At 34.5% G+C, this 72,089-nt stretch overlaps 1 protein-coding gene across 1 annotated transcript; it reads left to right on the top strand.

Annotated features, from left to right (window-relative positions):
• The first annotated feature begins 22,243 nt into the window (after window positions 1-22,243).
• Window positions 22,244-63,824, top strand: PBA1 (N-terminal nucleophile aminohydrolases (Ntn hydrolases) superfamily protein). The gene is made up of 9 exons (XM_089827238.1): window positions 22,244-22,393; window positions 22,541-22,607; window positions 39,683-39,759; window positions 40,555-40,610; window positions 42,935-43,007; window positions 54,076-54,187; window positions 62,297-62,370; window positions 63,068-63,142; window positions 63,375-63,824. The coding sequence occupies exons 1-9, from the start codon at window positions 22,355-22,357 to the stop codon at window positions 63,501-63,503; spliced, it is 702 nt and encodes a 233-aa protein (XP_089683364.1). The 5' UTR covers window positions 22,244-22,354; the 3' UTR covers window positions 63,504-63,824.
• The last annotated feature ends 8,265 nt before the right edge of the window (window positions 63,825-72,089 follow it).

Genomic DNA, 72,089 nt, shown 5'->3' with positions numbered 1-72,089 from the left:
AATGATAATATATTATCCTTTACTAATGATAATGTAATTCTACTAATATAGTAATATATATCTACCAATATAAGAATCTTATGATATATGTAATAATGATAATAAATAAGGTTGGTACTAAATGAATGGTGATAACATTATTATGTTATCTAAATAGCTTATATTATCCATAATCCTAAGGATAAACTACAAATATGGAAAATTAATAATTAATAAATGTTATACATATAATATATATTGTTAAATATATGTTAACTAATAACTATTAAACCTTAACCATAACAACTAGTTAATTATTTGAAGAGATGCAACCATTCATGACTATTCACTAGTAATAATATAAATAGGAGAACAAATGATAGACTAAGATATATCATATATGAATTATCATGAAAAGCTTTTGGGAATAAAGAAGCAAATCAGATGAAAATCTAATGAAATCTATACAAATTGGAGAAAAATAGAAAAAGTCCTAAACGGGACATTACACTAAATGCTTACAAAGTGGACTCTACCACAACTTCTCTTAAAATATAATAAAATTCTAACTATTTATTTATTAACTTCCCTCTTGCATTAATAATTATAAAATTATTTATATACAACTAAGAGTTTAATTAAACTTAAATAATCACTAATACTAACATTCACTTTATAACTAATGGATAATATTTATTTCATTTAGAAATTAATAAATGATTATTATTTTAAATAAATAAATCTAAAAATTAAATTATATTTTTATAAAATAAAAATTATATTATATTTTTATAAAATAAAAATAAACATGCAATTAGTATTTTTGCATGTCTTTGATCTCTTAAATCATGCAAGCATACAATACTTAATTTTCTATTTTTAGCATATTTGTTTTCACATGCATGTAACCTTACTATACTTAACTTTCTATTTTTAGCATATTCATTTTTACATCCTTGTAACCACACTATACTTAGTTTTCTACTTTTAGCTTATTTATTTTCACATGCATATAACCACACTATACTTAGTTTTCTATTTATAGCATATTTGTTTTCACATGCATGTAACCATACTATACTTAGCTTTCTATTTTTAGCATTTTTTTTTCACATGCATGTAACCATACTATACTTAGCTTTCTATTTTTAGCATATTTGTTTTCACAAGCATGTAACCATATTATACTTAGTTTCTATTTTTATGTATACGTTTAGTTACAATGTGCTTTCCTCTCAATTAATCTTTTGTTTTCCAAATAAATATTGCAATAAATTATTTTAGATGTAAGAAGACTATTCATTTATATTTAGAAAATTCATGATAATCACATAATTCTAATGATAAATTTAAGGTTGAAACCCTAATTGTTCAATTTATTATTTTCTTCCAATTTTCAATAATCAAATTTTCTTTATATTAGAAAGGGGTTTATAAGAATACAGTCACAATAATTTTCTACAATTTTTCTATAATTTTCTTCAGTCAAATTTTTTTGATTAATAAGTTTTCCTTTTTCAAAATTTACAGTGTAATTCTTTATTCAACAATCAATACAGTAAATTAATAAGCAATATGCAAACACCGAAGAAGACATGAAGTAGACAAATCTTTCTATAAAATTCTACAATGGGTTTTCAAACCCTACCTTAAAATTGCAACTAAAATATGAGACAATCTATGAATACATGCAAATCAAAACCCTCTGAAACTCTCAACAATTTTTTGATCCAATTCTAAATTTTGCTCTCCAAAACCTGTGTAATTGCAAAATGAGCTATAGATCTTTGATAAAGAGTTCTTCTGTAAATTGGGGCTCTGATTAGGCAATAACGAGAGGGAACTCACTGATTAATTATTATTTATTACTTTATTGCCTTTTACCTTTTCATGCACAACTCTTTTAGATATTTAATTACAAAATATCTTAATTTAAATAATTAGTTTTCTCTCTTTAATTAATTTTCGAAACATTTTTAATAATATAGTTATTAATTTAATTAATAACATTATTTAGAGTTTAATATTAAAATAAAACTCTTAAATAATTATCATTAAATTAAATAAATATAACTACACCACAATTAGAACTATAACTTTATCTTTAAATTTCATTATTTTATATTTTATTTTCCTCCAGTTTATTAATTAGTGCAAGCACTAATTAAAGCATAGTTTATTATTTAAATTAATAATAATAATCAAAGCTCATTGTTTAAATGCAAGTCTAATCTAATTATTATTAAATAAATAAGTATAATAAAGCAATATTAAATATTAAATATTTTAATTCCTTTTTTGTCCAACTTCTTAAATTAAATCTTTTAAACTAAGTACATATTTAATTAATTTATAATTAATTAAATATCATCATATTCTAAATTTAGACTTGTAAATTAAGACTTTTAAATTAAAGCACATATTTAATTAGTTTTTTAATTAATTAAATATTCTCATACTTTAATATTTTATTTTTAATCAAACAATATTTAATTATACGATTAACCCAAATATTATAATTAAATCATTTACCAAATACATCACATAGCGAAATCTACATAAAAGCAACATTACTGAAACAGACCAAAACTCAAAATCAAACAACACAGACAAAGATAAACTCATGGGTTTTAAAAAGGGTGAAAAGTTAGTTACGAGTCCTCCTTGCAAGCAAGTATTTAAGCTATGGCTGGGATTGGACCTAAACATTATCTCTCATTCTTATTATTGAGTTATTGTGATAGGGCATGCTCATCCTGGCAATTCAAGGAAGTTGATGCTCGGTATCTACATTCTACATAAAAGATGAGCATGTACATGTATATAAATATATCTAAACTAAACAAGCAATGGTAGGGAGCAGTACATTGTGTAGATTCCGACTAGTAGGTGACTACAACTCCATCCCTTAACCACATCAAATATGCTAAACAGAAAGATAAAAGAGACACACGCACCATACACATGTAAGTATGGGGTATATACCAGAATAATTATAAGTCAAACATCAAATGCTCAAATAAAATAATTTATTGTTACAAATATGAAGTTATCATCATTAAAGCATCATCTAACATTGCTATGAAAGGAATCACATTTATTAACCATGAATCATTAAAGCATCATTAATGCACCAGTAACCATAATCATTAAACAACACATGAAATATGGTCAATTAAGTAATCATCATTGATATATCTCTAGTCCAAGCTATGAAATAATATCCTTGAAACTAACACATCCATGAAATAGACATAAAAGAGTTTGGTAAATATGATGGAAAGACAAACTATAGGTGGGCACTATAGTTTCAGTGTCTCTGAAGGAAAGTATATAGATGATGGAATATACAACAAAGAGGGAGCATAATGACAAAAGTACACAACAAAGTGATGACAGATGTAAAAGGGGGAATAAATTTGGAAGTTGTTGAGACAAATCCACAATGAATCACAAAGGGAGTTGGTACAAATGAGAATCAAAATCAAACTAAAGATATTATCAAATTGCTCATACTTTTATCTTTGTATGTTGACATGTTTTGCTGTTGTCAATGTCAAAGAGGGTGATTGTTGAAAAAAATTCTTCAAATTATATATTGTCATTGATGTTACACAAATGTCAATATTTACTGAGCAATATTAGTATTAACCAAGCAGTCGGCCAATGAAGGTTATTCCATATTAATTGAGGAGTTGGACAATGAAAAAATTTCAATAAAAACCAAGCACAGTAAGTATTAACTGAGTGATCGAGCATCAAAGGAATCTCCAATGTCAACCGAGTGATTAATCCTAGTATTGACTAAGTATCAACAAATTACACTTGTCAATTAATTAACTAATTAAGGCCGACTAGTTGATTTTTTAATGGTTATTTGAGAAGGTACTCAAGTTGACTTGGCAAATATTATGATATATAAGAAATTTCAAGAGGTGTAATGAAAGTGTGGATGTGGAATACATGGAATAAGATGGATATGTGATCAAAGGAAAGCAGAGTAGGCAAGCGTGGAAGATAAGCTACAAAGAATATTCTGATAAGTAAGGATTCAAAGGTCAAGCCAAAACAAAGATCTAAATCTGTAAAGAAGTTGCTTTGTAAATCAAGTCAAATTACTGTTACCTTCTAACCATTGTAGCAGTGAAGAAATCTCCTAACAAAGTTGACTTAACATTCAGATTGTAAATCCTTTAACAAGGTGACATTTCAAGATCGAAGTGTTTGAAGACCTCTAACTAGGCCACTCCTAACAGGATGAACTAAATCCTCTAAATAGGTCATACTTAACAGTATATATTGTAACCTTTAATAAGGTTAGCTCCTAATATGGCTCACTTCAGATGAGTGAAAATATTGTAATTAGTTGCATGGTGGTTTTTCCAAATTGGGTTTTCATGTTAAATCTTGGTGTCATCTGTGTTCATGTTATTTGCTTTATGTTTTCGCAACTAAGTTACTAAAGTTTGAAATAGATTAACTATCTTTAAGATTGCTTTGTTAACCAAGTTACAACAAGAACTTAGTTTTAACAAGCTAGGTAAAGAATTATTTTTGTGGTAACTGATTCATCCCTCCCCTCCCAGTTACTCTCTTCATTTATGTAATGCCCTATCAAGGGATCAAAAAGAACTAACCTAAAGTTTTACTAAGTTTGTCAAACATTTTTTTTAAAAGAATAACATATACAACAATCATAAAGTAGTAGAAGCAATAACATACAACTATATATAAGAAAACATAACATATTACATTCCTTAAGGATCCCAAGACGTTGAGTCACATTTAAATTTAAATAATACTAAATTCAATAAATACCGCATCCACATAAAAGAATAACTACAAGTCCAAGTCCATTTAAATAATATACATTTGTTCTAAATGCCACTTGCTAATAAATTTGGAATGCACAAGCATCCACTGTACATTTCATAAGGTGTGAAAGGTTGAAAGAATATACATTTGTAAAATAGATTACATCATCCTTTTTGGATCCATGAAACAAAGTGCAATACAATAAGTAAAATCATCCACTATATAGATATAACCATCCATCATAATACAAAAAGATAGAATGAAAGAAAATGTAGAACAAGGAACTCCAACTACAGCATCTACGGATGAATCTTAATGGTAAAAGTAAAAAGCACTACCACCTGACCTCGTGGTAACCCAAAAAGGTCCACTCCCACAATGTTGAGGAGATAGTCTCAAGTCCCAAACATGATAACAATCCCAAAATCAAAAGTAATATCTAGGTCAAGGAAAATCCTAAAAGTAATCTAACTCAAAGGTTCTAAGATAAGTCGACATCTAGACCTAGAGGCAAACACAAACACGTAGGAAATCTATACTGCTAGTGGGCAAGTGTCATCACATGAACCAACTCTAGGGTTACCCAGTTAGTCTTTTAATCCTCTGCCCCCCTAGTGACTCTATGTGGCACTAGTATCTTTTCGTACTAAGAAGGCATACTAATGATGCATGGTCACAACCAAGTATCCTCTCTTCTCCCATCCTAGTCTGTACTAGCACTCCAGGCATGGGTGAGGAAAGATAAGACTCTTATTAGGTTCATTTTACTCTCATTTAGTGTAGTGTTTTTACTTATTAACTACTTACAATGGGTTACCCTAACAGCCGCTTTGAGCCTCGACCTCCATTGTAAGCCACTTCCCAACTTAACATGTAGATTACTACCCTAGGCTCATAAAAGTACAAAACAAAGAATCATAATTTTCACCTCAGTCCTATACAAGTGATTGGAAAGCATCAAAAGATAATTCACAATAACACCTCAGTTCTTTACAAGCAACTGGAAAGCATAAATAATTGATCGATGACTCAAAAAGGGTTAAGTCAAGTATGTCATAACATTTATCTCGTAATCACACAAGGATAATAAAACCAATAATGAACAATATAATCAAACTCATCATACATTGAGTTTAAAAGATCGAGATCAAATCGCCATAATAACACAAACACAAAACTCCCAAGCCTCTGGTAGATGTCCTAAAACTAGTCAACACTCTAATCAACCCAAACCCAAAACATAAGACAACATACAGTTAACATTGTAGTTTCATAGTTTGGTTTGATTTTGAAAACACATAGTTTGAGTTTAATAGTAAGGTCAAGTTTTCATTTAAAGTAAGTTTTCCGAGTACATAAGATTTGCATTTTAACCCTTACTATTTAACCCATTTCTTGTATTTGAACGTAATGCACAAATGCCCTTATCTTATGAGATAATCAATAATTCATTATTTTAATAATTTAATAAATAAATTATTTTAAATTGTTATTTTAATAAATAATGATTATTTTATTAATTAGAATTCATTAAATAATAACATACTGAATAAGTTTAAACTTAATCCAATAATATTTAATTAAACTTCATTTAATTAAATTCAACTAATAAATATGAATGAAACTATAATAATATTTTATTAACTATTAATTAATAATAATTAACAAAACTATTACTAAAATTATTAATAACTAATTTAAAAATAACCATATTTAAAATTTATTAATTAATTAAGTTAATAATTAATTAAAAAAATAAATATATTTTTAAATTAAAATAATAATTAATTTTTTAATAAAATTATAAAACAAACTTTTTTTAAAAAAATTGCAATTTATCTCAGCATTTTAGGCCCGTCGGTCGACCTGTAAAGGTTGTCGTGTAGCTGCCCCGCTTTTATAGGGGCTTGCGACTGCAACAATACAGACTACTGCTACTATCGCAATACCTTGCAAGCAGTAGTGATTTCCGCTAGGGTAAGGATAAGGGGGGGAGTTGGGGTAAAACCTGCCTCTCCTCCCTTTTTTAAATTTATTTATTTTTAAATATTTTTTTATATACTAAAAATCATTTTTTAATAAATCAAACAATCTCCCTCCCCAATTCAATAATGTGTGTGTGTGCGTGTGTGTGTGTGTGTGTGTGTGTGTGTGTGTGTGTGTGTGTATTAACAGAGGTTCTATCAATACTCTGATAGGAAAAATATGATGAACTAATCAAATTTTCAATATAAAATTTCCATTTCTTTCAAAACCCTTCCTGATTTAATTTTCAATTTTTAAATCTACTGAAAGAGGGTTCTAATGATATTTTCAATCCTCACGTATACAAAAGAAATCCACATGCATACCAGTAATTTTGAAATAAAATGTTGAAAGATTCGTCACAATGAAATTCGAATAAACAATTCACAACCATGATGAAGACATGAATATTAAATAACATAATTAACTGGGTGATCAAAATACAAGGATCTACCTAGTTCTAATGCTAGATTCGCAAACACTCAAAGATTGTGAGAGAAATCTCTTCTCTCAAAATCTTCTTTCTGAAAATTCCCTTCTCCAAAAAATCTCGATCCCTGGAAAATGGACTCTCAAATGCTGATAAGGAGTTCTCTCCTAAATTTGGAGCACTGATTTTGTGACACCCAAGGGAACTCCTTGATCACAACTTTTTAATTCTTTATTACCTTTTTCAAAACTTCTTGCATACTTTATGCAATTTTAAATATCTTTAATAAATTAATTTCTTTTTCACTCTTTAATTTATTTTTGAAGCATTAATTGATAAAATATTTATTGACTTAAGTAATAATAGTATTTAACATTTATTTAAAAATGATCTCCTAAATATATTATTTTAAAATAAAATAAATATTATTATGCTGTCAAACTAGACTAAAATTTTCTCTTTAAGTTTAATTCTTTTTATTTAATTAATTTACCAATTAATTAAATATAATTAAATTTTAAAATTATCATAATACTTTTCCATTTAATTAAATCATTAATTAATCTTTTAATTTGACTTAATTCATAGAAAAATCACAAAAGACTTACAAAACTAAAATATGAAAACCCATCATAAAATACCACATACAAGATCGAACTCGAGGGTTATAATCACAAATTTACATCATATGGCACATTCGGAAGGGTAATCATCTTAGATACTTGTCCTAATTTTCTAGGACAAATGGGTTTAAAGGTTAGGATTTGGACTCAAGAATTTATCTCCCCTCTCTTACCTTTGAGATATTGTGATAAGGTACGCTCATCTTGGCAATTCAGGGAAGTCAATTCTTGGTACCTGCAATCTACATAAAATCCATGTATGTATAAACACATATATTCTAAGCTAAACAGGTAATGGCAGGAAGTGGTGCATCATGTAGATTTTGACTAGTAGGTGACTATGACTCTCTTCCTTAACCACATCAAAAATGTCATACATAAAGAAAACATACACGCACACTATACACATGCAGTATGGGGTAAGTATCCATAAGAAAACTCATATAATAATCCATCTAACTAATATCATCAAATAATTGAAATCACTGTAAATAATAATCATCAACGTATAATCATGCATACATGAAGTAACTAGTACCAAGTAGTTTCATCATATGATCAATTGAGTATGAAAACAATATCTGATAGTCTGAAAGATAATGCTACTAATCATCAAGTATAAGCTATCCTAAAATAGTTCAACAATAATAACTAAATGTAAACTAGGGATGAGCACTATAATTTCCAATAGAACAAAGTGCAGATCAGAAAAGGTACAAACAAGACTCCCTATGAATTATGGTTTAGACATGCACCATTAGTGAAATATTTCAGAATTTTTGGAAGTAAGTGTTACATAAAGAGAGATGATGATATTGGTAAGTTTGATGCAAGAAGCGATGAAGGTATATTTCTTGGTTATTCATTGAAAAATAAAGCTTATAGATGTTTTATTCATAGAACTAAGACAACTGTTGAGTGTGCAAATGTGAAAGTGAATGAAAAGTTTGGAGTTAAAGAGAAAATATTGGATTATATTTTTGATGATGAAGAAGAAGAAAATCCTAAACCTGTCAGAGAGAATATTGAAGTTTTCTTTGAAACTTACAATGACTTGTAGAATGATGTTCAAATAAGAACATTGATCGGAACCAAGAGAATAAGTAAGAGTTGAAATAACAACTCTCGCACAAAACATGAATTTGACAAAGAACCACCCTGAGAATCAAATTATTGGAAGTAAAGACAAAGGAGTGATCACAAGAAACAAAGTACATGAGGAAATGTGTTTGTTTCTCAAGATGAACCAAAGAGTGTAGAGGAGGTAGGCAAGGATGATCATTGGATTCAAGTAATGAAGGAAGAACTAGATTAGATTATGAAGAATGAGACATGGGAATCGGTTCCTAGACCTAAAGATAAGATGTTATAGGAACTAAATGAGAATTAATAAATAAGATGAGTGAACAAGGTGAAGTTGTGAGGAATAAATCAAGATTGGTATGCAAAAGATATTCACAGCAAGAAGACATAGACTATGAAGAGACATTTACCCCTATTGCCAGAATGCAAGTAGTAAGAACTTTCTTAGGTTATGCAGGAAGTAAAGACAAAGAAGTGATCACAAGAAATAAAGTACATGAGGCAATGTGTTTGTTTCTCAAATTGAACCAAAGAGTTCAGAGGAGGTAGGCAAGGATGATCATTGGATTCAAGTAATGAAGGAAGAACTAGATTAGATTATGAAGAATGAGACATGGGAATTGGTTCCTAGACCTAAAGACAAGATGTTATATGAACTAAATGGGAATTAATAAATAAGATGAATGAACAAGGTGAAGTTGTGAGGAATAAATCAATATTGGTATGCAAAAGATATTCACAGTAAGAAGACATAGACTATGAAGAGACATTTACCCCTATTGCCAAAATGCAAGTAGTAAGAATGTTCTTAGGTTATGCAGGAAGCAAGAAGCTTAAAGTGTATTAGATGTATGTAAAGCCAGCATTTCTGAATGGAGAACTTGGAGAAGTTTACATTGAGAAACTTGAAGGGTTTCTTTTGAAATAAGAAAAGGACATGGTATGTAGATTGAAGAAAATATTGTATGATTTAAAGCAAGCACCTAGAACCTGGTATACAAGGTTGGAAAAATATTTGGAAAAATTGGGATTTGCTAAAGGTAAGACAAACAATAACTTATAGTTGAGAAAAATTGAGAATGGACTGTTGACCATTATAATATTTGTTGATGACATAATCTTTGGAAGTAATGATGGAGCAAGTGATAAATTTGATGATGAAATTTAGAGTGAGTTTTGTTGGAGTTACAATAGGAAAGGTAAACTTCTAGGGGGGGTGAATCAGTAGTTTAAGCTTTGACTCATAAAACATTCACCACACATCCATCTCATACATTCAATAAGTAAACTAAAATACCATGTAAAGCATGTATATTTAAATCATGTAGACAAGTAAGCATTCACACATATATGACACCAGATATGATTACCCAGAAACCCTCCAATGAGAAGGTAAAACTAAGGTGGGGATGACATGCATAAATCTTCACTACTATGATAATAAAGTGTATCAAAATGAAGGCTACAATGTTTGATCATGAGATATGATCTACCCTATGAAAGGTTTGCCCTGTTAAAGGCTTACAAAGACTGTTAGGTCTTACCCTGTTAGAAGTGTGCCTTGGTAAATGACTTTAACTCACAATTAAGCAAGCACCTTGTTAGAGGATTTCAATACAGCCTGTTAGGACTACTCTGTTAAGAGATTTAACCGATTCACATATTAGAATGGCTCAACATTGATCCCATGGTTAGCACTTTGTTGCTTGATGATAGATCACCTCTAAACTGATGTATTGTTGATCCTTCTTGACTAGATGTCTCTCTGCTATATGTTATTCCCTTCCTTTGTTATCCTTTAACTTATTCTACAATGCAATTTCAATTCACAATTCCTTAGCCGCCATGAATGCTCTGTTTGTGCATGCAAACTTCTCTCTTCACTCCTTCCACACACATATGAAGTTTAGAGTTTTTCCTCCTTAAGAAGATCTGGGTGACTTAGGGCTAGCTATGAATCAATGACTATGATTCATCCATTTTTCCACTTAAACCTTCCCTTTATCTAATTTGATGCATGCACTGCATATAGATTCCAACTTAAGATTTGTCCTTATCTCCAAAATATCGTAATCCAATCTTTAAGTTAGCTCAAAAATGGTTTACACAGTAGTTTATGTCATTAGAAAAAACTATGACAAAACTGTCTTACTCAGCATCTAAAGTCTCTGATGCTTGGCATATACTGTTTTCTATACTGTGACTCAACATCTAAAAAACTCGGTATGCACTGCTTACTCAGCTCCTGTATCACTCGACATACACTATTTGCTCAACGCTTGAGTGACTCGGCACTCACTATGGACTCGACATGCTCTATCTTATACATGTTGTGCTCGACATATACTACTTGTTTGGCATGAACTAAGTAAATGACTTAAGTGTATAGAAAATCACTTGTCAAAACTAGCCTGAGATCAATCATCTCCCCCTTTGACATGAGTGTCAAAAACACTTGGTCATGAACTGATATCCTTATTCTTACAAGCATAACATATCTTTTATTCAGCTTATGAACAAAACTTCAAAATTTTGCAACAACTTATACATCAAAAACTTATGCTTCCCCTAAGTTGTTAGATCTGGTTCTATAGTCAAAATCATCTTACTCCTACTAAGTAGATATGTCTCAACTAATACTTTCTACTCAAAATCTTTCACTTCATGTTTTTTGTGTTGTTCTTTGCTTGCTCCCCCATGCTCTTCCTCTATTTTAGCTTAACTCTCTTTCTATTTACTTTATCCCCCTTTTAATAAGCTCACTTTTCTCCCCCTTGCTCTTTACTACTTTATTTCTCCCCCTTTTTGACACTGATTTCAATGGGCTATATACTGATAGTGTGTTTGTCCAAGAAAGATTTATGGACCTCTAGTATAATCTTAAGAGTTGCATCCCAATTTTTACAAGCTACATCCAAAGAATTAATTTGGATAGCCAGCTCGACAGCAAGGTAAACTAGGCCATCTAGTGTAGAAAGATTAGGGTCTTTCTTCATAAGATTTTCTGCATGGCCTAACTCCTTGTGTAAAATCTCCACGTGAGGAGTCAACGTTGTTTGGATGCTAATCCGTTTGGCCCTTATGTTGGCTTCTTCTGTAGATAATGTTGCTAACTAACTCTAGGTTTGCAATAAAGTTCTAAAATGCTTCTCACTCTGAGTTGGAGTCATAGGCAATTTTGCACCTGATGCATTAATTTGACTTTCCAAGTTCAAAATGTGACTTCTTGTCTCTTGTGTGAAGAGTGTGGGATTGCACAATTTGGTGTACAATGAGAAAATATTCTCAAGTAGCTTCTTCACACTTTCTACCTTAGTTGCCAATGCAACTTGTGTAAGTGCTATATCGCTTGATATTTTCTCATTCACTTTACTTTGAAATTTCTTTTCAAACCATTCTAATAATTTTGCATTTGTATCAAGGTCTGCATCACTTACCTTTTCCACTATATTTGTTAATTGTTCAATAAGTGGCTTTGTTTCATATGGAGTAGGTAGATTAAATGCATCTAGGAAGATGTCTTTAATATCCAGCAAAGCATGCTTCTACCTATGCTCCCTTTTGAGCAGTTCCTGATGCTGCTTTCTAGCCAGAGCTTCTTGTAGTATGCCCATCTGCTCTATTGTCATTGTGGAATAATCATATTTTGGTAAAACAATTTCTCCATCAAGGCTAACATCTCCATATGTTATTGTCTCTTCTACTTTTGATGAACTTGGACTTGGCATTGAGAATTGCAAGGGTGTTGCATCTATGCTCAGCTTCTAAAGAATGTGACTAGAAGGAGTGCCAAATTTTGGTAAAGTTACCAGGGCTTGAATTGCTACTTGCTCCTTCACCTTGGGTGTCAAATCAGTCTCTTTAAGGTTTTCCTTCTTTGCCACAATGCCTTGAATTGCACCTTGAACTTGTTTTGGAGGTGCAGATAAATCTATCTGACCTGTTTGACTCTGTGTATCAATATTGGCTTGAGTTTCCACTTTATCTTCTCCAACTATATCAACCTGTGTTGGTGTAACTTCTGGTACTTTATCTAAAGGTTGCACACTAGTGACTAGAGGGGTGATGGTAGGTGGTTCATGTGTTTTCACTTCTTCCTTTGTAGTGTTAGTCACTAATTTCTGAATTTCATCTACACTCGCCAAAACAAGATTAGCACACAATTTGGCCTGCAATGTAGATTGATCAAGTATCTTCTTTAGGTCTTCCTTTGTTACGGGATTGATGTTCTAAGCAATGAGATCAAAAACATCCTTCACTATTATTGTTTTAGTGTTTACACTTGATATTTGTTGAGGGTTGACATTTGGCAATTATGTATCTTGTACACTTTGTTCTTCTTGTTGCTCTACCTCAGTTGTTGCCTGTTCATCTACATTCATTTCTATACCTCCCTCAGTTGTGTTTTCATTGTTGTCATCTTCTTCTTCATCTTTAACCTCAATAGGCTCCTATTCTCCTTCTTTTACTATGGCTAGCCCATATTTAATTTTCCATATTTGTGTGGTCTTCTTTACAACATCTTCAATATTGTGTTACAATGTGTTGAAGGCTCTATATTTTGGAACAAATTTGATAGCATATTTCTTTATCGCTTTAGCAATTTGTGCCTTGCTAAGTTCAGACATAACTTAAGCAAGTGATGTCTCCCTAATCTATCTTTCTAGGTTCAAACAATACTGTCATTTCTGCTCCACTCTTTCATATAAACTTTTAGGCATAGAGTTTGCAATCTCTAGAGGGGCTTTCTTAAAATTTTCCATCATGGCACATATTGACACCTCCACTTGATTCTTTTCAACTTTTCCAATATTATCAAAATCAATGTGAGAAAATCCTGATAAATCTATATTATTACTAACATTCTTACAAAGGTTGTCTAAATCTGAAGATGGATTGTGACTCACCTCTTGGAATTGGCTATTGTCATCAGATTTTGTTCTTTCTTCATCAGATTCATCTTTAGCAATGTATTTTCTTCTTTGTCTTTTCAATGCTCCTTCTTTCTGCTCTATAGGTTTGGCTTTCTCTTTAACCTTTTGTGCTATGACACGTGCACTAGCCCTTGTGGTAGGTGTTGTAGGTTTGGGCTGACTTGGTTTGGCAACCTTCTTGGATCTTACAACTGCTTGTCCCTTAGCCTTTCTATTCTTCTTATCAGTAGGAGTAGGTGCTTCCTCGACTTCTTCTTCCTCGACACCTTCTACAATTTCTTCTTCTTCCTCTTGTTGATCTTCACCCAGTCCTTGTGTTAATGCAAGTGGTGCTTAGGTCTGGATGTCTTGTTCCTCTTCATCCTCTTCCTGCCTGGCACCTTTATCAAATTTAGCTTTCAATTTCTTTACTAATTTATCCTTTTTCTTTATGATAGAGGCAATCTTTAGTTCCATGGTAATCTTAGACTTGGCCATTTCATAATTACCAAATGCTTTGGCATTTTTATCTATATCTTCTGCAAGTAATGCAATTATTGCTACAAAGGTTTCATCTACATTAATTTCATAGCCTAATGGCCTTAGCCATCTTACCCTTGGAGTTGTTGCTTGAACAAATGTATAATCAACATCAACTAGGAAACAAACAACATCATAATTTTTTTCCACTAATGATACTAGAATCCTCAATCTCTTTTTCATAGATTGCTTGAAGTCCTCAAAGTAACTTGTCATTACTAACTCAAAATTCTCACCTAGTTGTTCAATGAACTCTCCTATTTGTACTACCATAGACCTGTTTGTCTTCCATTCCACAATGCCAAATGTAGGAAATGTGTTCTGAACATAAAAGAAGATACATATCAAAATAGATCCAAATTTGCATTGAGCACTCTTTGTTTTCCTTATTGCTCCTAGGTTTTCAATTAATTGCTATAACTGTAGCTCAACAAGATCATATGTGTGATCCTTCTTAACAATCTTGTCACCCACATTTACTACAATATAGGGCACATTGTTCAATCTGCTTGATTGGTTAAACTTATGTGCAATTACCCTTACTGCAAAGTCTATCAATGGATCTATGATGGTATCAATTGTCATTCCCCTCTTATTCTACACAACCCCTGTTTTCTTCTCAATAACCTCTTTTGAATCACTCCTCAAAGTCTTAGGTCGATCTAGGGTTGGATACCCTATTACCCTATGGATTATTCTTTGAGTGATTTTGATAGGCTCATTGTCTAACCACAGTGAACTATCATGAATCCTACTTAATACAATCCAAATCCATTTTATTTTGAAAACATTTAGGAAATCTAGGGCACGAGTTAGCCCTTTCTTTTCTACAATTTTGAATTCTTCCCTTAATACACCGTTTTCACAAAGTCTATGATATGCTTGTCTGATCTCCATGTCTCCAATACTCCCAATTTTACAGTTGTAACATTTTTTGACATCTTGAACCATTAAAACTTTCGGTGAAATCATGTACAATGCACTAGAGGGATCTTGTTTATATGCAATGTCTGGTATGGCTTTAAAAATTGATTGTTTGACCTCATTGCTAACCAGTTGAACATTCAAGACCTCTTTACCCTCTACACTCTTTGAACTAGATGTCATTTTATTAATCTAGGGTTTACAAATTTTTCAAATAGCATAGCTCTGCACAAGATAAATACCTTACAAAATCTGACAAAATGGTGTTGAATCATTGGCCAAATATTTTGCAATTGCTTTGGATGGAATTTCTTGATTGCCTCTTGCTCTTCTTGCTCTTTCCCAATTTTGAAATGATGTAAAATGAGTTGAAATTGATCAAATACCCCTTCAAAGTACTGTAATTAATGTTGAGTGCTTACACAACTGTAAGATCGACATTAACTAATTTCATGCTCACTTGGCATCCATTAGTCCTTTTATTCGTTTAGAAACCATTACGAGCTTGACATCAACTAGCTAGTCTATTAGCTTGGCATCCTCTAGCATTTCACTCAACACTCATAGGAAACTTTTCATGCTCGGCAGTAACATGAAAAACTTAAAATTTTCTTTGATTCCTAATAACATCTTGCATCTTTATTCATGCTTATGTAGGCTTTTCAGTACTAAATCCTTTAGAGCTGATGTATGATATAATTTTTGAATATCAGTCCCACATACCTCTTGATTGCTTAGTTTGATGAGGTGTGATCACCTGACCCATTGGGTGAGGTGATCCCTTCTCCACTTGATGTGTTGCAATCCTCTTTTTTCTTCCATGTCTTGTTCGTTTCATTTTTTGACATTTTCAACATCTGCCTTGCCTTTGCCTCTATTGAACTCACAACTTGTTGCCTTTGACCTTGTTGGATAGTATCAACTGATGTGACCAATCTTCAAACAACTAAAACATTTGGGTTGATTCAACCACTTTTTGTAGTCACTTATGAATTGTGTTCTAATATAATTCTTAGGAACATGTCCATATTCTTGACAATAATGATAGCTATATCTTGTATTATAATCCTAGTTGTAAGAGTTGCCATTGTTTTTTACCTTTGTTTGCCTGTTTGATGACCACATGGGTTCAGATCTGCACTCAAAAGCTCTATGTCCATACTTCTGATAGTTATAACAATATCCTTCAAATCTTTGAGTATGCATGGTCTTAGTTCTGCATTCATGTGCCCGATGACCTTGTTTGTTGCACTTACGACAATAAATCATGCTCTTATGCTTGACATTCTAATTTACAGTCTTGCTTCTACATACATTAGCAATATCTCCTTTCTTAGCACAATTATGATAAGTAGGTTTGGAATTCTTACCTTTGTTGCTCCTTTCTTCAACACTTTTGGATGACTCTCCTTCTTCAACACTTTTGTATCCCAATCTAGATGTATCATTGTTACGTCTAGGGGATCTCATTAATTGCTCAAAGTATTTGATGGCTTTAATTAGTTTATTGAGACTTTCAACAAATTTCTTTTCCCTTCTTAGGTCATTATTAAATTGCTCATTTTGCAACTTTAATGTTGTTATCTCAATGTCTTTGACATTGAGCTCATAGTTGGCATTCATCATTTGACTCAAAGTATCCAATTGTATGTTAGATATCTTAGTTAGCTTTGATAATTTCTCTTCCAGCCTGTTGGCCAAAACTCTTTTGTCATCTTCAATCATGGCTTTGTCTTCCATAGCTTTCTTTTTCTATTTAGTCGCTTCACATAGTAGTAGGTCTTGTGATTCTGGCTCTAACTTGAGATTTCTAATTTCTTCAGCTTGAGCTCTATTCTTTTTTGTTAGATCTACAACTGGTGCATCAAATTCATTGGAGACTCCATTAGCAAATAGCTTAGTAGTGTCCATCTCTTTGTATTGTGTGTCATTCTCCTCAATAGCAATTTCCTTCCTTCTCTTTAGATGTTTCTTTAAATCTTCTCTTGCTTCATTCCGTTGATGTAGAATGAGTTGTATTTCAATTCTCTAATTCTTAATGATCTTTCCCAACTTGTAGACTTCCATTTTCAAGATCTTTCCTCAAAGCTGCAAAGCTTCTCTTTCAAAGAACTCAGCTCTAATACCAATTGTTGGAATTACAATAGGAAAGGTAAACTTGGGGGGAGGGGGGGGTGTGTGAATTAGTAGTTTAAACCTTGATTCATAAAACATTCACCACACATCCATCTCATACATTAAATAGGTGAACTTAAATAACATGTAAAACATGTACATCTAAATCATGAAGACAAGTAAGCATTCACACATATATGACACCAGATATGATTACCTAGAAACCCTCCAATGAGAAGGTAAAATTGGGGTGGGGATGACACCCACAAATCTTCACTACTACAATAATAAAGTGTATCCAATGAAGGTTACGATATTTGATCATGAGACATGATCTACCCTGTTAAAGCTTACAAAGACTGTTAGGTCTTACCCTGTTAAATGATTTCAACACCTTGTTCGAAGTGTGCCTTGTTAAAGGACTTTAACTCACAATTAAGTAAGCACCTTGTTAGAGGATTTCAATACAACTTGTTAGGACTACTTTGTTAAGAGATTTAATTGATTCACCTGTTAGAATGACTCAACATTGATCCTGTGGTTAGCACTTTGTTGCTTGATGACATATCAACTCTAAACTGATGTATTCTTGATCTTTCTTGATCATATGTCTCTTTGTTGTATGCTATTCCCTTCCTCTGTTCTCCTTTAACTAGTTTTGCAATGCAATTTCAATTCACAATTCCTTAGTCACCATGAATGCTCTGTTTGCACACACAAATTTCTTTCTTTGCTCCTTCCACATGCATATGAAGTTTAGGGCTTGTCCTCCTTAAGAAGATCAAGGTGACTCAGGGTTAGGTATGACTCAATGACTGTGATTCATTCATTTTGTTACTTCAACCTTCCCTTTATCTAATTGTATGCATGCATTGCATAGGGATTCCAACTTAAGATTCGTCCTTATCTCCAAAATATCATAATCCAATATTTAAGTTAGCTCAAAAATGATTTACATAGTAGTTTGTGCCATTACAAACAACTATGACTAAACTATCCTACTCAGCATCTAAAGTCTCTAATACTCGACATATACTATTTTCTATACTGTGACTCAACATCTAAATAACTCGGCATGCACTACTTACTCGGCTCCTGTATCACTTGGCATACATTGTCTACTCAACACTTGAGTGACTCGGCACATGAGTGACTCAAACTCATTGTGGACTCAACATGCTCTATCTTATACATGTTGTGCTCGACATGTACTACTTGTTCGACATGAACTAAGTAAATGACTTAAGTGTATAAAAACTCACTTGTCAAAACCAATCTGAGATCAACAAGTTTGAGATGAGCATGATTAGTGAGATGAATTTTTCTTGAGTTTACAAATTGTACATAACAATGATGGTATTTTCTTATCACAAGCTAAGTATTTGAAAGACTTGTTGAAAATATTTGTCTTAGAAATTTGTAAACTTGTTGGCACACCTATGATTATTGGTCACAAGTTATCTACCAAAGATGAGACACGTACAGTTGAGAAGAAAAAGTATAGATCTATGATTGGAGGTTTGCAATATTTGACTCACACCAGACCAGATATAGAAAAGTGCAGTTGGGATAGTGGCAAGATTTCAAGTTGATCCTAAGGAGTCACATTATGTAGCAGTAAAGAGGATATTCAGATATCTAAAGGGTACACCTAATTTTGGACTGTGGTATGACAAATCAAGTGATTTTACTTTGAATGCACATGCTGATGCAGATTGGGAAGGCAATATGGATGATAGAAAGAGCAATAGTAATGGAACATTTTTTGTTGTAGGAAGATTGGTTTCTTGGCTAATCAAGAAACCTAATTGTATTTCATAGAGTAGAACAAAAGCAGAGTATGTAGTAGCAGTAAACAATTATAATTAGATCATGTGGATGAAGTAGATGTTGAAGGACATTGGGATAAAATTTTTAGAATTTGTTATCGTACATTATAATAACACAAGTACATTGAGTGTGTCTAGGAATCCTGTGTTGCATTCTAAGACTAAGCATATGTCTATTAAGTATCATGTTCTGAGAGAGAAAGTTGCAGAGAAAGAGATTAGACTAGAGTATGTAAGTACAAAAGAGTAGATTGCAAGTATCTTTACGAAGCCTTTTCCTAAAGATATTTTGAGTATTTTCAAGGTATGCTTGGGGTTATACCCTTGCCTACTTCTAAGTAGATGATGTAGAGAGTGCATTAGTCCAATGGTACAGAGCACTATTGTTTATCTGGACTGAATGTTGATGCTTCTTGTATGGGGGAGTATCTGAGATGAGCAGAGTCACCAAGGACTCTTGGTAGTTGGTTTAGAATAGTGTCTTTGGACACTTGAGCTGATTGAAGACTTGTAGCAGATGATTGACATAATAAAGCCTTTGTCATTGATGTCAACGGGGGAGAAATATACATGAAAAACATCTCCTATGAATGGGGGAAAAGTGTCTCCTATGTATGAGAGAGAAGTGTGAAAATTGATGTCCATCCATGATGAAACTCATAGTTTATGGATTTCATATTTGATTGATGAAGAGGATTTGAAAAAGAAAGAATAACAACACCAACAACAAAAACAACAACAATAGAGTTTATGAATTTCAGATTTGATTGATGAAGAAGATTTGAAAAGGAGAGAACAACAACAACAATAGAGTTGGATTTGGTATTCTTGGAACTTAGATGTGTTTTTCATCTATGTTGCCATTAATACCAAAGGGGGAGATTGTTAGCATGAATGTTGATGATATTCCTTTGGGGGAGTATCCTAAGAATTACTAGAACATTTGGAGAGATTGTTAGCATGATTGACATGTTGCATTCATGACTGTGTTTTTCATTGATGTCAACATAACATTATTTCTATGAAGACTGACATAGTAGTAGACATAGATCGAGGTTGTACAAACTATGTATTGATGATGAGGTCAAGCGCAATTAAGGATGTGTTCTTCAATGTATCCTGATGACGTGGATAAGTGCACATACAAGAGTCGAAGACATGCAAAAGATATGTTTGATTTATAGAAGATAGTATATAGAGAAAGTACTTGATAAGTGGTTCCTAATGATTGATTTGCATCTCTTTATTGAGATAAAATCGTGATGAGCATAGTTAGACAATGATAGTAGAAAACCTGATGATGATGTTAGTGAGTGCATAAGGTTTGAGGTTGCACATGTGAGAAGTTGTAAAGATTGTGAGCCGACACTAATCTATAATTATGAAAAGATGTAATGTTTTGTAATATCTTAATGAGGTCCTATCATAATTAATTGGGAAAGCCTCAAGGATGACTCAAGGAATTGTTTTGAGGATATGGTATAAAGGAAGGTTATTTTCCTTTTGATGAAGTATGAATTTGATAAGTGAAGTGCAAATTGTGCAAGTGATATGCAAAGTTGGTAAATGTGTGTAAGTGATCCAAGGGATTATTGGATGCGAAGTTGGTGATCTAGTATCAAGATTTGAAGAGGAAAAATTCGACCAGAGGATAAAAAATGAGCTATACATTTCTATTATTCTGCAAGGAATAATACATAGATAAGTTGGTCAATGAATTTAGTGGTCTTGTCCTTGAAGCTGTTTGGATAGTGGGTCCATTTGCCTTCTACAACTCCTAACATGGCCAACACAAATCCTAATAGGGATTCCAAGTCTCCTAACATAGATTGATATGTACTTAATGTATTTCATTGGCTCCCAACAGAGTCCATCCTCCAACAAGAAACATTTATATTAGTACATCATTTTGTGGGTACCATCCCAATGGGGTTTTCCCTTTGATCAAGGTTTCCCCAAGTTAACATATTCGGTGTTATTGTGTATGAGTATCTTGTTATAGTCGCTGATTATATTATTCACATGCTTAAGATTAATAAGGTTGATACATGTTTTAATAGTTAGATAATTGATTCACCCCCCCCATCTCAGTTATCTTGGTGGGCTTTACTTTCTAACAGATAGTGTGTCATTGGTGGATCCATGTAATTCTTGCACTTTTCTCTATGCTTTTGATTTCACGACAACCTTGTTGATGTAGCTTTTGTACATACAAGCTGCCTTGTTTGACGACATTACTTTATCAAAAATTATGAAGTCTTCTTTTTATTGAACAAATGTGGTAAATTTTAAGCTTGTCATGCATATGCATACACACAACTCACAACAATTAAAATATGTACATTGATAATAAAAAAGTAGAATCTAATTATATTCAAACAAAGATGAACTTAATATTTATTATTTTTCCTTATACATACATAATGTCCATAATAAAAGATATTAACCAATAATTTACTAATAATTTTTTTCTTAAGATGCTTAAACATTAAGCAAAAAATTAAATATCTAGAAGAAAGTTCTAGTAGCTATCAAAGCTAATATTTCAACTTCTTGTTATACATAGATTTCTATAAAAATCGTACAAAATTAAATAGTCAAAAAGTAATATTAAATAGTAAAAAAAACATTTTAAAGTATCATATGATACCTACTAATTTTATATCAATAATCTTTCATTTAAAATACACCACTACTTATAATCAAAAGTCTTAATAAATTTTATAAAATACTTCAATAATATGCACAACTAACCAATGCACCAACAAAAGAAAAGAGATTACACCACTACTTATGACCAAATGTGTCAACATTTTTTTATTTTATATAAAATGCTTTCAATAACATGCACTAATAAGCCAATGCACCAACAAAGGGAAAGAGATTTCACCCTCTTTGGTTCGCTTGCGTTTCTACGAAAGGAAAGAAAACTTGGGCATAAGGTCATCTGCGTTGTTGAGCAAAAGCACAGAGCCTCACCTTTTTAATCACAAGCCTGATAGTTTCGTCTGTTTGAGTTGATCATTCATTCAGTTGATTACCTAGGGTTTTTTTTAGAGCACCGTTCAAACTTTTCTAATGGATATGGATTGGGTGAACGCCTCTCATTCTATGGGGGTGAGATTTTTTCTTCCCGTGTCTGCGTGAAGATTTTTTTCCCTGTTTCCTTTTTCCTTCCTATTGTAGGACAATTCATTATGTAAGGATTTTGGATCCCGAAGAGTAAAATTGTTTCTAATTTTTTTTTTCTTCTTTTGGTTGCAGACAACTATTATTGGAGTAACTTACAATGGAGGGGTAGTGCTTGGTGCAGATTCTCGAACCAGCACGGGTAATTTTATTTATTTGTTATTATTATTTTTGAAGTGTTTACCGCGGGATCAAGATATGCAAAATATCACAACGAATGTTCAGAAATAGTTCACAAAGGAATTATTTGTCTCGCAAGTTCTCTACATCTTAAGGACAACTGTTCTTTTTGCTTTGCAAAGTTTTTCTTAGGACAGATTCCTGGTTGGATTCTTTGAGCAAGGGGTATATCTTCCGTGGAACATAGCCAAAACTTTGCACCGCGTAAATCAACGTCGTGGATTATCCTACTTAATCCCAATCGCATTATTATAATTCTGTTAGATTCTGTGGCAACAATTTTGGAGAGTGAACACTCGACACTTTTGCATTGCCCCTTGTGTGCATCCTACTTGACGCTAAGAGTAGCACTTGAATTTCTTACTTCGAAGTAAATGAATACGAAAGGCCTTGTTGAATTAATTGTCACTCGTTTAAAATCACTTGTCACAGAGAAATGAACAGAAAATTGAAAATACAAGTTTGATGTTTGAAGTGTAAATCAAATCGATTAGGAAGGTAAATTGTTTCATCTATCCAGTTCCTGAATTGTGATTTTCTCTTAGTACGACATTTTCATTGTCCACAGTACTCAGCTCTTGGCATGTAATTGTACTCAATTCTTTAATGAGAATTTCGCTTGAGTCATTCTCTATGGAATGTTTTAAAATAAACGTGCATTGAAAATATGTTGACCTATGCAAGTCTGAGGGGAAATTTTTTAAAGGTGTATTACTACGCTTCCCATTGCAATTTGATTCCTAATTTGTTATAATCCAGGAGGGTGTGCTCCAGCGTCTGTATAAAGGCATGCAGAGGCTGAGTTGTATCATGAGAAGCTTGTTTGAGTGTTGTTGTGATCAAAATCAGGAAAGATAATTTTTAGAAGTCATTTGGAGCTTGATAGTAAGCCAGTGGAGCAATTTTCACTTATGTTCTTGTTCTTGTTCTTGACGAACATTGATATCAAGGTGGACCTGCAGTTGCTGCTACCAAGTTGAATTTTCCCCTTTTTAAGTGTGCCAGGATAAAAGTTTGAGTTGTTATGTGGTGATCTAATCTAATTTTTGCATTTCTCTTGTCTCTAGCCACACTCTTTCTTCTTATAGTGCCATTTGCTCATGAACGTAAAATAGTGGCTGAAATTTATGTTCTTGTAATTTCTGTAAGCTGAATTTTAGATATTGTGGTTCAATTTGGTAACATATCAGTTTTATTGACTGTGGCTAGACCTTCAATGAACAAAGAGCTGCTTTCTTGTATTTCGGAAACCAGTCCTCTCAAGCGGAATTAAGAAGTGAGGGTGGAAGGTGATTCAATGAATAGACAACTGATTTGGGAGGCCACATGGAAAGAACAAAGTTGGATAAGCCGACAAAAAAAGAACATGACATTATAACAAAGAAAAATAGCCCAATAGCATTCATCTGTAGGCTCATTGGTGAGAGCTCTAGCCAAAAAAAAAATATATTAGAGACAAAAAAACATCTTGATAGAGAATAGCTTTTTGAGGAAAGGCCTTTGGAATAATAGAAGGGTAGACTAAATCAACTTCATTTAAACCTGAACCAAAATTGAAATAAAATAATCTGATGTGAAATTAAATGTAGAGGTTTTCAGATTCCTTATTTTAGTGTGCATAATGTAAATGGGGCACATACATTTTATTTGCACATTTCAAAATGTCTTCTCATGCACTTGTATGGTGGGAGAGTAACTTATTTACTTTAGAAAGTAAGAAAAAGTCTACTGTGTTGTATTTGGAAGAGTTGAAAGGTTTATTAAGTGTTATCATTTTTCCAATTGGGCATAAGATTGATTAGAAAAATAACTCATATTATAGATAAGGCAATGCAAAGTGTAGAGGACTACACTATGTAATTCAAATGATAGATACATGTTTTTGGGCATGGATCTTTGAAGTGGAGGAAATTCTCGCCAAGTATTGCAAAGGTCTCCATGGCCACAGTCAAACAAGGATGATTACTACAAGAGCAAAATTCTTGGTTGAAGCCAATGTTCTAACTTACCATGAAGAAGTGGAGAAAAAGATAGGTGAATGGGGAGTCTTTTAAGCAAGGCCAAGACAACAACCAATTCTAAAAGAACAAAGAGTAGCTCTTCAAGAAAGCTAATCAAAAGGGTAAGAAGGCTAACAATGTTGTACGTTAATGTAAGAATCCAAACATTCATTATAGCCATTGTGATATATACATAAAGTGCTGGAAATATATGCAAAATATAATATATAAAAAGGACTGAAAGAAGCTCACAATAACATTTGAAGGGGAAATAGAGATAGAAGATGGTTTCAATGTTGATGATAAGCTTCGATGCATAACTACAAATGCTATAAGTATGAAGAAAGATTTTGATGGCATAAACATACTATTTTGACCAACATTGCAATTAAAGAAAAGTACAGTAAGTAGACTTGTGAGTCTTGGTTTAAGAAGCAATTTGATTTTCATTGATATTATTTTTGAAATAAAAAGCAACCAAAACAAGGGGGTTGGCCCTTACAACCAAAAAGCTGGCAACTAGCACACTGCCAACAGAAACAAGCAGAGAGCAACCCCTACTACAGAGAACAACAACTAGTAATCAAAAAACAACACACGATCGTTCACAACTACCAAAGTATCATCTATACTAATTCTAAAAACTATAGTGATAAACATACTATGATTGTCCAGAACATAATCACTGTTGGCATAAACAAGCCAACCCAAGTCTGAGAATAAGTTGTAAACTAGCAAACAAAACAACTGCAAAAACATAAAAACAAACTAGGGCAAAAAAAACCCCTAAAGACCTCCACATTACTTCTCATCCTTATCTTTTCCTTTCATAGCAAGAAGCACCCTCGCCCAATCCTCAACAAGAAACTTATAGAGGAATTTGGTGCCCTCCATGTCTAGCTCCGCCTCGTCCTTCTCCTGCGCCAATAATTGGAGGGTAGTTGGAGCAGCATGGGTAACCTTCAAGGCAAATTTAGAGGAGTATAATACATCCTCTAAAAATTTGACCCTTTTCTCTATCTGTGCGTTCTTCTCATTCTGTTCCTCCTCCTTCTCCTTGTTTCCTTTTTCCACATTCTTAGACGTCTCCTTAATCTTTGTCAATTTCCATTGATATTGTTGAAAAGCTTGGCTTGAAAAAATATAATTACTCATATCCATAGGTTAGTTTTTTCTTAGTTTCATAATTGGAATTAAATTCCAACATTTGATTCTTTTTTTTCCAAAATTTTAAATATAAATTAGTGAAACATAGGGAAGCATCCTTGCCCTTAAATCCCTATTTCAAACCCTAATTTGTGATGGGTCCCATCTACACCCTCGAAGCTTCAATTTTACTTGCAATTGCATTTCTCATTGTTTGTTACAACAAATAGAAAAGAGTGAAAATGAGAGAAAACAATGATTAGAGGAGTGAAACTGAAAGAGGAGTAACAAGGAGCAAGAAGAAGAGGAGGAAGATTCTATACCTTATAAGATTTTTTAAGCATAAGGTAGGGTTTTTTTTGTTTTGTTTCTGATTTTCTTTTGTGATTGTAATTGTTTTTATTGTATCAATGTTTTTTCTTTTTATTTGTTTTACTTTCTAAATTAGACTTTTTGATAAATCTTGAGGGCAAAATGAAGAATCATTATGATTCTTTGGGACATGCCTGTGGTTGGTATGCAGAGTCTTCAACCCTCCTTGTGCCATTGAAATTGAGATGGATTGTCTCCTTATCTTCAACTATTCTCTTGACACCCCTCACCACTCCTCCCACCCAAACAAGAGTTGAACAAGTGTATTAGAACAAACATATACATTTAGTTCATCCACACTATTTGCATTAATCCTCATGAAGGTCTTCACTCTAAGATGGCATTTTATGTTGAGTACTTTTTAGAGATGGACAAACTCATTGTCCACCCTTCTTACTTATTCGACCACTGGTTACACTCTCTTATGGATCCCCCTTTTCTTTCTGACTGGGCTTGCATCATCTTCGGCTTGAGATTGATCATCAACTTGATATAGAGAACAAGATTTGGCGGTTGTGCAATAGGAGGATAACTTCATCTTTTGATGACCTATTTACAATGAGATCAAGGCGATATTTTAATGGCTATTTAGGGGGATCCAGTGTCTATCCATCTTTAGGTTTACAGATCAGATGTGTCTAGCACTTTAGCTTTAGGAAGTTAAGTTTTGGGACTACTCAATCTAGCATCTACACTCTACTAGCTCACAATCTTGTTAGCTTATTACCTCCTTAGCTAGGCTTTTGTTAGCTCAGGGTATCAAGGACCAGCTTAGTCCCTCTTGTAGTCATCTTGGATTCGTTAAGCTTTGGAGGGGTTCTTTCTAGCAACAATTCTCTTCCTCTTCCAGGAAGCTTGAAAAGTGGTCTAGGCTTCTCGCTAGTTCTTTGGCTTACCCTTTTGTCTCAAGGTTCTTCTTTATTGCTCTGTTTTGTAGTAGGCTTTATGGTTTTTGCATAGGGTGCCTTCTCCCCGTCTTTCCTTTTTTGTTGTGTCAACTTGTTCCTATTGTTTTTTTCTTTTGGTACATTTTTTTCCTTGTGGGTTAGCCTTTTGTTTTGTATTCCACAGTCCCTTAAACTCATTTGTAGTCTTTTATTAGACATTAACAAATTCTTTTTATCTTAAGAGTTTTCAGCATAGAGAACTAATGTTAAGGGCTGGTGGCCATACTTGCACTGCTTGAACTTTTTTGCACATATAGGTCTTATCAACGCATTCATGAAATTCATTGAAGCACCCATCATGTCTCAAACAAGGTGATTTTCCCATCAATGTGCTTTATCTGTAAATGACAAGTAAGGTTCTTTGACAAGATGAAGACACTTAGAATGTCACATTGGCTGCGAATCAAACACTTAGATGTGGTTTGGAGATACTTGAAAATCCTCTTTACTATAGGCAAATGCTTCTTGATTGGTTTTGACATATAACTACTTACAATCCCCCTATTTGACAATATCTGATTTCTCATATATAATAACATACATAAGGCTACCAGTTGCATTTGTGTAGGGGTCCGGTTCATGCTCTTTATCATTTGGTATTGAAAGACATTACCCAACTAGAAGCTTTGTTTGCACATAAATGGGAGCACTCATTGTTTTGCAACTCTACCTATTGAACTGTTGTTAGCTCTATACCTCTTGATTTCCATCCTCAAGATGGATTTAGTCGATCCAAAATGTTGCATATCAATTTGTAGTTGTTGGTCTACTTATAGTGCCCTTATTTATAAGTTTTAGAAGCCAAGTCCTTACCTCATTTATTATGATCAAAAGTGAATTTTGTAGTCTTGCTCAATGATTGTTCTACAAAAATTGATGTTTCATAGGAGGGGGCATTTGAAGGAGTTGTTAAACTAGTTCATAGTTCAAATGGTTCAAAGAGTCGAAATGATTTTAAGGTTCAAATGGCTCAATGGATTTAGCAGTTTCAAAGCTTAAGAGCGCATGTTAGAGGTTCAAAGGTTTCAAATTCAAACGTTCAAGAATGGGATTTTCAAAGATTCAAAATTCTTCTGACACATCAAGTGGAAGTTTGTTTGCTTATAGAATGCGTTAAATTGATTATTCTTTGTAATATTGAATGAGCAATCATTGTCTAAGTAGCAATCAATGGATGACACACGTTGATTATATTGTTTGGAAAAGATTTCAAGTACACATTTCTTTAGTAAGGGAAAGTTATACGAGAATCTCATGGTTAACAAAGTTCAAAGACAAAGCTTCAGTAGGGTTCTATGGAACATTTCTAGGCACTTCTATTTCATTTGCGAAGTAAAAATAACTAGCATTCTTATATACTCTACAAATTGAGCTGCATTCATCATAATATGATCGAGCCTCTAGATATTGATAAAATGTATTATCACCAACGTGAAGGATTGGTTTTGACCAAAGGTGTATTAGTTGTAACAACTAGGAGTATAGGATTATTAATGATAGGTATAATAGAGGGAGAAAATTAGTAGCAGAAATTTCAACTTTGATCGAAGTGGGCTAATCTTCTAGTGACCTTATTGGACAAATCCCAAAGGCGTTGTTTGAAGAATCAAAATAGAGTTTCTTTGATAATAAACTTAATTGTGGTCTGAATCCATAACACCTAAATGCTTCTTCTCTCTTTGTTTGGTGATAGCTGCATTACATAATGATCCATTAATGTTATATTACTAAAAGAGTTAAATTAACTTGGTGATGCTCAAGCAATGTTGTCCACTGTATTGAGGAATTTCATAATTGCCTGAGTCGAAGGATATTCAAAGATATGAATGAATAGTCATTGTAATCGTTTGCGTACATGAAATCACTACCTTCGGTAATCAATGGCAATGGTGTCGAGTTATAACTTGTTCAGATCAATTATATAATATGGTTCTTAGCCCAAATATATTTTAAATTGAGATAATGACAATGTAATTTAGCAATATTTGTATATGTTGCACAATATATATTTATTGAATGAAATGGACAATCTGGAAACCCTCGAAGAAGATAATGACTTGCATTAAAGCATAACAACGAGGGGAAATAGAAAGCCCAAAACCCTTGGATAAAGGTTTCAATTCTGCAATAAACATACATTTTGAGTCCCCTATGAAACAGGTAGTTATTATGTGTAGATATGTAAATTCTATCATTGTTGGTGATGCTCGACAAGTAAAAGGATGCTTCATTCAACGCTAGTACAAGAAGGGATGAAGCTGGAAAATGCCAAGGAAAGGGGGAGGTTTCCAAGAGACCAAGGATTCGATGAGGACAACACTATTTCATTTGGATCTTTCAAATCATGTAGTTATCTGCGAAATGATTCATTAGACAGAATTTGGGAGTCATCAAGATTTGCCAAACATATGCTATTGGTTCAAGTTCTTGTGCCCCAAATCATGGGACTCTGTAATTGATTTTCCACTGTATTAAAGATTGCCCTCAGAGAAAACAAGGTAGCTAAGGAGGAGAATATGATTAGATCAAGCTTATATTGAAGACAAAGAAAATGTGAAGGCAACAACTTGTGTATTTGCTTTAAATGGGTGACTTTTTTCTTGAATTAATTGCAAGTGATTCAAATGAGTTGTTGATGATAATTGTTAGAAATAGGGAATATTGGGGGGGGGGGCGGGGGTTGTGAATAAGTGTTCCACAAACTTTTGCCCAATTATGGTTATTATTAACTATCTTTACACTAGCATATATGATCAAACTAAAAAGTAAATATAACCATAACACAATGCAAATCATAACACCTTTATTTGTTAACTAGGGAAACCTTGGCAAAGGGAAAACCCCAGTGGGTATGGTACCCACAAAATGATCCACTAATCAAAAGTATCTTTTGAAGTATATTGACCCCGTTAGTTGTCTATTACATTTGTATAGTGTATCTGTTCTTGTTGTAGGACTAGGCCTTGTTAGAAGCCTTAACCCTGTTAGGAGTTGGTACTACAATACACAAATATGCAAGAAGAGCTCACTGGTCAAACAAGCAAATACAGCTTTACAATGCTATTAATTGAGATAGATACTCAAACCTTTACACAGTGCTGATAGCTTCAATATCTGATCCGACCTTTTGGTTCTTTCTTCAAAACTGATCATACAAAGGTTCGGCTCTGTACTAGCATCAAATTCACATCTATACTGATTACAAAACGTGTGCATCCAAACATCATATCATCTCAATACTATGCTACACATCACTAAACCAAAAGGTTCTTCCTTAATACCAAATTTTTTCATCTTGTCGGCCTTGCTGCTTGATACTTTGCTAAATATTTTGAATTATCTTTTGCCATGCGTGGATTAACATTTAGGATGTCGTCCCAACATTGTCAAGTAATTGTTTTGGTAAACCAAAACAATACCTTAACCAAAATGCCTTAATTATACCTTCAACTCTATTCTGTTCTGTTATAACTGTAATAACTCCATTAGTACATAGCTGGACCTTAAGAGCTATTAATCATGTGTCATATACATTATGTTCTTTCTTCCTGTAAGTGCGCATAAGCCCAAGTGCCTCCAGTGAGCTGTGCTAAACAAAATAGGCTAACTGTACACTGTTATGTTGAAATGTACTTAGACAATTTTCTGAATTATTATGCCTTCAGACTTATCCTTTCATTTTGCCTCCTCAAAGTAAGTTATAAGTTGCTATAAATGACAACCCTAACAAATCTCCTTAGCTAAATTGCCAACAATAATTACATAGTTCAAGTTATTACTTCCTCGAAATGCGTCGACCCTTTCCCATATCTCCCAAGGGTGTTTATGAGAATTAGATCCAATCTTCTCTCGAGTGTGACGTCCCAGCTATGGTAGTGACATTTATAATACAACATATTTTATAGCCAAGTCAAATTTTTGATTTGATTCATTTCTCTCATTGACGAACTAATTAGGCTCGCTTCGAAAGTATTTCACAGGCAATAGGTGCTATATCTTTATGCCCAAAGTTACATTGGTCCAGTTAATGAAATGAAATTCACTGCCAAATAAATAGTGGAATGTGGTGAATAAGTGCAACAGGGAATGAATACTTTTTTCACTGTTATGAATATCTCCAAAAGCTAATATGCAGGAAAGCAAGATTGAAGTGAGTTTGCTATGGTTTTACTTCAATAATTGGGATTCTAAGTGTATCTCCTATAAAATTTAGTATTAAGACGACAAAGGCTTTGTGAGAATAAGTGAATTCGTCCCTTCACTTGGCTGTCTTTGCCCAACTAACACAGGGAGGCTCGATATTGAGTTATGAAAACGATGATGTGGATTGGATAAGAGTTCCTTATCATGTGGGCAATATTAATCTTGGAGATACAACATACTTGACAGAAGTGCATCTCATTTTAGATGCCACTTGTCCACATCTGATTATATTTATCTATTCGATCTATAGAACACTATTATTATAAACCTTTAGTTACAATGTTTATAAAGGAGTAAAGTCCAAAAGAAGAAAATCATTAGAGGGAGGCGACAAATAAAAGGAATTAATTAGTAACCTTTTCAAGAATTGAACAGGAACTGAATTGTGACCAGAAGACATCAGTTATTTGTAAAAGATTTCAGAATAGGGGGGCTTCTTTTTCCAAAACTATTTTGTGCACTATAGGAAGAGGGGAGACATTTTTCTGTTTTTCATTGTAATAGGGGAAGGAGGAGGTGCATGTTTTATTTTTAAATGTGATTTTGGGCAGGGGCAAGGGGATTGTTGAGTCACTTGCTATATGTTTAAAGCAAGGAGAAATATATATCAAATCTTTGAGTTTGGATGTATTTTTTCTACTTTGATTTAATCTTTGAGTTTTTCTGTCACCTTTGAATGTAGTCCTGGTCTATTTTATTGTATGTGTTTGCTACTAAATCTGCGAGTTTAATGCATTTGAAATGAAATATCAAGTCTTCCTCTTGTCCCTCTGTAGTGAAAAGATTGAATAGACGGTCTATGTGCTATTCATGTATTTCTTTTTTTAGTTATTAAATCTGAAATCACATTGATCCCATGATGATGGGTGAATGTCAGTGTGCCTTCTTTGCCTTCTGGTTAAAGGCATTATCAATATTTTATTCATTGTAAATCAAACGAAGGGAGCTGTACCTTCACTTTAAAATTCAGAGAGCACTTGCACAACACCATTGCAAATGACTCAATTGTTGGTTCTGATTTTATCTCCGAGTTTTAGGCATTTAGGAGTCCTTTGCAAATGTATTTTGAAAAGGACAAATCGGTTAACCAACAGTAATGATAGTTCAGATTTCAAAACCCTAATCATCTTCTTACTATTTTTGATCACTAAAATGCTATTAACATTAAAAATAATAATAATTTGATAACCTATTTATTCATAATTGTAGGGATATTATCTAGCTTTGACAAATCCCAATTTCAAAACAAAGGAATTAAACTTATGATGCTAAATCAGGGAGATTGTTTTAGGCCATAGATTTCTTCAATTGCTAACTATGTACTTACCCTTCAGTGCAAAGTGGTCTAGCTATAACATGTAGATCTGTTTGTCCAAATTACTATGCAAGAAATATGCCTTACATCCATCTTTTTAAACCACAATTTCAAATACAGCTTTAATAAGTAACATAAATTTGATAGATGTAAGCCTTAAAATATGAGAGTTTTCATTCTTTTTCTTTGTGTGCCTTAGGAAAACATTTTTATGGATTTTGTAGGACTACCTATCTAGGCATGGACATGGCTTTCTTTATCATAGTCGATAGATTTAAGAAAATGAAGAGACTACCTCGATGTTGGAAGACTATCACAAGAAAGCTGTTGAAAAGTAGTTTGCTTGTATATGGTTGGATTTTGAGTTTCTCATGTCTATAGTTTTAGGAAGTCATATGGTTTGTTGGTAAACTTTGGTTCACTTTGTGGAATTCAATGGGGTCAAGGCTCAAGAAGAGTACAACTTTTCATCCATGCATGAATTGACAAACATAAGTGGTTATTAGAATTCTGGTGTAGCTCACGAGGGGGATTAACAATCATAGTTACAAGACTCGGTCTCACCTCAAAACCTGCAAGCTGATTTTTGGCTTGGCTTCAACTCAAACTCGGCATCTAGACTCAACAAATCTTGGCGAATTGAAAAATCCAAGAATTTCAAAGATTTTTTAAGGATTTGAAACTTTTTTATGCACCATTTAATCAATTAACATTGGAGACATAATAATTTAGATAAATAGAAGCTATTTTGCACATATGCACAAGTTTACATTGATCGCATGAGTATAAATGATTTTTTTTGGAGGAAATAAGTTAAACTAGATAACCATTAGAAATATAGATAGTATCATTGTCAAATGTGTACAATATTCATGGAATTGGAAGTTGAAAACATATATCAAAGTAAAAGCAAGAGCATAGGAGGCTCAAGCTCAAAGTAGTCTATAACAATGATTAGTTGCCCTCACAACCTTCCTATGTGTACGCCTAAGATAGGTCATGTATGCCTAAGATAGGTCATGGAAGATTTTGCAGTCATCTTCTCTCCTTGTGTCTGATCCTCACCCTCAATGACATCCACATCCTCATCCTCATCCTCATCATCCTCATTATCCTTAGATTCCTCACTCTTAGCCTTAGGGTCCTCCACTGGATCTCCTTGCATTCTAGCCTCCTCTGCCATCGCTATTGTCTTTGCCTCTTCTCTCAAGACTTTTTTCTCTCTTCCTTGTGTTTGCAAATGAAGGAATGGCCTTTTTATGTTTTGGAGAAGACAATATAGAAAAAAAAAGTGACGCAGTGCAAGACAGGAAAATCCTCGAAGGAGATGTCCTAGCTCCCAACAAATAACCACACAACGGAAACACAACAACAATGCAAGAGCTGATATCAATTACAACACTTTATTCGTAAATAATTGTTTACATGCAATGTGCCAAGTTGTAAGGCCTTCTTGGTTATGACCAAATACAATAGCAATTACAATAACAGTTCTGCAAGATCCCTCAAGATCCAACCCATGCACTAGCTAGTCCAGACCCACACGCTGGTAGAAACCTCGAAGGAAGATCTAAACTTGTGCTCGCAAGCCCACCAAGCTATCTCCTTGTTTCCCAAGCCTCAACTATTAGCTTTTCTCAAAGTTTGCTCCTCTACCACATCCTCTTCTCCAAGATGGATGAATAATGACTAAAGACTTCACAAGACTCCCTACTTATACCCAACTAAGCCACAAGTTGGCTTAGTAAGCTACAAATTATATAAACCCTTACATTAAATACAAGTTGAGCCACAAGTTGGCCTTCAACATAAATTAATTACCAAATGCCTTAAAAGGCTTACAACACTTATTAAATACATTAAGAACAATTAACCAAGACCAAGATAGGTCCACACAAACTCCAACAACTGATCCACATCACGATCTCAATCCTCATGCAATAAATGCACCAAATCATCTGAACAAGTCCTTGAGAACTTCATCCCGCAAGCCAAAATCCCTCCAACATGTAGGATTGCTAAATACCCTAGGATGCTCTTGCATCAGACACCCCAGGTGCGAAAAGATGTTCTCAATACGTGGATAATATCTTTTGGGATTCAACACAAATCCCAAGTTGGTTCTTCACATGCATGTCCTCCAAGTCCTCAACTTGTACACTCTTTCCCTTGTTCCACTTCTGCTTCTTCACATCCATCCTCGCCGTTCCATAGGTTTGCTGTCCACACTGATCTCTAACCCTTTTAGAATTTGCCAACTCAACTCGGCTACCAATACCCAGGTTCCTTCTATCGAGCTCTTCATTCTGTAAAGGAATCAGCGAATGCTTCTTGCCACCTTTCACAATTGTAAACACATTCTTGACAACAATCATGCACAACCTTGCAATCATATTGCCAAGGTGTACCAAGCAACAAATGACAACTGTTCATGCCCACAATATCACACAACACATGATCCTTATATTGCCCAATCTGGAAATCGACAAGGCACTGCTCCCTCACTTCCAAAGCATGCTCACCTTGCAACCAGGCAATCCTATAAGGACAAGGATGTCTCATTCTCTTCAAACCAAGTTTTTGAACCATCTCCTCAACAACAAGGGTGTCAGTACTACCACCATTCACAATCACCTTGCAGACTTTACCACTAGACTTACAACAAGTCCTAAACAAATTACTCCTTTGACAAGAGTCTAGTGTCCTCTGACCAACCAGTACTCGCCGAGCTAGCGAATTCTCTCCTTGCTCAGGTTCATTAATATGGTCTTCAACCTCATTCACAACAACAACTCTTCTGTCACTAGCCTTCTGCGGACACTCATAAGCTCTATGTCCTTCTTCATGACATCTGAAACAAGTACCCTTAAACTCACTTCTACTTGTCCTTCTCTTCTGATCACCAGGTTTTGATTCATCTTTTGCACTCGATTTACCCTTTGCTGAGTAGTCTTGCTTCTCCTTCCCTCAGGAACTACCTTCTCTTCAGCTTTTCTTCTGCTCTCAAAGCATACTGATAAGTATCCTCAATTGAAGAAATATTTAGCATACCAACCTCATCCTGAATATTGAATCTCAAACCATTATTATAACTAGCTACCTTCTCCTTAGACAATTCTCTGTGCCTAGGCCAAATAGTCAACTTGTAAAACTCCTTTGTATAATCTTTCACAGTCATATCCTTTTGCTTTAGATTCTACAATTTCTTAAACAACTCAAGTTCATAATCCGTAGGAATGAACTTAGCCTTCAGTTTAGTCACCATCAATCTCCAACGAGTGATCTTCATTTCACCTTCCTCTTCTTTATCTTGCTGCAATTCCTTCCACCAAAGATCAACATGTCCCTTCAACTTAGTCTGAGCTAACCTTACTCTGAGTGGATCTCCAATATACTCTAGCTCAAAGTAGTCTTTCAATCCACCAATCCAATCAATTAGGTCTTCAGTATTCAAAGTACCTGAGAAATTAGAAACCTCCATCTTATGCTTTAGCTTCAACTAAGATCCAGGTCTATCAAACTAACCAGCCCTATTTCTCATAGGTCTCTCCACACGATCAGTTCTGTCCTCACCACTTGATCTAGCAGCCTCAAAGTCTTTAGCAACTTCCTCATAACCATCTTTAGTATTCGCATGCCGAGGTACACCACTTATAGCACTTATGATCTTAGTGATCATATCATTCATCATCAACGCCATCTCAGATCTGAATTCTGCTTTAATCTTCTTTGAGATTCTTGCTTCCACAACATCACAAAGATCTTCATTCGCCCTAGGATCCAATTGTCTTGGAGGCATCTTTGCAAACCCTATGCAATAAATCAACCAGATCCAACCTTTGACTAGATAATCTTCATCCCAAGTCTTGGTGGAAACTGCCTCAACTTTGGCGATCTGCCTACAAGCTCAGGAAAACTTTCGCTCTGATATCGCTTGACGCAGTGCACGACAGGAAAATCCCCAAAGGAGATGTCCTAGCTCCCAACAAATAACCACATAGCGGAAACACAACAACAATGCAAGATCTGATACAAATTACAATACTTTATTCATAAAATAACTGTTTACATGCAATGTACTAGGCTGTAAGGCCTTCTCGGTTATGGCCAAATACAATAGAAATTACAATAATCATTCTGCAAGATCTCTCAAGATCCAACCCAAACACTAGCTAGTCCAGATCCACACTCTAGTAGAAACCTCCAAGGAGGATCTAAACTTGTGCTCGCAAGCCCACCAAGCAATCTCCTTGTTTCCCAAGCCTCAGCTACTAGCTCTTCTCAAAGTTTGCTCCTCTACCACATCCTCTTCTCCAAGATGGATGAATAATGACTAAAGACTTCACAAGATCCCGTACTTATACCCAACTAAGCCACAAGTTGGCCTAGTAGGCTACAAATTAAATAAACCTTTACATTGGCTACAAATTAAATAAACCCTTACATTAAATACATGTTGAGCCACAAGTCGGCCTCCAACAAAAATTAAATACCAAATGCCTTATAAGGCTTACAACAGTTATTAAATACATCAAGAACAATTAACCAAGAGCAAAATAGGTCCACACAAACTCCAACAATCGATCCACATCACAATCTCAATCCTCATGCAATAAATGCACCAAATCATCCGAACAAATCCTCGAGAACTCCATCTTGCAAGCCAAAATCCCGCCAACATGCAGGATTGCCAAATACTCTAGAATGCTCCTGCATCAAAAAGTCAAGCCAAACTTTAAAAAAATACTTTTTTTGCCTTTTAGTGGCTGATTGCAACAGGAGAGTCTAGGTGACAAGATTCCGCGAGTTAGTTGAGTCAGGTTGACTTGGCAAGAAAAATAGGACTTGTTCTGACTTGGTCGAGTCAGAGTCCAAAGGCAAAAGGACTTTGGAGGCTGGGCTTGGGTTGGGACTCGCAAAGTTTTGTATCTATGCTTACAATAGGCAACCAATAAATTAAGATGAGTCTCTATCTACATTCCACATCCCTCCAACAGGGGAATTCTTCTACGAATTTGTTATCTTTTCAAGCATTGCTTGCCCTTAAGTCCACTTGATGTTTCACTTTAACATCATAAGAAGTAATTATGACAAGAATTGGTGATGACCAAAGCAAATAAATTTGTTAAGCATAATACACAAATCAAGCTCAAGTTGAGGAACAACTTGTGAAATCCTGAGAAATGTGCAAGGACAAACACGATCAACATGGGAGGGATCGTAAATTCAGGGTGGGAGATAAGATGTGACTGTTTCTAGGCAAGGAAAGGGTATGAGTGCAAGCAAAAACATCTCAGAAATGGACCATTTTGCATCTTGGAGGTAATTAGCAAGAATGCTTTCTGGCTTGACCTACCCCCTTTCATGAAAATGCATTCCGTGGTAAGCTGTTGGATGTTGAAGTCTTCATTGGAGGGCTGGGTTGGTGATAACCAACCAATACTTCTAGAGTATTTAGTATTAGAGAATAAGACAAAGTAGACTTCTTAACCAATCTTTACCAAAACAGGTGGTTTTGTCTTGACAGTAAAAATTCAGAATTCGAAATCAACACTCTTGCATCTTGATTCTTCCCATTCCAGTTCCTCCCCTGTATCCTTCTGCTGCGTAAGAGGGATGTTGAAGTATCCATTTAAATGCATGAGGGGGTTGGATCTTATCATCAAAGGCTTATGTGAAGATCGTAGGGAAAATTCCTGCATTCCTAGATTTGTTCCCTGCTGCCTGGATTCGGATCTTGGTCCATGTTGGTTTGGATTTGTGTCCGGGTTCGCTGCGGGTCTGGGTAGGGTCCTTATTTCGGACTGTGGGTTGAATGGGTCCGTGCTGGAGCAAACTCGGGCGACCCCAGCGAACCCGGGGTAGTAGGGTCCAAAATGTGAAATAAAACAACTTTAAAGAGCGTTTTAAAATTTTTTTTGTATGCAACTCTAAAAGGAACCTAATAAAAAACATTTCACTCATCTAATCTCTCATGTTGAGGAGGAGGATGATGTAGCAGCATCTGGAACTAGTGGAATCAGTTTGGGTTCCAATGATGAGTATCTAGATATAGTTGTAGCCAAGGATGAAGCCATTGATCCCTCATTTTTGATGACCCATTTGACCCTTGAAGGGCATTTGATACTATGATCATTGATAAACTACTAAACACTTCTCATTTATCTTTATGTTCTGAACTTTTAGTATTTGATGAACTCATTTATGTTTTGCAATATAGTAATTTAATGTATGACTTTACAATCATGAGCGAGTATTTAATGTTTATCGTTGGCATTTGGCATTGATCAATGATCAACATATATTCATACTGTGAAATGACTTAGTTTTGCAAGTATGCACATTTCTCTTATATATATATACACACGAACCCACCCATGAACTCAAATGGGAAATTTTATTTTTGCCCAAACCCACGAACTTGAACTTGAACCCAAATCCGTCCCTGAACTCGATTCGACAACTTAGGAAGATTCAGTTGTACAGGTTGATCATCAACGTTAAGTACAAACAGTGGTTTTGCAATCGCAACTGCTGAGTTGGCCGTTTTCCTTTGCGGGATTTCTAGGATAATTTTTTTGTGTGGTGAATTTCTTCAACTTTTTACACCTATATCTTTGATATTTTAACAACATTCATTCCTCTAGTACTGTAAAATGTTCAATCAAGTAGAACAGTACGTTAAGCTTATGTTCACGTAACTTAAACAAGTTGAATATGAGAAAGTACATATCAATTAATCCAGTTATTTATTAGAGAAGCTTAGCAGCCACATGTAGACAATTTTGAAGTGATTTAGTTTTTACTCTCTGTAAATTTGGCTACATTTTCTTGAGTGTAGAGCTTAGGTGGCATATACATACTTCTTAATATGGTTTTACACCAAATGTTGTAGAAAAGAAATGGTTTACATTGCATATTTGAGTAATTAGGCTCATCATTTCTGCTGTTTCTGGCTGAGGTTTTCTGATTCTTTTTTCAATCTATTTGATATTTTTCAAAAGTTTATTCATGCTTGCAGAAACATATGAAATCGATTGTAATGTATGTGCAGGAATGTATGTAGCAAATCGAGTGTCAGATAAGATTACTAAACTTACAGATAATGTTTATCTCTGTCGATCAGGCTCAGTAAGTTTCCTTCTTTCCTTATTTGCAAATTACAATTGATGTTTTGAAGTGCTCTTACACCTCTGTGAATGTCGATGCTAAGTTATCTCCACACAGACTCGTGTTTGATTTTCTTATGCTACTTATGTTTTTGAACTTTTGTGCCCCTTTTGAATGTCTAGCATTGATATTGCATTTTTTAATAAAGTGGAGGGTAACTGGAGTGGCTTGCATGGTTTCTAGCCGACAAAGCCCTTTTTTCCCATGTCATATGATACTTTGTTGGTAAATGTTGTAGCAAAATGAATATCTGTGAGGTTTAGCCACATGAATCATTACCAAATCAACTTAGTAGTGGCAATGGCGATGTCGATTTATTAAAGTAAATAGTAATGGGTTCTGTTCTCATTCTCCATACTAAAGATTTGTGCCCACCAAAAACTTATTTTGTGCACACTTTGGATCATTTTTAACTTCATTGAATCACATGGCAAGTAACCTGATCATTTTTTCTTGCGTGATAACTATTGTATGATATGAGTGCTAATATCTGCCTATTAGTGTGTGTGGTGGGGTGGGGTTGGGGGCGTGGTTTGTGGGGGATGGGCATTATATAATCCATGAGAATTGTCTTGTATTTTGTTTTATTACATTTGTGGCTTGAGAATGTGAAATATAACATTTTGGAGTCATTTTTGGAATGTTTGATTATCACAAAATGCATTATGGTTGACTATAAATACAGTGTCTTCTAAATAAATATCTCTGGGAATTTCTTTATGTATTTATCTCATGATTGCTTTGTCTATTTTATAGGCTGCAGATTCTCAAGTGGTGTCTGATTATGTTCGCTACTTTCTACACCAGCATGTGTAAGGCTTATATAACACTTTTTTATTATTACTATGTAATAGAACATGTAATTACATGAGCATGCAGATGCATATGTGGACATTTATTTCAAATTAGTATTCTAAGTTTGATGCTTAGCCAAGTTTGGATACATGTGACTTAAAAACATACACCTTGTATGATCTGCCCATAGTAGTCAAGTTCATTAAAAGATAAGAGACCAGAGTTTCAATTTTTTTAAAAATATTTGGGAACAGTTGCTTGAAGAAAACAACATATACTTTTTTACTTAAGTAGAGGTTTCCCATCATATTTTACATGTTTTAGTTATATGAAAGATATTTTACATCTTTTAAGTTTTGTGAAAGATATGAGGCTACCCACTTTTTTGAGATTGAGTTGCGTGTACGTACATGTTTTCTCTAGATTTCAGTTTTAAGTACATCCCACATCTTTAAGTTAGTGGGTGCTTTTGATGCTTCCAACTCCTGCTGTACAAAGTCTGGCAAAGTGCGAATGTGCTATTGGGTAGAGGTGCATTTAGCTTTTCATATTCAAACATGGAAAATGTATAGAATGAAATTTATACATAAGAATTTCTTAGGAAATAATCACAGTTACTTGTGCTTGGTAATTCAGTTTGATTTTATTTTCTAGCTTATAATATTTGTTCTTGCTTGATAAGGTTGGTGTAATTGTTCAAATATTGTGCATCTTGTTTTTTTTTCCACTTTTTGGGATCAATTTCCTAGCATTTGCATGTTTTCTATAGAGTATAGTTTTAAATATATTCTGCATATTTAAAAGGATGGATGCTTTTCATGGTACCAATTCCCACAGTAGAAGGCCTACCACAGTGCAATGTGGCATTGTGTAGATATGCATTAACTTTTTAATTTTTGAGCTTGTGTAGGGAGCTCCTTGTGTGGTGAAAACATGGTTTAAACATAAGAATATCTGAGCAACTATTCATAACCATCCACCATTAATATTTCCATGACATTGTCACCCCTCTTAAAGGATAAATCAGGGAGTATAGTTATGGCTTCATGCCACTTAGACTGTGTGCAATATACCTTTGGTTTAGTGCCTCTTTAAAGATGTTGACCACTTCCTTTGACTTCATACAATCACTGTTTTGTTTCTTGTCTTGATACTGGTCTTGATATTTTTGTGTACCACGCAATTGATACAATTCTTGCAATTGATAACTATTCTTCATTTCAAGAAATAGTACATCTTGATACTGTGCTCTATAATGTCTCTTCAGACGGCAATATCTATTCCTCTAATTTCAGCAATATCAATAACTACTTATCATCCCCCCCACAGTTGTGTAAGTAGTTTTCCACCATTACTGTTTTCAAAAAGTTTAACGATGGTAAGATTTGCTACTCTGTTTAACAAGTTGTGGTTCTGTCCTGATCTCCAGTATTGCTAGTTTTCAGTTTAGATATGTTTTTGAAGCTCTATTGATTTTTATAGAATCTGCCACCTGAATATCCCTTCTTTTGTATCAATTCCCACTCCAACATGATTGTTTTACTTACTATATAAAACTTTAAAAAAAATGTTTTCATTTAGTTGCCTTCTTTTTAAATTAAATGCTAATTCGTAAAATTTAGTGAACTGAAATGTACTGAAAACTAGAAACCTTATTAGCTCATACATTGTCAAAGATATTGCGATAAACAAACTGATTCAGAATGTGCACATTATAACATTTATTAGAAATACCTTAAACCAAGTAGGTTTTAAGAGAACACAAAAGCTTCTTATACCTCTGGAATTGTCAAGCTAATGAGTTTATAAGTTTGCCTGTCTAATTCTCCATTTTTTTGAATCAGCTATGGTAAAGGCTTGTAAAAATTGTTTTTCCCTTTACTATTCAGGCTTCTAGTGCTTTAGAAAACAAAAGTCACAATTTTGAAAGGTTAACTTTAACAAGTCAAAACACTTTAGCCAGTAGTACATCATGTATGATACCAGAGAGATTGCCTGATATATGCAGGCTTTTCACTAGATTCTTCATTTCGTATGTCAATAAAATGCTCCACAAGTCGTGGTTTCAAACCTCACATTAATACCATGTTTGAATTATTAACCGTTTGAACATTCAGTTAATGCTGCTGGTAATATGATAATATTTGAAACATCAATGAGTATCTTCTTAATTAATTGTTCTTTTCAATTGGTAGCTGGAATGTTTGTGGGGCAACTCTCCATCATTAATCATTCATGTACATGTATTGTCAATCAGGCAAATTACAAATATATTTCTTTTGCTCTCAAATTTATATACAGGAAAACATGTTGATATGAAATCCAACTACTTATTTTGCAGGATTCAGCTTGGGCAACCGGCTACTGTAAAAGTTGCTGCTAACTTGATACGTATGTTATCATATCAAAATAAGGTTAGAACTTAAATTACACTTGTTTGGAATTCTTTTTGTTATTTCTCCTTTAATGAATTTTTTCCAGATTACTAATCTGACAACTAATCTGATTTGATATATGTTTTGTAAGTGATTAAATTAAATCAATGATCAAGCAATCATTTATATGGCAGTACAAAGATGATGTTTCTACAAAGAAACTAGTGTAAACTAGAAAGCATCTAATATTTACATAAGTCACCATATTCACCATTAAATGATAAATAATAAAGATATCATGAAAAATATTATTCTAATACCCCCCTTAATGGTCAATCTATCAACTACGCCAAGGTGCCCCCTAAATTTTACAGACATGTTTGGGCTTAGAGGCTTGGTGAGAATTATTCAAAATAGAATTGCCATCAAGGAACCCTTCATGCAGCAAAACACGAGACTTTGCATGGTATACAACACAGCAACTCACAAAAAGGACTTGCAAGCAACATGCAAGCAACATGCAACCTTAAAAAATTAGAGACTTTTGCTCAACTAGGAAATTGAGCGATCAAAGTTCTCGATTAGGCTTGTGATTTTTAGGAAAAATCTTCAAAGATGAACCACAAAATTCGTTAAATACCTTGAACGATTTTTATTTAAGTCAAAAATTGAATTCTTGAAAAAAAAATCTAGATCAATAGAGGCTCAAAATTTTCTAAAAAAATTCGCCAAATTTAATAATATTCCATTGACCCGCTCTATTATCATGTTATGGTAAATTGGAGTTGTATTAATTAGAGAAGATGAAAACTCCTTTTATAGATTTTTAAATACGATGTTTCTAAAAGAAATAATTGTGGACTAAAGACAAAAATAGAAACTACCTAATAAACTAAAGACTAACTAAGATGACCAGTAAAGAAACATTACAATATTTTAATATCTGTCTGTTTTATAGTGGGAAAATACAACAACTGAACCGATTTGTCTTAAACCAGCTGCCGAATGAAATGACAATGAAGGTCAACATACCTAATAAGAATATCTACTGTATGATCCTTAGTTGAAAAATACAAATGACCTGGTACATCTTCAACTAGCTGCCAAATGAAATGACAATGAAGGTCAACATGGTTGGTTCCCTCGTGGAAGATTGGATGCTTGGCCATTTTGAGCACCTTTTGATTGTCACAGTAAAAAGAGAGTAGGATTTGCTTGAGACATTTGCATGTCTGGAAGCATCCTCGGAAGCCAAACTGATTCACAGGCTGCTTTAACTATTCCTTGATACTCAATTTCTGTTAAGGAAAGAGCCACTGCCTGTGGTTTCTCGCTAGTCCATGTGACAACACTAGACCCCAAACTGAAAACATACCTAGATGGTGATTTTCAGTCATCGATAGAACCTGCCCAATCTGAGTCTATTAAATCAATAAGCCTAGGATCATGACATATGCTGTATAGAAGACCAACAATCAGAAGCACCCTTCACATTACACAACACATGTTTTGTTTCTATCAATGATTAGCGCTGGGGGCTGTTATGAAGCATGAAATGTAGCTCACTGCAAAACTGAGATTAGACCTAGTAGCAATAAGGTAGATGAGACTGCCCACCAATTGCCTGAATGTTGATTCATTCACCACTGGTGAATCTAATTTTGGTATAAGCTTCAACCCTTTCTCCATAGGCATGGATGTAATTTGCAATTTTGCATCCAAAACTTGTCTAGCAGACTACAAGCATACTTAGATTGAGATAAGAGTATATTACCTTCAGTTTGCCAAACTTCAACACCTAAATAATAGTGCAGAAGTCCCAAGTCTATCATGTCAAAGGTTGACAAAAATGCTGTTAGATCTGATTGATCTAAAGTGTTGAACTAGCAGTGCTTATCAGGTCATCAACATAGACAACAAGAAGAAGAATATCACACCAGTGTTTTTGACATGCAGATTAGAATCAGATGGACTCCTTTGAAAGACATTATCTGTAAGGTACTTGTCAATTTTACTGTACCAAGCCCGAGGAGCCTATTTCATGCCATAGAGTGCTTCACTAGTCTGCACACTTGATGTCCTCTTCCAGCAACTTTGAAAATAGGAGCAATTCACCATTGAGGAAGGCACTCCTAACATCCATCTGATGGACTTCCTTCAAACTGAGTTTCTAAGGCAAGTACGAGCTGTATGGTTTTCATTTTGGCATTAAGGGAAAAAGTTTCCTCATAGTTGGTGCCTTCTTTCTACGAGAACCTGCTAGCAACTAGTTGAGTTTTGTACTTGTCAAGAGTTCCATCAACTTTGTACTTGACTTTATACACCCATTTGTAGCGAATGGGTTTTTGTAATGTACCCTTTTTATGACATTAGAATTCAATTAAATAATTATATTTTAGCTTGTCGGATTATATCAAATCAAATGACAACTTAGTTTAATAATCTATTAAAGTATTAATAATGACTTTTTTTGATGGGTAATGTGCTGAAGCTAAGTTTAATTATTATTATTTTGTTGAGATTAATAATTATCATTTATTAAAATGAATTATTATTATTTATTAAGCTCAAATATACTCGAACCCAAGACCTCCCAATTGAGAGGCTCACAAGTTATCATTGTGCCATCGGCTGTTGGCTACATTAAAATGATTTTTATAGAGCCTAGTGAAAAATTAATAAAGTCATTTTGAGTTAAAGAGAGAAATAAAGAGACAAAGAAAAGGAATATGAAGAGACAAACAAAAGGAAATTGAGGAGTCACATGGGTGTGTTATAAAAGAACATTGGAAGGCTCATTCTTGAATGCTTGGTATATGTTTTTGGTTATGTTTCTCTCTTGAGATTTCTGGTAAGCTCTAGCTATCAACAGGTTTAAGGATGGAAACCCTAGAGCTTGGAGGCAATGGATGGAAATTCATTGTCTGTTGGAGATATCACTTAGTTGTCTTGCTTTGTTCTTCAAATTCATTTTTTTGGTTATCGAATCTGATTGTAAGTGTTTTGACTATGATTGGATTTTTTTTGTTGTTGCTGTTCTGAAGAATTAAATGCAATATTCATATCTCATTTTAGAATCTCCTTTCATAGTTATCGATGCTTGCCATTTTTCATGCTAGTTGATGGGTTTGTGACCTTCCAAGATGCCATTGGATGAACTAAGGATTGTAAACAATAAACACAAAAAATTTCCCAGCAGTCTTATTGGAAGATGATCCAAGGATAGTTTAGGGCTCGTTTGGTTGTAGGCGTAGGAATTGAGAATAGGAATGCATATTGGGAATAGGAATGACTATTCCAGTAACAACTATTTTTTGGAATGGACATAAGCTCATTTTAGGGGCAAAATGGTAATATGTATTCCTATTCCCTATTCCAATTGACGCACCAAACGGAAAATAGAAAACATATTCCTAATTTCCTATTCCTATTCCAGCAACCAAATGGGACCTTAGTGACATTCAGAATATGAACCATTTGGCAGCAACTTAATACATTGTAGTTGCAAGCAGATGAATACTTTTATTGAAGCACATGGGTCCCTAATAGTTGGACTCAATTTGATAAATTTGAAAGAGCACTATATCTTTGTTTCCTGAATATAAATATCGTTGGGCTTAGATTATATGCTTCTATTGTCAAAGTTAGAGATCATTGCATTGAAGAAGGCAAATCATAATCGTAGCTTCAAACTTGGGCAACGATTCGTAATAGGAGTGGGTCAGCCGCTCCTCTTGCCAGACTTGAGGCCCTTATCCACTCCAAACTTGCGAATGAGAGGGCTAGAAGAGCCAAAGAGCTCAACTTGAACGTCTGTGGCCTCCCGCCTATCACTATAGACCCTCTAGATGTGGCATTCTTGCCCATCACCATAGACCCACTAGATGTGGTATATGCATTCCTTTGCAACCAAGTGGAGCTTTTAGATATCTCTCTATGTAGAGCATGGGTCAGATATGATTTCACTTTGTTCTTACATTTCCACAATCCCTTAGATAGACTCCTTGTGCTCAGGGAAAAGGAAACTCTTTCCTCTACCATCTAAGATATACTTGGAGGAGGACCTCACAAAAGCACAGTTTGTTGAGCTGAAATAGGTGTGGGCTTTAGTTGCAGAAACATGCTGCAATTACAAGTGGGCTTTGATCCATAACTAGAGGGCAATGATTCGGGACAACTTTCCCTTGGGAGGGTGGGTAATTCGGTGGCTACTACTACCAAATGACTATCATTGAGGTGGTTTGGCAAGGAGCGCAACATAGTGTTTGTACATGTTAGTTGTTGGAATGACAGTGGGTCTTTTTGGTCCATGTCGGGCCTACTACAAGATGTTGCTCCCTCGGTTGACCTTCTTTTCATTACTCCTATGAGAGCCCTACTCAACCTCTTCTTGGGGTTGCAAGTTTTCACTAGTTGTCGGCTTGTAGAGATGAGGTCAAAAGTTGAATGGGTGTTAGGGGGTCTAGGGGGGTTGCATGGCTCATCAGAAGTCGGTTTCAGAGTGTGACTTCAGTGGTTCATTTAGACAACTTTGCCAGGTTTATGTGGGTCTGTGTGTGCCAAGTAGTCTCCTGCATTAGAGATATTTTCATTGTAATTTGTTACTTTCCTTCAACCTCCTCTCCATATGCCATACACAATGGACCCGAGGGGGACACATTCATAGACCTTTTTGACATCATTACTAGACTCTTTGAATTTGGGGATATTCTCATTGTTGGTGACTTCAATGTGCAGTCTAGGGACTTACAAACGCCTCTCTATGATCAGGTATAGGATCCGATATGTATGTTGTTCGATCTGACTCCCTTAGGTCCCACGTGGTCCTTCGATGACTTTGAGGGCCCACTTAAGAAGTACAACCACTACTTGCTTCATTTGTTAGCCTCATTGTGGGGGTGCGAGCATTGTGGATTATGCCCTTGCTTGCCCTTCTCTTATTCCTACTTTCAGTCATTTCACTACCACCTGCCTCCTCCTCGTTGATCACACATTGCTTTATCTCACCCTTCAGGCTCTTCCCTCTCCCACCCCTCCCCCCCTCTCTGCACCTCTCTTGGCTTTGCTGATGGGGACAATGACCTCTTCATCATGCACCTCAAGCGACTCCTTCCTTTGGACCATTCCCCCCTCGAGAGCACCTCTTATTGGTTTGATTGCCTCATCGCTTAGGCTGTCCTCCTCTCCTTCTTGCACCGCACCACCCATTGGTCTTTGATGCCTTCACCCACTCGTAAGGGCACTTGCCCCCTGAACCAAGAGTACAATGATGACTATAAATCCTTCCATCGTAAGCTGTGCACAACCTCCACCCTTCAACCTACTTTCCTTAGGCAGCTTTAGGACTCCTACCACTACTTCCTATGGTCTCCCAAGGTCTTCTAGTGCTCCCTCTTCCCCCATAGGTTCTCCATTTTGCCCACCCTTCACCACACTTCCATTGTCTCTCACACCTCTGCCCTTTACAACATCCTAGGCCAACCCTCCTTCATTGTCACCTCTCCCCCCCACTGCCACATTCTCAACTTCACCAACATTTTTAAGACTGTTAGATCCATGAACAACAAGAAGGAAACATATAAGAAAGGGTTCCAGGCAGAACTTGTCAAACTTGGCTTCATAGTTTTGGGCTCATTTCTTATGGACTTACTTAATAGGGTGGTTTGCCCAGGGTTCCTCTCTTGGTCACATCACATCATTCACTTGAATCATAAGGAAAGGCATATGTTAGATCCAAACAACTCGAAGACCATTATGGTGGGGCACACCTTTTCTAGACTGTATGCTACAGTTCTGCATGATATTCTTTTTTGTGAGCTTGGTTAGAGAAACATCTGAGCTAGGGGACATGCGAGTTTTTGTATAGACTTTCAGACCATAGACCATATCTTGACTCTCAAGGCTATTGTTAAGGAAGCTTGCCTTTGCTCCTTGAAGGTTTATTGTTGCTTTGTGGATTTGCACAAGGCGTTCGACTCCATACCTAGGATGACCGTATTCCAAAGACTTCGGGACATTGGTATTTCAGCTACTCCTATGTGCCATCATGAGTCTGTATGAGGCAGTGCTTAGTCTCATAAGGACTCCTCATGTGATCACACATTAGATACAAGAAGTGTGGACTTTCAGAGGAAAGGCATCTCACCTGCACGCATGTCAGTGGTGGTTTGTGCAATAGAGGAGAGGTTTCCACAACACTTGAGGAGGTTTTAGACACACTTGAAGAGATGTGGACTTTTGGAGGAGAGGTGTCTCATGTGCAACACTGGAGGAGGCATTAGACACACTTGGAGGAGATGTGGAATTTTGGAGGAAATGTGTCTCATCGTGCATGTGAGTAGGAGAACTCATGTTGTACAAATGGATTCAGGTTTCGTGGTTAGGAGATCCATTGATGCGAGCAATTCGGTGTCTCTTGGGTAACCAAGGAAGTTAGGAGAGCCATTGTTGTGGTCACTTCAGTGTTTCTTGAGTGAGCGAGTAGGATTGGTGAAGGCGCTTCATCAAAGTCTCGAGAGGGTTGGGTTTAAAACCCTTGCAATGTTCCGCTTTTGTTCAAATTAATGTAATAAGGGGGGAAATGTTGGAGTATTTCATTAATTTAGTTTCTTTTAGGTTAGTTTAGGTTAATGAATATATTATAGTTACCTACTTAGTTGGTAAGTTGCATTCTCATAAGTGGTTATACACATGAATAATGGCTTTATGTAAGCCAACATTAATCAATATAAAAATCATAAAATTGAAACAAGGTTCAATATTTGGCTATTTCCTCTCCGTGAGTTCATTTTTACCCTTTTTTCAAAAAATGATGTTTTGTGAACTTCAATTTCAGTGTTTGGCAATTTATTCGACAAAAAATCATGGTTTCTTGTGGTCTGTTTTGGATTGCACTTGGAGTTGCTGGAGTGAACATCTGTGAAGGTTTTTTTTGGATTTTCTTTGGCAAAATTGTATATGAAGGGTCTGTTGTTTTTCCACAAAATCATGGTTTTAGTTTTCAACAGTTGATTTGAGAGGGATAACTTTGTTACCCAACATCAGGTTGGACAAATTCTCAGTCATTAACATTTTGCAGATCTAGGAATGGTCTCAGAGTAGCATAATGTTTTGATGAGATGGGGGTAGGCTTCTTTGTATTTGTGACCAAATAACATTGTGTTTTCTATAGGGTAGTTAGTAAAATGACCATTAGGGGAATAATAAAGTAATATTATATTAATGGTCATCTGGGTATTTTGTTTCTTGTTTAGTTTATTAAGTAATTTTTACATAACATAGAAACTTTCCTATTAGCCTTTGAGAAAGTTTCTTTTTCATTCTCCATTGTTTTGTAGATATGGCGACAATGTCTCCATTTGTAATCACTCATTTATGAATAATGAAATATTCTAACATGGATATGACTTAACATGGATATGACTAACTTTACCATAATCCTTCCAAATTTATCTAGAGATACTGAGATCAAAGTCAAAAAACTTTGATTTTCGTTGATAAAAAATTGCTTAAAATACTCCAAAACCACAATTTTGTCAAAAAAATGTGAAAAGCAGCTGCAAAATTGCAGCATGTTTTTGTGGTAAAATCATCAAACCCTTCATGTAATGTCAAATCACACATGATTTTGTGAGAAAGCCGGTAAAATCTTCATTTTTAGAAAATCAATAAAATCTCATGAACATAGAAATCTGGAGAAAACCCACTAATGTAAAATGCTTCTATAATTTTTTTGTGGAAAAGACAAAACTTTCTACAATTTGCAACAGCAAAAAAAATTCACATTTTCCATAAAAAGAGATTCAAAAACTTCAGAAAAGAATTCTAGGTAGACACCTATAATTTTCTAAAAGAAAATTTGTCAAAAAGCTTAACCTTTGCTGATAACATGAAATGTCAATCAATTGATATTCAATGTTAAATGAAGGAGACAAAGGCTCCTTAGAGAATACAAGATGATTTTTCCATAAGGAAAGCAATCAAGAATAGAAACACGAAAGACAGAGAGGAAACTTCCTAAAACTAACTAAAGATATACATAAAATGAATTTTTTAAATACCAATTAAGATGTCCATTATATCAATATTATAATGTTACTTCAATATTTGTTTTAGTGCAGATTGTAACCATTTAGTCAGCTAAACCCATGGCTGATAATTATAAAACATTCTGTCAAAATATTAATAGCTGATTCCATAATGTGGTGATTATGATTGCCTTTCCAAATTGCAATATCAACAGATGGGGTTTGGGGGCCAATAATAAAGTTTTGTAAGGTGGCTGAGTTTAATCGATTTCTAAGATTCAATTCGTATTCCAGAGCTCTCTCAAGGGCTTGAATTTGATTTGTCCTGGATCCAGCCACCAAATAAAAGAATGAGTTCAATACTTTTGGCTGCTTCTACAAAGATTGTTGAAAGGAATTCAAATTTGCTTAGATATCAAATAATATTTGACTTGATATTAGACAATATAAAATTTTGGATACCACACCAAAACCTCCATGTCAATAAATATGTGACTTCCCCTAGTAATCCCTAATTAGATGGATATATGCCATTAGATAGATGGTAGAATATACGAAAACTTGACTGGGAATTTAACTCTAGAGGTCTACAAGGCCTTATATAAGTTATCACCTTTTGGACATCCACTTGTGTATTTTTTTGCACTCCATTGCCCCTGAATTCATGAAATTTAGGTGATGTTAATCCCAACTCTTTGTACACTACAGTAACTAGCCACACATTCTTAATATTTTGCTGCTTGGTCTATTTCCTCTCCCTCCATTGCCCCTGAATTCATGAAATTTAGGTGATGTTAATCCCAACTCTTTGTACACTACAGTAACTAGCCACACATTCTTAATATTTTGCTGCTTGGTCTATTTCCTCTCCCTCTGTACCTTTTGATCAAATGGATTCAGCTATAGATGTAAAATTATAGTCGAAAAACTTGGATTTGACAATAACTCAGCAGGTTGAAAAATCCAAAAGACTTGGCACTTGTTGATAATTTGGGAGAAATCATTAATATCTCGGCAATTTATCAAACATTTTAAAATACAGAAGTTTTTAACAATATTCTTCAAAAACACATGTAATACTAAATTTGTCGAGCATATTACTATTTTTCAAAGTATGTAAATCAAAATTAGAGTCTAAAATCATATCATAGATTTTTGGCAAGTTGTGCAATAATAATGTCTGAGCAAGTACACTCAAGAGTTATATGCCAGTTCTTTCTCACTCCTTATTGTAATCAAATTTCTTATATGAGAGATTCAATAAGTAATGGGGATATGGGAGTGGAGATGCCAATGGGGTTGAGGGGCACTGATCCTCATGGGGGTCTGGGGGCAACACTCCCAGCAGGGTCAAGGGGTAGTTCCCCCTTGTGGGGGTTTAGGGGGCAACCTTCATCACTGGTGGAAGTCTTTTTTTTTTTTGGCAATTACAAGCCAGAATAAATAAATTATATGAATTTGGACAAGTTTTTTAAGGAAAAAGCATGATTGTTTAGCATTTACTCGCAAAAATCGCTGCAAGTGTTATAGAAACTTTTTGCAATTTGGTTCATGAGTGATTGCAAGTTTTGCAAGCTTGGATAAGGTTAAATAGTTTTGGTTATAGTCAGATATGCAATGAGTAATCATGAATTTTCACTCTCTCATGAAGCTGAGCTGTACTACACCCTATTAGTCTAGTTCATGGGTTTCCCGTTAATATTGCTTGCATGCCCTTTCTTTCTGTATCAGTTGAAGGGAAGCATTTTTATTGTCAAGACATTTATACGATGATTTGAAATAAGTGGTTCAATTTCAATTCCGTAGCTGATACCTGGACAATATCTCAAGGGTTTAGAATAAAAAAAACTGGTAAGCTGCTACAAATAATGTCTTCACCCTCACATATAGATACTCAGAAATAAGTTTGGGTGGTTTCTTGCTTCAAATATCCATATTTGAGTTATATTTTAGAAATTGAACAAATCCAGTTAAGCAAAGAAGCATTGCTCATTTTTGTTCTGTTATTGGACTCACTCCATAGTTGCTTACCTCAATCAACTCTTCTAGAGATCGGAGTACAATTTAAAAAAAAAAAACAATACTTCGGGATCTGAGGGTCTTCAAGTGCTGTGGTACAAATTTGGTGTTATATTGCATTGGAAATTGCATAATTCTTGAATGGAAAAAGACAATTTCTTTCCAAAATTCGAAACAGCTCAACTTTTTATTGAAATTCTATCATTTTGCACATCATTTCATGACAATGATAAATAGGTTGTTTTGGATCTTTTTACTAAAGACCAGGCTTCCAAGAATCATTGCAACATTCCTCATGATGATCAAATGTTGTTCAGAATCTGAAAGTTTTTAGTGACCTAAAAACTTACGAAATCCTCAATCATTGAAGCATTTCTTGTCCACTTCTCACTCTGGATTGCAAATATTTATGTATTGTTATTTAACACTAGATAATATTTGATAAAACCAACTACTCTTAGCCCAGGACTTTAGAGTTTGACATGATATTGTGTTATTTGATGTGTCAGTATCTGTCAATCAGGTTTTTATATTTCCTAGGTTTTCAAAGACTTCAACATTTGAACATATCGAAAATCTTGCACCCTCAATAGTTTTAGCATCATGATGAAAATTCTGAACTGTGCGCAACCACATGCAGTGTCAAAATGACAGATTAGTGCTCAGACACTTTTCAAGTTTTGAATGTTTAGAACTTGCAGATTTGCTTCTGGATTTATCCTTTTGCATTTTATGTGCTCAGAGATAAACTGAATTTGAAATTGTATGTTCATTTTTGTATTTGTTTTCTGCTTTTTATTAATGTAGAAAATTTTAAAACTGGTTATGGACTACTGGAACTCATAAAGCAAACCTGATTCTTGATTCTTTTTTATCATATGATTGGTCGATGCTCAAAATTTGTATTCTTTAACTGTGACAAAAAAATGAATGCACTTTCTTCTCTTTCCGATTGATAAAAGAGTCAGCTATGCATTCATCATGGAATCCATTTGTGTTTTCAATCTGTACTTGAACCTGATGAAGTATAATATGTTTTGTGATTTACTGTTTCTTATCAGAGCATGCTTGAGACTGGCCTTATTGTTGGTGGGTGGGACAAATATAATGGTGGCAAAATTTTTGCAGTACCTCTTGGCGGGACAATGTTAGAGCAGCCATTTGCTATTGGAGGTAGGATATGTTTTTTCTTCGCTTTTTTTGTTATCATTTTCTGGGGATAGTTTTACCCACTAGCAACTGCTGGACTATCTATAATTCACATTGGAAATATATTAATCTGATGTTTTATAATTGGTTGGAAGAATCTTTCATACTATCATATTGGGAAAGAGTTACATAGTATAAGCAAACAATTTTCCTTGTTTTGGCTTGAGGGAGAGAGAAACTCATTTGGTTCATCTTGGAGCTCAGTATTAGCAATAATATTTAAATATTGTATAATTTACCCCGTAATGGTCATTAAAGTCACTTAGATGTATCTGGTTGCTTAATTTATCTAGTCAATCAGAGAGTTTAGTATCTTTCTATTTTCGTTCTCAGTTAAGATTGTTACTTTTAGAAACATCATGTTTGTATTTCCTTATTTAAGGAGCCTTCATCTCCTTTGTAATTATTCCTTGAATATCAATCATTTTCATTTCACGGTATGAGAAAACCTTCCATACATGATATTTTTGTTGGAAAAAAATTGTCCTTAAAATCATGGTCTTCTGATTTTTTTTTCCCACAAAATCATGATGAGTTTTCTGATCTTTTTCCACAAGAAATCATGACTGGTTTTCTGATTTTTCCACGAAAAATTATGACAGGTTTTTTGATTTTTTCCCCACAAAAAAATCATGATAAATTTTTTAATTTTTTTTTTTTTGGGTTTTGCTCAAATTTTTCCACAAAAATTGTGATTTCTTTCAAAGTGTTTTCAGTCATACCCCAAGTTTGAAGGGTGAACGTTGTTCATCAAATGTACTGGAGTTTATATAGTGTTTGTGGGTGTTGCTTTTTTTGATGGATTTTGGCAAATTTGTTTTTCAGATTTACGAAGTTTTTTGATGCTGATCTTGGTATCTTTTGATAGAGGGACGGATATCTTTGTCAGCTTGGTGTTCTGGTAAACCAATGTACTAAACAAAGAAAACAAAGGCTCCTTGAATGGATTTACAAAGATGATTTTTCTAAATGAAACAATTGTCAATGCAAGACAAAAACGGAAGCTTTCTAGAGCAACTTAAGATGACCATTAAAGAAACATTACAATATTTTTAATGCCTTAATGGTCACTTTTCTAACCTACCTACGAAAGACAATTTGCAGGTTTTGTGGTCATGAATGCATAGAAGGCTTACCCCTTCTCTTCAGATTACACTGCAAAATGAGCTTGCCATTGAAGACCTTGCTTGATCAAGAAAATCAAAACCCAACCAAATGTTGGGAAAACAAAAATTGTCCCTCCCTGTATTTTGCGATTCCAAAAAATAGCTTCTCAAATTGAAACCACTATTTTGAGAGAAAATTGCCCAACAGTTGTACAGAACGTTGCCCTAATGACTCAAGGTGCAATCCAGAGCATATGCAAGAAAGTACAATTTTTGTGGTAAAAATTGACAAAACCTTCCAATAATTTTTCCAGAAAAATAAAAAAAATCATGAGTAGCATACACCAGTCATCATTTGTTTGGAAAAATCCAAAAAACCTAGAAATATTTTTAAGGAGAAAATCGAGAAATCAGACATGATTTTTGAGGAGAAAAATTGATCAAAACCCACATAAATTTTCAGGAAAATATGTGTAAACCCAGGCACTCAGCAAGTAGCTAGCACAAATCCAAGACATGGATCACATACAAAACTTTGTTTTTGGGGAAAATTGGTAAGACCTATAATAAAACCACAAAATAATTTTGAAGGAAAAAATAATAAAACCAAAAATAAAATTTTAAGAAAGAAATTTAAATTCCAAAAACACATCACAATTTTTTAATGTAGTAAGAATAGAAAATTACGAACACTTATTTTTTATGGACAAAAATTAGAAAATCCAGAAACCGGAGAGGCCCTAAACAGGGCATATAAGAGCAAACCCTTCTCATGTGCTATATATCATATAATGTAGGCACGATCTGAAAGCCACAACACTAAAATATTGGATCTGCAACTTTGAGATCATGATTGTTTAAGACTCATCATTTTATGAAAGATGTATCATAGATTAAAAACCTTGGATGTGAACATGAATAATAGAGGCCACAATTGCTGCAGATTCGTTGCTTTAAGAAAGATTTTGCATAGATGAAAAACCTTGGATGTGAACACGAGTAGAGGCGGCTTTGCAAATCTTTGCTGCCGTTTTCATATATCAAGCAAAGAAAATGTGCACTCGAAAGGACATGGAAAAAATACAGATAACACAAACATATTAGATGCTTCCAAAATGTGGGGTGGATAGCGCAATAGTTCCAATTGCTAGAAAGTGCAATCACATGAAGACAGAAGGGTAAAAAACACGTCCATCAGAGGAGACATCCAAAAAAAAGGTTGAAAAACTGTGATAAAAAATAGTGTGTGCAATCAAAAACTCTTGACTATAGGTGTGGGCAACATCGAAATCACGATTCAAGGCTCATTGTTGTAAACCCTAGACAAAATCTTGTTGGAAAGGAGGATAGATCTGCAAAAGAATAATACGCGACAACCCAAGTGTCTTTTGAAAAATTGTGATTCAAGGCTCATTGCTGTAAACCCTAGACAAAATCCTTGTTGGAAAGGATGATAGATCTGCAAAAGAATGATATACGAAAACATAGGTGTTAGTTGAAAAATGCATAGAGCTGTCACCAAAAAAAATTAGGGTTCGACCCTAACAATTTTGAGATGTTTGGGGATGGGATACTTCCAAACATCCTCAAGATGCTCGAGCAATACCTCGTGGCGCTGAGATATTCCAAAGATGCCCTCTACCTTCACCATCTCTGGTTGTTATTCCGAAGATGCCTAGCTACCTTCACCGTCTTTGGTTGTTCTATGGAGGTGGCGAGAGGGCAGGAGGATGTCCTGTCCATGTTAAAATATAAATATAAATAAAAAAATGAAAATGCATAAAAATATTAAAATTAAATTGTAAATAACTAAGTAAACAATAATAATCTAAACTTTAAATCAAATCCTTTTTTGATTGGTTAAAAATAAAAAATCACAGTAAAAAAGTAAATACAAATTAAAATAATACTAAAATTTAAATATTAATAATTTAGTAAAGAGTAAGCACTAAAATATATGTTAATAAATTCTATTTATATTAAAGATTTTAAATTTAGAAAACATAACATAATGATTTAATATAATTCTAAAGATTTAATTTTTGTAATCCGTAAATACTAAAATGCCAAAAAAAATAGTACAATTGCACTAGAAGAAGACCCAAGAAAAGTCACTAAAGTAAAATAATAACTTGCATGATTGAAGCTATTTTAAATTAAAATTAGCAAGTCTCACATCAAACTTCGAAAACATCAAATCACAATATCCAATATGGCTGAATAGTTGTGCTTATTGGGCACACGTGTATGCTATCCAATCCATATCATACCTGTATTTCTATCAGTATCAGTTATGGAAGTATGTGTGCCTGGGAAGAGGCATTGTGTATCTGGCTACTTTGCTAGAAATAGAAAAGGTAGATGGCCGATCAGAAATGCAATGCTACGCATATATGTATCTACCTCCAAAGAGCTAAATGTAGTATTTGGAAAATCAAATTAACTGCACAAAGAAAATGGCAGTTAACCAGAGTTAGATTTGAGGAAGATCAGCAGAAACCAAACGTACTTGGAACAAAGAAAAGTTAACAAGAAGCCTGCACAGGTAGCACAATCAGCTTGAGTCTGTGTCGTTCACCATGGTCTTGGGTTCAAGTTGCTCCCCGGGTGAAAGAGGTGGGACAACTAGTTGGTGGACAATCTCACCCAGGGGGGGACTAGTCTCGCCCTTGCTCGCACAGGGCTGCTGGTCACTGGGCAAGGTTGCGGTGATAACTGCTCATATAAAAAAAGAAAAGTTAACAAGAAGCTAGACTGAAATTGGTAGGGGAAATTGTAATGAACTGAGTTTCAACTCATCATCATTTTGAATGATTCTGGAAGTGCTAATTTTGCTTAGTTACATCTCATTTATGCATCCAAGTGGCTTCTTCAACTGGCTTATTCCTTAAGTGAGTAGTCCTTGTGCTCCTGCTCAATTGCCTTTTTGGCTATGCTAAAACCAATGATGGTTTCCACCCCATCCTTTAATTTCTTCGACATTTGTTGAACCCATTCTCTCTTCCACTTCGCAATATTTGCATCTAACTCAGTCGTCCATCGCGAATAGGAAAGCTATCCTTACTATCAATTTGAATACACACACACACACACGCACCCAAATGCTATATATAAACGCATTTGCATCCCCCACAAAAAATAAATAAAAATAAAAAAATAAATTGTGCACCTGCTTCTTGCATCCTTATTCGGATCCACACCTGTATCGGTAACTTAGCTAAAAACTTGTGGATAATTGTCAAACCTTTGATAGAATGTTGAAATCGCATATGATTTTGTGAAAAATAACAGAAACATTTTTTTTGTGGAAAAACAGTAAAACCCCATGAATTTACAAATCTAGAGAATCGTGATATTTTTCTTTCAAAAAAAAACTTCTATGATTTTTTGTGGGAAAAAAATCAGAAGATCCTCGATGCAAATGCGTGTGTGAAGAACCCATGCTCTTGCTCAACCATTGTGCTCTAAAAAGAAAACACAGAAATTGGCAGATGAACACAAATCCTAGATGTTGCATTTATAGAAACAAACTTACATCTCACAGTTTAAAACCCTCGAACAAAACACTTGACATGATTTTTCAGAAAAAATCCCTAGAACTTTTCAAAGAGTCCTCAATTTTTAGAAAAAGAAAAGGAACTCCTTCAAAAACCTCTGATCTGAGAAAACTTGAACCCCAAAAACTGTTGATATTAATTAATTAGGAAAAAGCTTTGATTTTATCAGTAAAAATCTTATTTTTTCAGGAGTCCTCACAATTTTCCTTAATAAATCATTAAAGAACTAGAAATAAATTCAAGGTAATGAATCCTCAAAATTTTAAAAATTCGCCAAATAGCTACATCTGCTCTGGTACCATGAAATGATAATTGATTGATATTCAGTATTAATTACATGAGAGGACTACTCTTTAAATAAGCAATTACAAGTTTTTTTTAACATACTATATACTATGCATATAGTACTTGAAATTCTAGTTATTATGAAAAGATGTATAACATTTTAAGAGGTAAAATAACAAACTTGCAAATGTCAAATACTAAATACTTGAACATTAAACCGTACAAAATTGCATATCGAACTACAATTGGAAATTAAAATACTAATTTTTTTTTGTTGAAATGACAAATGAAGGATTTCTACCGTATAAAATTATCATAAAGATGATTACAATGAGTAGCATGATATCAAAACAAGTACAAAATGCCAAAATGCAGTGAAGGGAGGTCTATAATCATCCCTCAAGGAAAACTCCTTGTCACTGGAAATGTTCAGATTCTCTGCGGTCAAGATTTGCCAAATGAACAGCAACGAACCCTGCATTTGAGGCTGCCGTGTCCTTATCTTCATCAATTTGTTCTGGTTACTTTTTCTCTACATCCCATCATGTTGCTATGCGCTCCTCGTATACATGTGTCGTGCGATCAATAATACACAAGGCACTATGTAGTATGTACAACTACTAGCTTAGCCGCTCTCCTAGAGTTAAGTCTGTTTCTCTTAAAACAGTGGATGAAGCTATAAGTAGACCAGTTTCTCTCTATAGTTGAAGAGCTAGACACTTGAGATAATAGACAAATTGCTAGTGTGGTAACCTTTGCTCTCTGTACTCCATGATATTTCCACCACAAAATCTGGTCCTCCTACCTTTGCCGCATTTGAATATTCCTTAAGAGTTACAAATTTCATCCTCTCAGTGGGAATCGGGGCAGTAGTATGATCATCAAATATCCTATCTATGCACCTGAAAAATTCTGCCTTCAGCTCATCATCCTCAATTAGTGCAATTCTACCAGTCCTTGGCTTATACCATTTTGGACTGAATGCATAAGAAGCCATGTGCAAGAGAGTATTTAGCTTGTCTCATCTGCATTCAACAACTGTTTGAATGTGCTCATTGTAGAATGCTAAAGTGGGGCCGTTCTCTTGCACACCAATCCAAATTTGGTCAAGCATAGAATCGATGCATTTTTATAGCTCTGCACACATGTGCTGCATTTATCACTACTTGGACTGCATTTTGTAGCCCAATCTTCTCAATAGCCTCCCTAAGGAGCACAAATTGAAAATCAATATCATTGCCATGCCTTGAACAAGCAACTACCTTGAGAAAGTATTGGCCATCTCAACATGTTTGTCATGATGTTGATGAGTGGGCAATGCCTATTGTCTGTTTAACCATTCAGAACTATGTTGCATCCATACTTTATCCAACATTCCTTCATCTGCTCAATCAAAACATTGATCTTGGCATAGTTGTTATCCAAGATCGCGGCCCTCAATTTGTGCTCACGTGGTGGCACATATGATGGTCGCCCCTTTGCCACCATTGACATCATCTCTTTATAATAATGAGATTGTGTTACATACAATGGGATACCATTGGCAAAGAGAACTTGCCAATGGAATCATCAATCTGATCCTTCAGTTGCACATTGAATGCAATGTCCCCTTTTCCTAGGCCATTATTTCTTAATGCATCGTTAGCCCTTTTCACCATGGTCCCGTGGGTTAACCAGGACCTTGCATGGATCAGTGTGAGATTTGGCATAGGCATCTCAGTTTTAGACCAATAGGGTTTCCAGTTACCTTACATTTTATAGTAAGTCAGCAGGGGTCCATATTCTTGTCTTTCAAGTATTACACTTGGAGCATCTCACCAAGATTATTATAATGCAATAACGATTCTGAGAGTTTCAATCGGAGTACGTGTTGGTTTTATTACTCATCTTTTCTTAAATTTACTGCATTAGTTTATCTTGGTAATTCTGAAAATAATTTGTGAGATTTTTGGTTAAATTAAAATATCTGGGCGGAATACTACATTGAACAAGTCAGCTATGGGGTTACTTCTTCTCTTGCATTTCCCCTTGCCACTGCCCTCCCTTCTGCGCTTTGAGTGGATGGAGGTCCTGAGATTGACTCAAACATTGTTCCTGCTGTCTGATAAAATATATGAGTGGAGACATATTGTTGCCCCTGTATCGATTGAGTTGTCTGAACCTGTTGCCTAGTAGACAAAGTAGTAGGCAGTGCGATTGCATCGCCTTCAAGAACACCTCAAAGCTTGTTGAATTTAATTCAGTACTTGATATTTTTAGGATCTACCTAAAATTCACATGGATTCACATCATGTCCTTTCCAAAAGAGGAAGTGTGCATTGACTCTAGTGATGCTTCCATACCATCTAATACTACAAATGTTGCATTTCCATTTTCTTGTTCCATCCCCTGATGGGTTTGGGATTGTTCTTCTTGTTGCAAATTGTTTGAGTGGAGGCTTGGGATAGTAAGGACCCTAGCAAACTGTGTCAAAAGCTTGGAGGGTTAATCCATAGAAGTGGGTCCACTTGTGATGGAACTAGTTTGAGTATCCTGGTCAGTCTCATGGTCTCGCTCCTCAGGCTTAACCTCATATTCTGACTGATTTCCTCCCCGAGAATGATCTATTGGGCTCTTACATGTGATCCATACTTTAAATGTGCATAATTCTCATATAATTTCATCAAAGGTTCAAAATCAATGACTTCAATCCTTTTATTCTACTCTAGAAGTATCTCCTATTGAGGGCATTTGCCACTCAGACTTGCCACTCCTATATTTTGAAACCAATGAACAACTTTGTAGAAATTCAATCCATTTCATATATCTCAAGTTTACCTTGGCTTTTTCTGTATTGCAATGCCTAATGATTGATGTATAGTTTGAACTCCTTTGGAAGCAAGTAGTGCCTCCAATTCTTGAGTACCTGAATAATGGCATACAACTCTTGATTCCAGTTGGAGTGTGTTCTTTCGACATCATATAATTTTTTTGCCTAAATAGGCTGAGTATTTTAGAATGAGACTGTCAACTCTCCTTTCATGTATTGGTCAGAAGTTTGTAATGATTTCTTTAAATATATTTTTTTTTATCTTTGATATTGAGTTGATAAGTGCTGATATTTCCTCGTGTCTCCATTTCTGCAGGATCTGGTTCGAGCTATTTGTATGGTTTCCTTGATCAGGCATGGAAGGAGGGAATGAGCAAGGAGGACGCTGAGGTATCTGCTAACTTAAATTTTGGTTCTAGTTAGTAGTATCATGTAATTGTCTCAATATATGTGCATATAATTGATTTCAATTTCTGTTGAATAGGTTCAGTTTAGATTATTATGTTGGATAAATGAATCAACGAAGTTTTTAAGTTAACATACAGAGCTAAAAAATATAGGAGTTTGATGCTTCATGGCTAATTGGCTGTTTTTGTGGGAATTCTCTTTTTATCTCTTTTGAATTATTTTATGTGGCTCTTACAGGGATATTTTAACACGTCTGATATGTATTCTGATGAAAGCTATAGTCATACTTTCAGATCGAGTGTTTTACTGCAATTTATGTTCTTTGTTTTCTCTTGCCAACTGAAGTCAATGTCCTATTTTTATCTATTTGCCTAAATGTTATGTCGTGTTTTCCTGAGGAGAAATGCTTTAACCACTTATTTCACATTCTTACAACTTGCAGTCTTGGTGTTATGGTCGTATACCTTGTACATTACTTGAATACAGAATTATAATTGTTAGTTGATGTCAAAATATTCTTGTAATTAATGTGTTGAAGGGTGTTGCAGGCTGCTTTTTTTTGCTTTAGATATTTTGTAATCATTGTGACAAATGAAAGTAATTTAGCTAAAAGTATTCTCAAATTGTTTACTTATACATTTATTTTACAAAGATGACAAATAGTTTTGTGCTTTTCCAGGCTCTTGTTGTAAAATCTGTCTCTCTGGCAATAGCTAGAGATGGAGCAAGTGGAGGGGTTGTGAGAACTGTTGTGGTGAGTATTCTGTTTTAACTTGCAAGTTTGAAACAAAGTATAATTTAGATTTTAACTGTTACAAAGTTCAGTTGAATCAAGTTGTCACAGAAAATTTGATTTGTTAACCTTCTATTAGTTCATGGATGGGAATCTAAATATGCCATGATTGGTTTATGATACTTACATAGCATTGGTTTATATTCCATTGATCAACACAAAGCTTTAATTTACGATCTGATTTTGTGAGCAGATAAACTCTGACGGGGTAACACGAAACTTCTATCCTGGAGATAAGCTTCCTCTATGGCATGAAGAGTTGCCCTTGCGCAATTCATTATTGGAGCAACCAGATAGTGAGGTGGAGCCTATGCATGCGTAGAGTTTGCTGTCTCTGACTTTTTCAGTAATGTTATTTACTACGCCTATTGCACAATGCTGAAAGAGCATTTAAAACAAGCTTATTAGACTGAAATGTATTATGTGGTTAAAATGCACATTGATAGCAATTGGAATCACCAATTTGTTTATGAGGATAACATGTTGATGGCACAAGCTTTAGTTGCCAATGTTTCAACATGTCGATTGGCATTAGCACATCTAACATGTTTTAATGAACTAATATTTTTTAGGTTTAAGACAAAAATGAATTGAGCGTTTCTTAAGATGCACGTTGAATTTAAAAAGTTATATTTATCCTGCATGCAACTTTTTAATGGCGATTCTTTTATTTTTTCTCATTCTTTTTGTTTCTAGTACATGCAGTTTGTCAATATATTTTTCTTCCAAATTATGTGATTTTTATTCTTTCTGCCCCATCCCTGAAATGGCATGGAAATTGGGGAAAATATCAATGTCTGATAAAAAATTAGTATAACATTTCCTTCTCTTAAAGAATTCTATATTATACAATCTAGAATTGAAAATAATCATCCATGCCTCCCTCAAGATATACTTGATTTTCCAATTTGCTGATTGCCATTAGTTCAGCACGAATGAGAACCATTGAGTCACTTTCGATTATGATACTATTCAGATAACAAGCTTTGACCACATGGAGGGCAAGAAGAAAAGTTTAACCTTTGTTATTTGTTTCAGAGGGAAGTTTCTTTACTGCTGCTTTTAACAACTTACGAAAAGATTCCCATTTAACAGAGTCTGCACACAAGGGGTCCAAATTCCCATGATAGGCCTTGCAAAATTTAATTTTCATGAACTAGGCAAGGCACAGACCATTTGACAGGAGCTATTAGACTGGGTTAGAGGAAGTGGGAAGGCCAAGAATGGGAGTGATTGAGTTGAACTATGACAAAAACAACTGAAAATACTAAAATGGCCTCTAACAAAGATGGAAAGACGAGAATTGAGATATCTTCTCTCATTCTTGATCCTAAAGCACTAAAATTTTGAGACACTTACAAAAGTCATTTTAGAGTATAATAGAAAGGAACACATATTTCAATCTGATTCCCTTTTAGAAATGGGATGGCTTCCACAGTCCATTAAGTCTCCTTATCCATAATACAATTTGTTGCTCTAACACTGTTGCACCTAAATTCTAAATTTTTAAATTGAAGCTGATGTCAGGGCTGTCTTGGATGTGATCCAAGAGTTATCAACATATGCAAATTCTGTAATTACAATCCAAGGTCTTCCTATTCAAGTTCTATCTATGGTCGCCCCATACCTCTTCACAGCCAATTAGAATTTCAAAGCCAAACCATTTTTAGTCAAATGTTATGATTATCCTCCTAAATCGGGCTATTGTTTTTTAATGGTAAATAATAGATATTTTTATTTTAAAATAATTTCAATAATTAAATTAATTTTATTTGTTTCTTTTTAGATTAGTTTGGGAGGAGAATGATTAAAAATTCATTCAAATATCTCCTCCCGAAACAACCATAATCACATGCTCAAAACTTTCAAGTTTCTAACCTTTTGGTTAGAAGTGCTAAACAATTGAGCACTCATAACCTCCAATACCTTATATTCTCGAATAATGTCATATCTTGAAACCTCAATGCTCGAAACAGTTAAATTTAGGATTGCACAAGTTTTGAGCATTTTTAACATTTAATCCTCAACTGCCCATTCTCTGTCTTTGAGCATTTGAATAATTGTTTCCAGAACTTGTAACTGTCCATGTAATGGTTTCAACCTCATTAGTAAATTTAGAGAAATATGGATCATGAATTCAAAGAATTATTTGAAAGACGTGAACACAAGGTGTGGAACCATGGTTGGTATGTTAACAGTTACACAATATGCCTTGAACTGCGAAATCATTTATAGTTATTCTTGATGAGAATGAATGTGTAAGGGAAGGGTGTACCACCTTTGGAGTATGAGCCCTAGGAGACGGTATTAGTGTGCAAGATACATAGATGACTTCATAGGGCATGCAATGTTTTCAAATGGATTTTGATGTAGCTTTAGAAACTTTCAAGCAACTGTAAATGGCAGTTGGGAAAAACCAAATTCTACAATCTTTCGTAGTAACCCCTCTGCTAGACATTATAAGAGAAGTCCTTTGGTATATATGCATGCTTATTGTGAATCATATGCAATGTAATAGAATGGTGTCCCATAGAATGCATCAATTGCAGGTTTGTCAAAACAACTTTGTTAAAAGGCATTCAAGCGTTGAAATGCGATCAACAGCTGCAATTGCTGTCGGTTGACACATGCAAATGTGAGTGTGATTTGAAGTTTATGAATTTGTTAAAATGCTTTAGAAATTCTCAAGCAACTACAGTTAGCAGTTATAATGCCAAATTTTACAACCTTGCCAACATCTTATTACTCTGATAGAATGCATCGAAGAGATGTCATCTCAAAGAATGGATTAAAACAATCGTATAGTGAATAGAAAATGGCTCACATAAATTGGACTTTGAGTATATTGTGATGGCTCAATGTAAGAGAACTATAATTGTTGAACATGCCTTAGAAACTTCAAACCAAATGCAATTGGTGGCAAGGCACAAAGCCAAGTTCTACAACCTTTTCCAAATCTTCATGAAAGATTTTGGACATCATATGACGATTCTTCAAATCATAGATAATAGTGGACTTTTGCGTGATGTTTGAGTTGTAATTGTTCCAATCAACATGTTTACAAAATGTGGGAGGGCATACAACGTAAGAGAAGTATTTGACAAAATTTTTCAATTTGTAATAACCATTGCTAACTTCTTCCTTGTCCGAGCCAAAGGTGGAGTTTTGGAATTCAATGTGGACCTTGATCAAACCGCAGTTACTCAGATGGACATAAATGCAAAATGTTGAGCCATATACGGAGTCTATGAACTATTTGATAGAATATGGCAAAGTGATACATGCTCATGGAATGCAATGAATTCATAATTTATATAAATAGATATGTCAGCTGAGGTTCTAGAAACATGTAGGTGAATGTAAAGCCTACTGTCAGCGCATATGCAAAATGTGGAAACAAAAGCAGGATGCGAATCATGGACAAAGTGTTTGAACTGTTTGATACAATGCTCAAAGTATGCAAAAGGTGGAATCTTAGACAATGCACTATTACTATTTGTTCAAATGCCTCAAACATTGTGGTGACAAAGAATGAAATGTAGTTGTTTAACAAAATGCCTCGAGATCTCATCTCATGAAATGATTATAGGGATGCACATAAAATGGATTGTAGAAGAAATCTCTTGAAATGTTTGAATCAGTCAAAGCATTTTGAAACCATTTGAATATCGTAATGTTTGTTTTTTTGTAATGATTGGATGAGTTATACACAATTTCATCATACAAGACCATTACATATATAGTTGATCAAAAGGTGTCAATGGCTGACCTTCATACATGTGAAAGGTATTTTGAGGGCACCCTTTATCGAAGTTATATTTGCTGATTGACAATTTGTTACAAAGATTTCATTTGAAGTTGTAAACATAATCCAATTTGCTTGTGGAAATTTCCATATTCAACTGTTGAATGCTCAAATCAATATGGCTAAATAGCTCTTTAGGTTACCAGTTGGCATGGACTTTTATTTCCTAATGCTAGGAGCCTCAATAGATGTGTGATTGCTATACGATGTGGGTTGTTGATGTTTCTTACCACCATAAACACAAAGTAGTTGCATATATTTTAAGGAATGAATGCAAACCAAAGGAATTGGGTTCTTCTTAGAACTCAACAACAATCTCATTATAGGCTGAAAGATTTAAGGTCCAAAGATGAAATTTGTGAAAATGATGCAAGCAATTTCTCACTAAAGATATCAATGGTGCATTCTCCTATTCTAGAATGAGTATTGGCACAAATTGTGTAAAATCCCTGTGAATCATTAAAGTAGTGGTTAAGGGGATTGTGTTGGTATACAAATCCCTGTATAATTTCTAAATTGACATACAAATGTTTATAAAAGCAAAAAAATAGACGAGTTCTTTTTAGTTGAAGCTTTCAACAAGGTGAACAATTGTGTTCCAGGGAAAGAAAGGATGTTCAATAAATGTAGTTGTAATATGCATCTTTTCAAGTCATCATTATAGAGGAGTAACTCAGGGTTGCAAAAAGATGCCTTCTCACACTTTGACAATACTAATATCTCGTTCACTCTTTGGTGTGATAGGTTTCTAACTTACCTTACGTTTTTGTAAGAGTGACTCATGTCACTTATTGTAACTAAAAGGTAAAAAAAAACTTTTTTACAAAAATTGTAACTAAATAAGGCTTATTATTTTTAATATAATGTATTTTAAAAATGTAATTAAAAAGTAGTTATTAGGTAGTTAGGTGGTTGTTATCCAGACGAGCCTATAAATACAAGAGAATTTATAATGTAAAGGGGATGCATTTTTTCTTATGAAGGGGTAAGCTCTACAACTTTAATGTTCACACTTTGTTTCTGCGGGTTTTTTTTTGCGTATGTTTAGTTTGTAAATTTATTATGTATTGGTGGAATCCAATTGTTCCTCTAATCTATGTAATTGACGTGAATAAATGCACTCATTTCTTGGTATCTTGATTTGAATACGTTGGCATATCCTGGCTTGTCGTATCTCAAGGTTTGTTATCCTTATTTCATCATCATTGCATCATGTGCTTAAAACTCCTTTGCAATCTTTATCTGTTGTGAATCTCAAATAGTATTTAGTTTTCTACTGTTGTAATTTAAATTATACACTATTAATTTTTGAATTGTCTTTGTTTGGTATATCCAGGCCTAAAGTACAAATAAGATACAAAGACCCCCATCATACATAGGAGCCGCCCTCTGAAATGTAGAGGAAGGTTGTGGTGTATTGCCATTTAATATGAAAAAGGAAGCAAAGCAAAAGGGTTATAACACTTTTCCTTTTCAAGATTGCACATTTTGAGGAAGATGCCCCAATAAGCTCTCGTGGTGACCTAAGTGCGAAATGGGGCAGTGATTTTTTGCTAAATATGTCATTTTGAAATAAGAAATGATAATACTAATATAAAATACATATTAGAAAAGACATACATGTAGAAACAAAATAGGAAAGATGCTACTTCATATATGAATAACAGATTGACAAAACATTGAAAATACTTGTAATCACGATTGTAAGATCTTGAGGTTGAAACTTTTCTGCTAGTCGAATCTGAGCTTGTTTTGGAGGGTATAGAAAGGTTGTGTTGATTTGTATAGAATGGCCGAGTCATTCTGTACTCAAGTTTTTTGCATGACACTTTGAGGGATGTTTGATTGTTTTTGATCTACACAAAAAAGTCTTAACAAACCCATTGTCTATTCCTGCACATAGGAAAATGGGCAAAAGGGTGGGCAAAAGGGGTTTGCCTTGGTCAAAGCCTTGTTTATGAAAGTATGTAAAAAGGCAAATGTTTGATTCACCTAGACGAATGTTGGAATTACTCATACCCGTGAAGATGCTTGAATGTGCTTGAAATCAAGGAGTTGACCTTGAAATATAGAATAGGAATCAAGGATGCCCTCACAAATGTATGAAGCTATGAATGCCAATCCTAGATCTTTATTCTGATATGTTTGATAATCACATACAATGAAGGAGAGATGAACATGGATGGAAGGAGGCTCTTCTTGCTTGATTAAGAATTCCTCTACTTGGCTATCATGGGAGAGAATCTTGCTTCAATGGAGAAAATTGTCTTGAATTGACTTGAATGAATTGGAGAAACTTGATTTTGGATGCATGCCTCAAATCTTGAACCTAATTGCTCAATTGCTATCTATCTCTTGATTGCTCTTAAAAATTTGAGTGTGAATGCTTGAGTATAGTCATGGATTACAATACGAGAAGAGATAGTTTTCATACTTCATCCTCATTTCTGGATTAAAAAATAATTCATGCAGACCACGATATTCATTTTCCCATCAACAATTGACACAGGGCTTCAAGCCAAAATTTAGACTAAATCCTTGAGTATAAAACAACTTACTCATTCTATACTCGATTGTTGAACGACTAAACTGCTCTATACCTAGGATTTTGATGCCAGATTTGAACTACGTGCCATGATGGAAAATAAGTAGGAAAAAATGATCCATGTTGACATGATGACATATTGAACATTAGATCTCAAAATCAAAAAATGAGGCCTAATAGAGCATTCATTTATGAGTGCTAACTTTTTAGGATGGTATATTTAGCCCCCACTTTAGTCGCAGTATGAGACAAACTTTTTCTCATGTTAGAGTAGATCAATATCTAAGAACAATCTTATCAATGTTAAGAGGCACATAAACATCAAACTCCCACGTGACTTAAGATCTCATCAAATCCAAAATTAAGATAAAAGAGATATTACTCAAAAGAAAGAAAGAGAGGGAAATAGGCACGTGCAATGGCCCAGTGAGATATTGCCTAATTATAGATCATGCAAAGAGAACATTGCTGCAAAAGAGGACACTGATAGTCTAAAAGGTTGTGTTATGCTAATCAACCCATCAAAACAAAGGGATCAATCTTTAAAAACATATTTTCTCCACAAGGGATCCTAAAAAGGCAATCACTCCTAAGGAAACCATTGTCTTCAAAGTGATTTAAAAATGAGGATCAATCCTTCAAGAAATCATCGTATCCATTGCAAATCCAAATCCACAAAGTAAACATCAAATAACTCATAACAACATGATTTTATCTTGGAAACTTGATTAAAGGAAACATCACGATGGGGATGATACCTAAAAATATTACTCTACAAAAGTAATTAACCTTGTTAAAGGTTTGAGTACAAAAGTGATAAATGCAAAAGCATTTAGGCTTACAACCTAAAGCACACTACTCAATTACAAAATGAGTGGACTTCAATCCAACTAATTACATAAATAGAGCTACAACCCCAAATGGAAAACAATCCAAAATTGAACTGCATAATAATATCACCTTATGCTTGAATAGTTCCCTGTAGTTGTAATCTAATCATCCAGTTCATGCAATTCTGCCTCTTCATACATATAGCATATCAATAATGTTTCATCAAGTTCACACAACACATATCATCTCATCACATCACATCCCAAACAAGTCAAAAACATGATCAGTATACTTGATCATAAACCCAAAATACTTCCCCAGTTGTCTCCAATAGGCAAAGTGTAAAGCATGGATAATACAACAATTAAATCTCCACACTAACCTCTCCCATAGGAAAATTTGATATTATACCATCAACTTCATTGCTTACAATCATCAAAACAATCAAATCATCAAATGGATAAGATCGTTGATTGATCTAATATACCTCTCACTCTGCATAAGACAACTCTTTGTCTACTCGATACAAGAGTATCAAACTTTGCATCATTGTTGATCACCAAACCTGTGATCACTAACTAATGATTTTCATACTAAATAGAATCATATCCTAACTTCTTAAGTCATAACTAAAAAAAAATTGTTCATACTGATGCAAACTATTTCCCTGTAGATTGTCTTGTTCATCTATACTCAGTAATATCTCAAAGTATACAATTGGTAACTCAGAAATGTGCTAGGTAGCCAATAGAATGATGTGTAGTTTCGATCAATGACAACATACAACGTGTCTAATCTGCATCTCTTCCTAACAGTCTCCCCCTTTGGCATTGATGGAAACACTTAGTGAAAAATGACTTAAGTTTCAATCAAAATGCCAAACTTAAAAAACTCATCAAAAGATAACTCCCCTTGAGTTCAATATCCCATTTTCCACCCAAAATTCTCCCCATTTGACATTAATGGAAAATGTAGCAACCACATCCAAAACTTGTCTATCACTCACATGTGCACACATGCACGCACGCACGCACACACGCACGTACGTACACACACCACACACACACACACACACACACGTGCACACACACACACACACACACACACACACACACACACACACACACACACACACACACACACACACACACACACACACACACACACACACACACACACACACAAGTGCGACATATCATACTTACATGAATTTGAAAACATCATAATTCTTTTCTCTCAAACTAGCCAAATCTGCATCCCATGTCTTCATGAGACTCAACAATCTGAATCTAATCACATATGGCATGTGCTAACTTCTCAACCTCAAGTAGGTTCAGTGGATCCAGATTGTCATATGCTTTCACTACCTCTTCTAAGCCTTTATGTAGACGTTTAATCTTGGGAACAATTATATTCCTTAAATCACTAAAACTTCCTTTTATTCCAAGCCTCTCTACTTCAAGCGTTCTAATCTTATGATTCAATTTAACAACTTAAACTTCATGGATAGAAGCAAGTTCCTTCAAGAAATCAAACTCACATGTAATTGTTTCTCACTTCCCTTAATAATCTTATCAATGTCTTCAATGTGACTAGAAATTTTTATACATACTTATAGACTTTTCTTCCTAAAGCAGTTGCTTCCTCTAAAGCACAATATCTAAAGATATCTTGTCTTTCTTAATCAAAGAGAATAATTGATTAAAGCGGTTATTAACAAATTCATT

This window comes from Cupressus sempervirens, chromosome 4, assembly GCF_028749045.1.
Source record: "Cupressus sempervirens isolate cs-2001-9-10 chromosome 4, ASM2874904v1, whole genome shotgun sequence".
NCBI lineage: Eukaryota > Viridiplantae > Streptophyta > Pinopsida > Cupressales > Cupressaceae > Cupressus > Cupressus sempervirens.
This window is presented reverse-complemented; position numbering and strand designations above follow the sequence as displayed.

Excerpts from the sequence above, each read along its gene's own strand:
- PBA1 (XM_089827238.1), top strand. The coding sequence starts at position 22,355 with ATGGATATGGATTGGGTGAACGCCTCTCATTCTATGGGG. Across the intron at positions 40,611-42,934 it reads TACTTTCTACACCAGCATGT|GATTCAGCTTGGGCAACCGG; the intron begins GTAAGGCTTATA and ends CTTATTTTGCAG. Across the intron at positions 63,143-63,374 it reads GGGTTGTGAGAACTGTTGTG|ATAAACTCTGACGGGGTAAC; the intron begins GTGAGTATTCTG and ends TTTTGTGAGCAG.